The 72,089-nt window shown below is 39.1% G+C and overlaps 1 protein-coding gene across 3 annotated transcripts; it reads right to left on the bottom strand.

The window, feature by feature from the left end:
* Nucleotides 1-29,103: 29,103 nt before the first annotated feature.
* Nucleotides 29,104-42,824, bottom strand: ZNF800 (zinc finger protein 800). Of its 3 annotated transcripts, none has more exons than XM_057378700.1 (6): nucleotides 42,706-42,824; nucleotides 41,985-42,092; nucleotides 39,597-39,692; nucleotides 38,182-38,325; nucleotides 34,051-35,800; nucleotides 29,104-32,623 (listed from the first exon to the last, which is right to left on the bottom strand). In XM_057378700.1, exons 2-6 carry the CDS (start codon nucleotides 42,043-42,045, stop codon nucleotides 32,614-32,616), a joined length of 2,061 nt encoding a protein of 686 aa, XP_057234683.1. In that variant the 5' UTR covers nucleotides 42,046-42,092; nucleotides 42,706-42,824; the 3' UTR covers nucleotides 29,104-32,613. The 3 variants fall into 3 exon arrangements, with proteins under 3 accessions (XP_057234683.1, XP_057234674.1, XP_057234693.1); XM_057378691.1 differs by having other exon boundaries at nucleotides 41,985-42,095; XM_057378710.1 differs by having other exon boundaries at nucleotides 29,104-32,627; nucleotides 41,985-42,095.
* Between the last annotated feature and the right edge of the window lie 29,265 nt (nucleotides 42,825-72,089).

Raw genomic sequence — 72,089 nt, forward strand, 5'->3', positions numbered from 1 at the left:
GCTTGTGCTTATGTTAAAGGTCTGCCCCAGGAAAACCACGGGACTCAGACCATGTTCGATGAGTCTTTCAAGCCYGTAACTTATGGAAAAGGTCTTTTCCAGTTGCAAAATGGCACTGGGAAATCAGCCAGGTCTTAGGCAGGATATATTATCTCACGTTTGCATTAGTTTCTCCTCAAAAACTTCCATGATTGAAGATGGAGGAGATGTTATTTCAATGATCTATGTCAGAAATCTGGAATATAGTTCATATAGGTGACTGTATRTCCTGATGTTCAACCACAAGCAAAATTCCATTTAAAAGTGGATATCCTCCTTCACTCCCATCAGGAAAATAAGCCATGCATGAATTATCAGTGGTGGATAGACCAATTTCCAACTTCATTTATACTCTGCCTCTCCAGCAGCTAAACAGAAGGTTCAGCAAAGGAAAACCAAGTGATGTCCTGAGGGCACAGCTGATGCTTGAACTCTTGTGTGAATCTTGCAGCTGGAGAGGCAGGCTGAGGTCAAAAGATTAGGATACAGAAACCTCCAGTGTGCTTCCAGCTTGGCCACCAAACTGAATGGAACCTGATGCCTCCCCCTATTTCTTCTAGCCACATCTTTTCTATAGCACAGTTCTGGGAGCATTGATACTGTATCTTATTACAGATATTTACAGTGAGTACCACAAAGTCTTTTTGGTGGGAATATGAGAAATAAATGCATAACTGAAGTTTGCTGTGTTTTAACTAAATGCAAACAGTGAAAATAAATTGGGGGGGATGGAAGACAATGAGAAGTTTTACATGAAAATGGCCATTCGGTGAGGATAGATGACACAGAAGAGAGGAAAAACACAACCATGATTCTTTGAGCAGGATTCATTCTGATTTAAACCTGGCTGCAGCTAATGTGAGTTTTTGCAGAAGGTTAATGTCAGGGCTGGTGACAACTACTACCTGCACAAGTAATTTAGAAGGCAAAAAATCCAGTTTTTGGGACCAAGCTGTCATAAAGGAGCTCTTAAATTACCTTTTTTCAAGTGAAAACTCCTGACTGTCACAGGCAGCATCTGACATGTTGTAAGACTGCATGGTCATGCTAAAATGGATCATAAAGGCATGGCTTGAGAGGCTGCAGGTTTAAGTACTGCCTGGAATAAATGCTTGCTGTAAACATCTCTTTAAAGCCAAGCAAAACCAAATGCATCAGTCAATCTCTGTGACTCTATTTCTCTTACACAGAAAATGTTGAACCTCTGTGTATCCAAGCAGTGATTTTGACAAAGTAACTCATGTTCCAGTGGCCCTCTTCCATAACTGCAATCACCAGTTCAGTTTTTTATGACATTCAAATGGAGCTGGGTTGTTTTTTTTTAACTTTGAAATGGAGTTCTGAATGAGGTTTTTGTTGCTATGCAGGTGAGAAATGTGACTTTCTGAGTTATTCAAAGATGGGAATTAAACCCACAAAGGCAATAAAACCTCTTGAATAACACTGTTCAGCAAAAGCCTGCTGATTAATAGCCATTAAAGAACAGAGAACCACAAAGTCAGTGACTTCCATTAAGGTGATAGTGGATACTACTGGGTTCTGAGTTAGAAGATGTTTCAGAATAAGAGTGAATTTTTCAAGAAACATAATCATTAAAAGAAAGAACTTGAAACTTGAGTGCTTTGTGTGCACTTCTTTAAGACTACTATTTTTTTTTTACAAATTTTATTGTATGGAGAAAAAAGAAAAGGTGGAGAAAAGGCATTTCACAGCAGTAACTATGACAGAAAGCATTATCTGGAGGCTGAAGAAAGTGTGCAACCATCTGGAAAATAGAACATACCTTTAGAAGGCCCCAACTGTGGCTTATTTCAAATAAACGTTTCAGCAGTGAACAGGAGATGTAAAAACTCAAACTATAAAAAGAAAGACAGCCATCATGTAGGAAAGGTAGCATGGTTTCCAAGGGAAGATATTTTCAGAATCAGAATATTTCCTGTTTCTAATTTCCAAATCTGTCTAACAAACACTGGTATGCTAGAAGATTTTAACAGATGGAAACCATTGCTCTGCTGGAAGGAGCASCACAAGAACACTACTCAGTAAATGGATTTTTGAAACTTTTGACAGGAGGATACTCAGTCCCACTGCAGCCGAACTGTGGAGTGGAGCAGAGCAGGTCTGGTAGCAGTAACCACAACCCCAGAGATGGCTAGACAAGTCACAGTCCTGAGGCTAGCTGAGGTCAAGCCAGGAAATCAGGCTGTAAGGTCAGAATCTTCATTAGCAGAGGACATGGCAAGGCACAAGCATGGCTGCAGCAGCAGGGCAAAGAAGGAATATGATTGCTTTTAAAAGCTTCTAAGTGATACTGGGGAGCCCAAATGAGATTTCTTACAGCTTTCTCACAAAGCTGTCTCCTCAGCAGCCTCACCCAGGGTCACATCTTGTGTCATGTCAGAATTGCCTTGACCATAGGCWGCCAAAGCCATGGGAGCAGAGTAAGGCTCTTGGCCCTCACTTGTATACTGGCCAAAGTGTCGTGTCACATTCTCTTACATCTCCTTTTTCTGCACAGAGCTAGAGGATGACAGTGACACATCTGTCCCAAACATGTCATAAAACTCGACAGATTTTCTTAATGCACAGTATAAGAATTTGCCTCTTGATACGATTGAAACGTGAAGGAGACACATCTGGAAGTCAAAAATGGTGGATACATTTCAGTGCAGGATACAATATATTTATGAATCGAATACAGTGTTTCCAAAGCACCAGTGGATGATGAGTCTGCAAAATACGCACCCATACCAGTCAGAGAAGAGGGTTGGGAAGTCAGCAGAGAGRGTTGGGAAGCAAAATAACATTGCTAAAGACAAGAGACTTGATGCTAATTAACCAAAAATTACAACACCCCCAAAGGGAGTTATCCATTCTTATATCTTTATAATGGGGACAGTCTCCACTAGCATGTCCTCTAGTATAATGACTGTACAGTTTTAGATCTCTAAAGTATCTATTCAGGTACTAAGTTCAGCCTCTTCTAAACCCCTAGTCTTTCATTTTGTCCTTCAGTAAAGGAAAAATRAAATAATGTTTAAGAGTGCCTTTCACTCTAAGCCACTTTACAAAAACTGATAAAAAGCTATATATAGTGATTACTTCACCAGCCTTTGAAATGCTGACATCTTTGAGGTGAGGTACAAWAAAGGTTTATAAATCAGAAAGCCAAGCCACATTACCTTTTCTACATGTGAGCCATAACCTTTCCCCTTAAATGATAACAGACGGATACAACGATATTACACAGCTAAAAAAACCCCCCTTGTATTTATATATCTTTCCAAATAAGTTACTTGCATACAATGTCATTTGCCAAAAGGCAAGCGGAGCTGATCAGGCTCTGCCTTGTTCCTGCCACCTTGCAGGCTGTTGGCAAAATCCTCTCTGCATGAGAACAGCTAATCTTCAAGTCTGATATTTCTGTCATTTTTGTGGACAGCAGAATCTGGCAGAAGACTGTTTCCTAAACTAGGTGTGCAAACTGTCAATGTACTCCCTATATAAAAAACATGCTCAAGCCTTGATATAAAGAAAACTTTGATTCTACTTTTAACACTGCCTATTAGCCAGGAAACAAACCATTAATCCATCATCTGGACTTGAAGGTATTGCACTGCACAGCCAAACATTTATTTTCATGGTTTGTTGCAGAAGCAATAGAATTGTAGCTCTAGGAATCATCAAAATCATGAATGAAGACTCACTTGAAGTAAAAAAATACTTTACTTAAATGTGATTGTAAGCTTAAATGTTGCAAGAYTCACCCTCATGGTGCATAGAGCAGGGAGAGCATTTTTGACAAGGCTCTGAAAATTCCCATAAAATCATGGCTTCCACACAGTGTCCATACAGGCAGCAGATCTACACCCAGTCCAGCATTTGGCCTGAAGTTATTCCCTGAGTGGATGTGTGAATTCACAAGAATGATGTTAGGTAGATTATGGTGTCACTTCATGTGCCCAGATCCATCAGAACAAGGTCCATTAATCAATTCCTCTTGAAACTGTAAAACTCTGTAAGAATCACGTAAAAATATTTTTGGGTTCTAAGAGGTGACTTTTCTTGGGCAAAATACACAAGTCTTCAGGATAGATTCTCAAACATCTTAAATGTAAACTCCTGTATTTAAAACACTGCTCTAGGCTCTCCGTGTAAAAGAAAAATATGTAAATGGAAAGAAATCGCTCCTTTCCAGGCAGTGAGTCATCTGATATTACCATAGACGTCTAAATAGAACATGTAAATCATGCCTCAGAAGTGTCTATTTCTCTCCATGAGCTATAAAAAGAGTCTAAACAACTGGTTCAGATGCAAATGTCTGCAGCGTAGATGATGACTGAGGTGAGGTATATCCAGCACCGGAGCGTGGGAAGGTGCAGACAGTCACACAGCAGGTCAGGCTCTCAGGTCTGMGAGCACACACCACCAGCCCAGGATGAGTTTCTTGTTATGTCTGTTAATGCTCCAGCATTAATGAGCCCTTCCTCTTCCCTCAGTGAGTTGCTGACAAACATTCAGAATGCTCTGAAGAAGTCAATCAACTCTATGCCAAGTACTTAAAAATAAGAAATACATAGAAAAAAAGTTTTATGTATTAAGAAGTTATATATTTAGAAGGAAACAATTCTGCAATTTTTTTCCTAAAACTTAATTGCTACAAAATTAAGCATTCATTTTAATTAATTGCCGGCGGAAAAAAAGAAGAAATGGTTAGGGTTCAGTTTTTTGCTGATTTTTACACGAACAAGATGCAGTTGAGCTGCTGCTCAAGATTCACACATGATGACTTTCCACATCCATATAGACTTTGTGGGGGAGTTCAYGTTAACATTTCAGCTTGGATCATGAGCACACTTTTGAAGTAAACCTTCCASTTGTCCCTTCTTATGATGTGCTTTGGTTAATGTAACAGAGCAGTCTAAGGGCTCATGGACTGGATTCCTCTCAAGGAAAACCAGAAGCTGAAGTTGCACTCCAGGAGTGCACCTAAAGCATTACAATCAGTGGAAGACCAAAGTAGAGCTAGTTTAGCTCTGAAGTGATCCACATGTGATGTAGACATCAACTCACCAGCACCAAAAATTTTGTTCTGTAGAGCTGGGCTGGCCCATGTGACTTGTTAGGACAAATATAGCCCATGCCACAGTGAGGTTACAGCCTTGAACACTGTTCCAGTATTCCCTTGAGAGCCAGAGCTGAAAGACTGCACCGAAGCTCTGCAAGAGCTAAACCTTGCAACTAATTAAAGGCTAGCATGATGCATGGCATCTTTCACAGGGCAGCTTCACACTTACATTTAATAGTTACCAGCTGTAAATAATGTACACAATTCTAYCTAATGTGTGTAAAGTGAGGGTAGAACTTTTTTAATACACTGTAGGATCAGAAAAATTATGTGTAACCATGTTTGCTGTAGGTTCTGTGCAATTGAAACAACAAAGAACTCTATCAATGTCACTGGGAGGAAGATTAGGTGTACMGTAACACAACATTCAGCCAGTTCTGCTCTGCATTTGTGGTTTGGGAATAACATTCTTTTGTCAATGCTAAGGTGATCTTAATAAAACCCTTCATTATTTAAACTTTAAGAACAAAATTATCAATGGTAGTAGTTCAATCAAGAAAGACCAATTGTAATTATCTTGTATTACAAAAATAACCTAGGATATCTAAAAGCCACTTAGTCATGTCATTGATGCTAAGATTAATGACTTATTTTCCTGTGCTTCATTGCTTAATTTTAACCTGAAGACAGGCAAACACTAATGGTATAATTAGGTATTGTACCAGACACTTACTGAGTAGAGATGCTCCTGCAGCAGAAGCATTTCCAGTTCATAAATGCTGCCTTGTTGATCTTGTTGGGCAACTTGGGAATGGCAGAGAGCTGTTTCAGTGTGAAATACAGCTACTATAGCAACAACCTTGACAAAAATTCTGTGTATTTATTAATGTCTCTAGCTGCTTCTTCCATATTGCTTGTGTTTTCCTCTCACTGTTAACTCTGAATGCCCACAAACGTGTTACTACAAAATACATGTGCCTGTTGACCAACAATACAGGTAAAATGGATAAAAAAGCTTTTGAACTCAAACTGAAGCCCTTTCCCGCAGTAGAAAAATTAATTCAAGTATTGAGCCAAGAGCTTTCAAGAAATAAAACATTCCTTTGGGACCATAATATCTCTGTATTTCCACTGGGAATGATCTGGTTGGAAAGTCCATAGTCCATGGAAAGTCCATATCCAAAACATATTTGGCACACTAACTTAGAAACACTTGAACTTTTGAAGGAAGATGAAATAAACAATGAATGACATGAACATAAAAYAATTTAGGATCAGACAAAAAATATTTCTTCTTCATTATGATATTTTTATGATATTATATCAATTTATTATTGGTTTTGTTGGTTAGGGTTGCTTGTTTTGGTTTGTTTATTTTGTTTGTATTCAACACTTAAAAACAGGAAATCTGACAAAAAAGGGCTGGAGTTATGTAAGATGAGAAACTGATGGAGCACACCCCTGTAGCTATGCCAGGACAGAAGCACATGAAGGCATCCTTTGCCTGATTCACTGCACCCAGTGATTGAAACCAGCCCTCCCTGACATCAAGAAACTGYCTTAATTTCAGACATGCTTCAGGACAGGTTTCATTGCACGTCTCTGCAGCTCAGCTTGGACTAGGACTGTTATTTTGCTGCAAGCCTCTTTTTCAGCCCCATTCACACGGTGAGGTGGAGCCACAGAGCTGTCTTACACCAAACCAAGAGGATCACGATCTCAGGTGAAGCCAGAACACAAACCATGCTCCAGCTCATCACCAGAGCAGTGCTGGTCCCAGGTGACATCCCCAGAGCAAGGACAGTGTGGACACAGGGCCCTGCTGCCCCCACCATGGATCTCTTCCTGTTGTGCTAAATTAATTGCTCTGCACATCTTCTCTCCCTCTCTCTTGTGCAGTTTCCTGCTTCAAGTCAGAAAATACCCACTGGGCCAGAGAGTGTGCTCAAGAAGGAGCCCAAACAGATGTGCAGACTGGGGGGGATATTCAGTCTTTTGCTCAAGCAGCTCAGGAGGCTGTAGTGATAATGCCTCAGTTCCCTTCAGTTGCAGAAATGCTGCATAAACATTGAGGAAATAATGAAGCTTTAAATCAGTTTCAGGCCAGAAAAGATATTTTATCCTGAAAAGATTATATATTGAGGTATCCCAAACATCTCTTTTCATTATTTTTGCTTCACAGAAAAATTTAAAATCTTGTAATCATTCTCAATCAGGAAAAAAAAAAGGATGTTTTAAAATATGAGCAATTTCCATAAAAACCAAGTTTCTTCCAGTTCTGTCAGAAAACAGTTTTGTGAGGATAGATCCACAGAAGCACTATTGCTAACTGTTGGATGAGCGCCCATAGAAGAAATGGCTGCAAATCACTTCTGCCACTATTTCCTAATAACAGGAAAAAAAGATCGTATGGACAGCACATAGTGGTTTATAAAAACATTGGTTTGTTGATCAACAGAAAAAACATTATTAATCACATTATTTCAATGGATTTACAAGTCCAAGACCTTAAMATTATTTTCTTTCCTGCAGTTGCACTACATTTCAGTGTAAGTGTAAACTGTATTCGCTAAAGTCTGAAGTTACATTTCTACAAAATTAGCATTAAAACATGCAATGTTTCATACTCATTTTAAAATGCAATAGGATTTGATTAAAATATGTTTAGTATATGTTTAGTAATGTATCTATTACTTATAAGTTTTTAAAACTTTAGCACAGACTCTTGCTTGAAATTTCAAACACATGAAGCAATGAGCAAAAATAAACTTCAGTAGCTTTAATGCACTCTGAGCTTGTCCACATTACAGAATAATACAGGTTTTACAACATCTAACCAGCATGTGTTATCTACATCAGTGGTTTTCAGGCTTGGGTTTGTAGGCCACAGGTGACAAATTTTGGAGCTTGACAGTGCCAGGAGCCAAGATTCACATGCCCCATTGGTTCAGGCATATAACAGTAACCTCAAACATTTTAAAAAAACAGAAGGAGAAATAGTCCTCTCCAGAGTAACCAYTTCATCCTGAAACAGGTGTCTTAAAAAAATTTGGTAAATGGACTTACAGATGCAGTAATCTCTCTCCGCTGACTACAGAGGGAGTCTCAGGGGACTAAMAAGGGGGGCATTAGCTTTGGACATCTGCAGTCACACCTATCCAGACATAAGGACCTGAGCTTTTGYTGGGGGAAAAATAAAAAAAAAAATACAAGTATTTGTTCTGGTTTCTGCAAAGGATTTCCTAGTGGGGAGCTCTGGATGGGGTTGCTATTTCCTCACTGCCCGCAATGTCCCCCTCCATACCTTCAGAACAGACAGCTCAGAAACTCCTGCTCTGAGGAGTTTCTCTGCCTCTTCTTGTGAAAGGGCTCCCTCTCCTCCAGGAGCTTGGGAAAGGAGAGGAAAGGACAGTCCCACAGCTTTCTACCATGACCCAGGAGCATGCATGGGGCACACTCGTCCTGTCAGTGCAGCAAGAGGGTCTTGGCAGTATCCAGGCTGCCTCTGCWCAGGCGGGCTGTGTGTGTGCTCTGCTTACACAGCTGTGAGTGTCTGAGCCACTGTGGGCACCTATGGGAGCATTTCCACCTGAATCCAGCCTCTGCCTAATCAAAGTCACTGTCAGCACACATATACTGGTACTCACATGCCTCAAACAGAGGAGCTCTGCAGCCTCACATGCTCTGGGGAAAGRAAATACCAACACAAAACTTAATTGGAAACAGGGTTTAACCCTGATTCAGCACACGAGTTTTTCATCCTGCAAGCCCAAAGGGACCATGAAAATCTCTCTTGCACAACACCTTCCAGAGAGGAATCTGAAATTGAAGCAAGCTTGCGCTGGAGTACAACACATCTGTATTCTCTAGAAGATTTCCAGAAGGGGGTCCAGCTGGGCCACGTTTCTCAGTGCAAAGTAACTATATCCCATGAACTAGCTATTGTATAAAAAGGATTTTAATGCTTAACACTCATAACTGCAGCCTTGTGGAGGAATGTTTAACTCAAGCACACCTCATTGGGATTCTGAAATGCTTCTGCTTCTGAGCTGAAATATATAAAGTTGTCACATCAGCCATGAAAAGAGTTTAATTGAATGAAAGAAAGTTAAGACTAAAACATATACTCATTTGCTAAAATAAAAAGTACTTTAATCTGGTATCTGCCAGTTTAAAATATAGTKTTACAATTAAATTTTAAATCTCTAGAGAAGTTAATTGGGTTAATGTGGGTAATTTTTAAAGCTCTTTCTCAGTGGAGCCAATTTTAATTTTGGGATTAAATGAACAGCTAATAGAGACATTCAGAATTTTTYCCCCTCATACACTTGATGTTTGCTTAAAGATTTTTTCTTAACAATCACCCCTTCAAAACAGCACTGCCTTCAGTGAGTATTAAAAACACATGCAACTTATTAAAAACTTAAAATCAGCCCCAGGTTATTACATTTGCATCCATTAACAACCTTGCTTTGAGAAATGGCTTTGCTAAAAGAACATGTTTTAATCTGCTGGTACTACTTGCTTGCATAAAGACTAGAGGGGTTTAACAATTTTTTTAATTATTTAGAAGTTATGCAGTCCTCAGCAGCTGCTGATAACATGCTTGGTACTAACAACACTACTGCTTCCTGATGCACTGTGTTTTATATCACAGTGCCTGCATGTGTTCCATATAACACAATAATTCTTCAGAAGGAAAAAGCATGACATGAAAATGATGTAAAATAGCATGGGGGAAAGCAGGAAACTTGTCTGTGGATGCTGGCTCCTGAAATATTCTCTTAGAGTTGAAAAAGTTAACAGGCCTTTTAGGCTTGCAATAAAGCCTCATTTTAAAGTTTTCTAGACAGTAGTTTATCTATGATTAAGTGATCTGTAATGCCAAGTGAATGAATAATTGATCTATTYTGGAATGACCTGAGAGATTTCTTGTTTTCGAGCCTGATCAGTCTGATACCCACACCATCCATTTACTACTTCTAATGTTCAGCAGACTGTTCTATAACTCTGCCAGGTTCAGTTCTGCAGCTACGATTCAATCAAAAAATCATGTCAGGGCTCAGAGTTGTATTAGCTGAAATTAGGAATGTTGGTCATTTGTTATACTTGGAGTCATATTTGTCTTCTTGGCCTCAGCTTTCCACAGAAGACAAATTCTCAAGGTTTTTATACCAACTAAAGAAAAAATTGTTTTTATTTTATTTTTTTTAATGGAAACTTAGGGCATCCTGGTTTTCATCCACCTTCCAGGTCTTTACAAACGGTCACATATTTCACAAGACTTAYGGCCCAAATCACAAGAGCTGTCAGCACTGACACTTCCCCATCAACATTACAGGGTGAACAATTGCAAAGATACGTATKAAATCATTACAAGTATAGAAGAACGGTTCACGTATTTTTTCTTCCTTTTTGGGTTAGATCCAGTAAAAGATTTAAAGGTGCCAAYACTTAACTTTTAGGCTGACTTCCAGAATGAAATTCAGTGTCAGATATCTGAGCTCCTTTCATGATTTGAGAGAGATCACTCAGTGGGAAGAAGACTCCTGAGCACAAGTGAGAACCCTGCTCCCCCATTCCACTACATCTTGCCTCTTGACAGCGAAACCCTCATGAGGCTGCTGAGCCACACCCTTCTGCTTTCACCAGGAGGCTTCGTGCTGCCCCACAGCTGCAGTGCTTTGCCACAGCAGAGGGGCTGTGAGCCTGAAATCCCTCACTTGGGCATCCCRAGCATGAATCTGCCTCCCGGGAGAGTGCTACACGTATGAGGTGTCCATTAGTAACACTTTACACATAATTACCACCTGGGAAAAACACAGTTTTGGCAGTGTGCTAGGCAGGCTCATTTCAAGGGATTTTGCATGCTCTTCTGCCTACTTTTGGGATCCACTGAAGCTTTGGCAGAGAGGCAGCATTGCAGACTGGGTTGAGGATCTTTGAAGGCGTTTAGAAAAACCGTCAGGGTTAAGCAGCCTTTTTGGAARGGATGTCTGGATAAATGACACTGAGAGCTCATCCAGTTATCCAACTGTGAAAGGAGGAATGTGTGTCCCATCCTAGGGAGGTACAGGTGGGACATCACCACTGGCTACATGGGAGACATTCCCTTCTCTGGAGGGGCAGCAAGAAGCCAGCAGATACACTGTAGATTCTTAAATGGTAAGAGATGACCAGGTTTCAGCATTAAAATAAACCTATGTAATAACCAAATCCCACATTAGAAAGACAAATCTTTCACCTTCTGGATTTTGATACACTGGGAAGATACTGTCAGCAGCAGTAAATACCAATTAGTGACAACCCGTTGAAAATATGAGTTCACCTATATATTTGACTATGCTAATAAAATGTTATGGAAAACATCCCATGCCAAAGTGGACACCTAGTTCTGCAGTTGCACATTGTGAAGCCTGTGGGAAGTGGGAACAGAATAAAGTTAGATGTGGCTGCCTCCAATTTCTCTCTCTTTTTGAGGTCAATCAGACCATGCAATAGTTTACATCTGTATGGACAGAGAAATACAATCAAGGGTCTTTCTGAGAAAATCCACTAGTTTTAGAGTGAAAGCCCATCCAATGAGATTTGTAAGCAAACTAAGCATCTAAACAATGACATGACCAAGTGCTTACCACAGCAGGCTGCTCGTTTTGGACACATGATGGAGAAGGCTTTTGCCAATTTCTGTTTAGCTTGGCAAACCCCAGAGCAAGTGGAGTCACAGCAAATGCATTCCCAAACCAGATGATACACACACTTCAAAGCTGATCCAAAATGGGCAGGTGAAGGCTACAGTATAATAACACAAGTTGAAATATTGTGTCACAATGATAGCTTTGCATACCATTGCCATCAAAGTATCAAAAGGATTTCACATTTCTTTCACAGATAAATATTAGTGGTAGTGAAGTCATAGATTAAATTATATCCAGCTTTATATTTAGAAAATTAATATTTTTTCATGTCACAAAAGGCTGATATTGCACACATTTGCTACATCAGATTCTCAGAGAAATMAAACTCAATCACAAAACAGAAAGCAAGACATTATTTTTTTAGCAACTGCTTTATGTGAGCAGGAGGAAGGAGATGATATCAGCTTGCCAGYTGGAAATCAATAGGAACGTGGCCAACCTGCCTAAGGCTTTTTTTTCTGTTGTCTTCAAGGGGATCAGTTTACTAAAATAATAATTTGATCCCGTGTGCTTCAGGAATATTGGACATTTGAAGATCTGAACCTTTAAATCCTGGGCATTGTAAAGCAAACACTTTGTGCACATTCTGAAATCCAAAGCATAGCATTCAATCTTTATCTGGTTAATCATACTTTCTGTCATATGCAACAAATGACACTATGATCAATTCAGATGTTTATGACTAAAATGGGTTTGTTTTACTTAACACATTTTCTTGTTTGTAGTTTTAACAAGTCACAAGTCCAACTCCTCAGGCCAGASGAGATTAAGAAGCCAATATATAGATGGTTCATAAAAACAGTAAGAAAAATGGAAAATCACTGTATATTTCTGCCATGTGCTGACTTTGTGTTGTACCTGTTTGGCTTTTACACGTTAACCTATCCATTCTGATACTTTAGTCCAATATGGCCATCAACCATCCTTTGTTTTTCAGAAAAGGAAGCAGCAAGTTTGTTATCTGAAAGGTACACAAAGTCCCACAGAACAGGCATGGCAGARTGAGCTGGGACAGTTCCTGTCTCCCAGATTGGGGCCATACTCAAGGACTTACACACCCTGCCTTTCTCATGCTGTTTACCCGTCTGTCCAGCTGATCATGTACCACCAAACATGAGAGGCAAACAGGTAAAGTCTCACCAAGACGCCTCTAAGACTTTGCAGAGGTCACAGTCTAACCCATTTCTCCAAATTACAGTCAAACAAGTACAAAGTTTCACCTGAAACACCYTTCCCCACTGTGAATGTCCAGGTGTGACTCCAACAGACTCCCAGCATCTGAGGACGTGTGTGAATAGTTCAGACACCTCAGCATTCCATGGGAGCTAGAAGAGTCCCTGAGTTTCTTCAAAATACARAGAAATCTGGGAGAAGACTGACATTGATTTTTAAGAAATATTGGCATAATGTGGAAAGAAAAAAAAAAGGCAAAAAGCTAATTAGATATTAAGAAGGTTAGAAGGGATGACCTAAATGGATAAACAGGTATTGATTTCTCACAAAATGATGGAAGGCTGATAGGAATGCCATTTGCCATGAGTAAGAGTATGGTAGCATAATTAAGGTCATTCAGTAAGAATTATATGAAACAGGCCTTGTCACACAATACCATTACTGGAAAAGATAAGAAGTTTAGTAGATAAAGTAAATTATACTGACATAACAGGCTTTGACAAGGTATTTTACATCATGGTGAAGGATCTTCTTTTTAAAAACAAGTATAGAGTAATAAGAAAATTAAGATTAAAAAACCTCATAAGATTATATAGTTCATAATTAATTATAGATTCTTGAATATAAAATGGATTTCAATTGAAAATTTGGTTTATACATTTCTAAACAGAAGTATTTCAAATGGTGCTGTATGGAGTTTCTATTCTTGGCTCAACTATAAGAAAATACCTTTATTATTGAAGTGAATACAAAAGAATTACTGCTAGCCTACAAACTGTGGCAGCATGCCAGAAGTGATAAGAATGGGTCAGTTCCATACAGAGCTGTGGTGCTTGAAGTGCTAGTTTCATTCCAACAGAGAATACAGGTCAAACATCCAGATCTGGAAAAGCAGTACCCAATAATTCAATGACTTAGAGAAGAACTCTGGTTTCAGGGAAATAGTCAATGAAAAACAAGCTCATAACACGACTGTGTGATTATGAGGGCTAGCATGATCTTCAGATGTGTAAATAAGAACAAATCTGTTACAAGTAGGACACTTGTATACAGCCCAACTGAGATGAGCTAATTGGGATTTTTTCTCCTGACATTCTTCAGCAGAAAATTCAACATTTTCAGAGGGAGGTGAAGTTTAAATAAATCCCTTTAGAAAAAGTGTGAATATGTTTTGATTTTCATGACACTTTTCTTGTGTTTTTAAATATACATGATTTGGTTTTAAATTTAATATGCTTTTTGCATCTTCAGTGACATCATATCATATTAAAAATTTAAAAAATAAAACCTATTAAAAGTCAAACTGTAATGAAATGTCTCATGTTTGCTGTAAGATTACTTTCAAACCCACAGCTATAGAAATTGTTAATGTCTTGTCTTTCTGTTCTGATTTGGGGGAGAGAATTTCTGAAAATCCATAATTTCTGTCAGCTGAGACTGTAATTCAAATATTGGAACCTGAGTCCAATGACAGTATTTAAGAATACAGGAAGCCAAGATATGCCATGAACAAACCACAAAAAGATTCTGAAGTTGGATTTCTTAAAAATACAGCTTGAAAACAAGGTTTGGATRTTTCCTTAGCTTATTAGACCAACAGAAGCACAACAAGACCTAACACAAAAATCAAAAGCCAAAGGAATTGTAATTAAAATTAAGGGAATAYTTATTACCCATTGGAACAACTAAACTGAGATTACCGTAAATCAGTATATTTTTGCATCTTCTAAGATGACATACTTTCCTAGAAGGCATGCTTGCAGCTCAGTTACAAACATAGGACTCAGTCCTGAATTTCTGCAGGGATGTCCTGCAGCTCATACTGCGTGGGAGGTTCTCACAGCTCCTGCGTTTAAGCCTATGAACATGGGAAAAGAAATAAAAACAGCACTCAAGTCACTGCTGTGGTCAGGCAGCTGCCCTCTGTAACCAATGCATGTTTGCAAGAATGAGCATCATGGACCAAAGGGTCCAACAAGGGCAGGAAAGAGCCACAGTCTGCAGAGTGAAGCACTCACTGAAGACAGGAGAGGATGTGCACAGAAGGACATATTCTGAAACAARCACAGCCATACTACCCACAACACCATGGGCAAAGCACCTTTGAACCCAAGTGCTAAAATGTAAAAAGATTAGCAGGTTTTTTTTTAATGGCAATAAATGAGATTATAGGGGAACTTGTCTGAACACAGCCCAATGGGCAAAATTATTTTAGTCCAAAACTCAGTGATGTCTCTGGGGGAGCAGAAAAAGAGCTAAAACCTGAAGTACAGAGAAGTAAAAGGAAAAGAAACAACACACACCCTGCTCCAAATCGCTGAACACCTGACATCACAAGAAATAGCCCTTCCCATACAGATCACCAGCAGCTCGYATTTCCTCCCTGCCAGTCAGTCTTTCTGCAAGTGTAACTGCAACCACAGCTTTTTTATAAACATCACATCTGCCTGACAAATTGTTCCTCTTAAATCCCKACCAATAACGGTTTTACCTTACAGCTTCAGATTAAGATGTACATTTTTGCACAATGCTCATCTTTGCATAACTCATGTTTCAGGAAAACGGATATATTAGTAAATATAGATCAAATTATGAAACTTTATTACAGTATAAGAAATTTTCCTAATTTAGTTAAAAGTTCCTCTTCTTAGATCATATAGATCAATCAGAAGCAAAATTTTTCCATGGTATCAGACAAGCAATCATCTTCCTGATTTATTAGGAATTCAACAAATACAGCTAATCCGTATCTGTCACCTCTCTCCAGACTTAGACTGCAATTTCTCAGGCCAGGGACTGTCTTTTCCTGAATGTATGGAAAGTGTTCAGCTAAGTGTGGGCACTGGCATAAACAAATAATAACACCATAGTCACTGGGGACACTTGAATAAAATTATACTCTGATTTAACTGTTAAATTCCTCTTCCAAAATCCCAGATGAGCAATGATCTTCAGAACCCCACTTTACATTGATCTTGTTTTATCAGGAGTTTCCAGCAAAACAGAACTGTAACATGTCCTGCTCATAYACTCTTCCCCATGCACTCACCAATGCTCAACACAATCCCTCTTGCTCAAATGCTGTGGGGCAGATTCTTTTCTATTTACTGCTTCTAAATTCTTGTTATTTTCTTTTTAAAAGACAGCATCAGCCAGAACTTAAGAGGRAAGAACATCTTTGGAGAGCTGCTTATTGTGATTATGGGATGCTTAAGGCAAYAGATGAAGCAATGGAATCATTGCATGGAAAGAAAATGCCAAGGAGCACCAAGGAGGCTGCCAGCTCAGGGAAGAACAAAGAACTTCCCAGGCATGTGGAGACTGGATAGAGTTTATAATAACTCAGGAAATTACTAAATCAGCTAAAGCAAGGAACCACCTCAAAGAGCAGACGTGGGGATTTTTTAACTTTCTGTTTGCCTTTCTTAAGCGCTCCAAGTTTGCTCAATTTAAAAACTTAACTTTATAGTTTTTCATTCAAAAAAAGTTTGCCTTATCTGATTTTTTTTAATAAACCATCAACTTTAGTCTAATTTTATTTAGAATATAACATAATATAAAATAGACTACCTGATACAGAGTCCCATCAGGGATGGAAAGATGACTGCCCTTACTGCTGTCCCCACCATTGGAGCAAGAAGGGAGTCTTTCACACTGGGAAGCTTCACTGCTGTCAGAAGTGGAGCAGTAAGTGTGAAAGAAGGAAAGGAATGGAAAAATACAAGATATTTTGACTGGTAACAGGCCTCCTCACCTCCCCACACACCAAATGTCCTCCTGCAGGGAARACAGGTGCAAAAGAGAACAAACAAAAGGGATTGAAGAGGGAAAGCAAAGAGCAGTCAAAAGTGAAATGAAGGATAAAGGAAAGCTGGGAATCATGGCATTGCTGATAGRAAAAGAAACAAACAGAGCAAGAGAACTACCCAAGAAGGTCTTTCCTTCCCATCACCCAGGTAACTCCATCATCCTAAACTGAGTCAGTCACRTTCTTGTGTTACTGAGTGCCAGAGCAATGTGACAGCTATTGCTCTCCTGAAATGCTGAGAACACGTGAGACAAATGACAAAGGTTGGAGAAAAATGGTCCACTGCAAATGGAAATGGTATAAAATACACATCACGCACTGAAAGAAGTAGTTTTTCTTGAAAAATTGTATTAAAAAAAAAAAAAAAGAAAAAGAAGRTGGCATAAATGCTCAATTCCTCCTTAACCCTCAGCACCTAGAATGAGAAGTGCTTTTTAAAAAGTAGTTTCTAATGCCCCTGATCTCCCCATGAAAAACAAAAGTTTGAATAGGCCAATGCAGTAGGGTAAACACAGTTGTTGATATTGGTACAACTCCAATTTCTAACTTAAAAAAAATTGTTTATACAAACTAAGAGTCACAACTGCCTTTTTCTTTAACCACAAAGCTTGTGTTCATTTAAGTTTGSAGGACCTGCTGCCAGCTGAGATAAACTGTAGCTGAAAAAGGRTGTTATAATTGGGCAGGAATATAGCATCACAGTCTTTCTTTCCTTTCCTCCAGTATTTTAGCCAATATATTCTCTGCAAATAGACCTGAGCAATATGCAAGTCACAGTTTTCAACTTCTACATTCTTCTAGATGTCATTACTGTACACATTTTTCCTAAAATAAAGCAGAGAGGATGTTATTAATGTAATACATAAAGCCAGAGGAATGTAAAAATTACAATCATATGGCCAAAAAATTCTCAGATTGGGAATCCAGGTTTGCATTTTTTTCCCAGAGCATTGTCATAAATAAGTAAACATCAGAACAGAAGGATGTGTCACATGGGGTTCACCAGGGGTCTGTCCTGGCTGCCATACATTCCAGTATTTACTCCATGATTCACAGAGTGCATATTAAATTTACAGATGGCAAGAACCTAGAAGAAACCTAAAACTATTGCAAAGGAAAAAAATACTCTGGACAAAAAAAAGGAAATAATGTTTGGGAAAAAAAAAAAAAACAGAAACAGAATACAACGCAACAGGGACAAGTTGAAGATATTGTAAGATATAAATGAACCACACAAATATAGAACAGGGCACAGCCAATTAGAAATCAGTTGTGTAGAAAAGGACCTTCAATGATATAAAATAGAAACCGAACATAAGTCAACACCAAGCTATAAAAGGTTTCTTAAGGTACCAACAGAATTATGCATGAGCCAGAATACAGAAAGCGAAATGTGTAAAAACCCTCTGCCCTACAAGGCACAGCTGTGATATCGCCTTGTTCTCACAATACAGAAATAAATAAGTAAGTAAAAATTCAAGTGGGCCAATTGGAAGGAATGCATAGCAGAGTTGCAAGTACAGTTCCAGGAACCATGACCCTGGAGGAAACACAGAGCAGTGAGTTTTTGAATCCAAAGAACATAAGACTAAGACATGACATGCTAACAGCCCTCAAGCACATAAAACACTGTAGCAGGAAGACATTGAACAGTTAATTTCCTGCATTCATCCAGGAGAAGGAAAAAATAACAGGCTTAGATTTTAACAGCAAGGTTTCCACCCCAAGCCAAGAGAATTTTCTGTTGGTAAGAATAATGAAACGCAGGAATGGACTGCCTGAAGAAGAGGCCAGACAAACCTTCCTCAGAAAAGTCAACTGACCCTGCCTCAGAGTAGAGATAGGCTCCACATCTTCCTTGCACCCCCATCATTCTCAGCTTGCCTGCATGTCAGAAAAAGAGTTAACATCCTGCATCTTTAAAAGCATTCTCTTCATCGTGTCCTGCTGGCCCCTTTCACACATTAAATATCCATGCTTTGGTGTGTTCCCCTTTCTCGCCTTCCCCAGATATAGCACACAGGCTGTACTGTGTCCAGAGCTGCTGCCTCCCCTCTCTGATACCCTGTGCATGCGCTCAGGCTGTCTTTGCTTTCCCTGTGCAACACTCTGGAGAGGATACAGCAGCCTTTATGGATAATTAATAGCTACCTTTCAAGGCTTAATGATTTGGCTAAGAAACTACATCTTATACATCAGTCAGCTAATCTAGATCTTGGCCAGCTCTCTTCTGCTCTTTCCAAGAGGTAGACTGAATATTCAGTTCAACATCTCTCCTGCTTTCAGTCCTTATTCTCCATTATTAACCACCTATTCAGACAGCTATTCCCAAGCTGCAGCACTTTACTCAACAGACCATGTGCAGCACATTCGCAATGGGTAAGCAGAGAGCCCTTGAACCATATTCAAAACAAACCATCACTAAAGACTCCGAAACAATTCAGAAATTAGTTCTGTTTTCCAGTTTCAGCTCTGCAATGATGAGACTGCATTTTATCTAAGGGAGAACACACTGTTTTACTACGTTAGGTAATGCATACAATTCCAAACGGCAGAAGTTCTTTCCTTCTGTTGCTGGAAAAAAAGATGAATAATAATGTTAAAATTAGTTACAGCCAGTATGTGGTAGATGGACTGTTGCCATATGGTGGTTATGTAAATTAAATGACAAAATAAGGATCTAGCATTTATAAGCAACTTTTGCACACTTCAAAAACCCTGCCTGCCTGTGAAATACCTATGAGCTCCCACTTATGGGAAAAGATGACATCAAAAACTTGGGTTTTTCTCTGAGACTCTGAACAATTATTTCAAGGAAAACGTAAGCTACTTATTTGCCTAACATATAAAGAATATCAAGTGCAATCACCACTCCTGTGCACAACACAAAGTAGTCTTGTTCTCCAATTAAACATCTATTTTCACTTGGTAAAATTATCTCCCAACACCACATRGCCGTGTTGCCTGCCTGGAAAGGTGCCTGACTCTACTTTGTGGATGACTTAAATGGCCAAATTTAGGACAAAGATGATTTCTCTAAAAGCTGTCAAAGCCACCTACTTTTCCCCTCTACTAGATAGGGCATTTAGGACCATCTTAGCAGTTCTGATACTCTATGTGCTTGTCATTGACACATACAAGGTGGGGGACACCCGGGCAAGATACTTCCCAAGCATCACTGCTCAGTAAAATTTAAATATGTTCAAGAGGCAGCATTTCAGACTCCACGTGTAGCTATCAGAGAGCAAAGTGTATAATTTAAAGTATTTAATTTTTTTATTATCTCAGCAGGCAGAGACAATAGGTATCAAAAGAAACAGATAATTGGGTTAGACATCAAAAAACAGTTTCTTTTAAAGCTGGGTCACTATTTTAAAATACTAGATCTCATTTCTCAGGTTATAATGGAAGCATAGCTCCTCCTATGAAAAATAAAAGTTGAAATTAATTATGGTATAYAACAGCTTCGTGAATCCTTGACATACAGCACAGATTAGATTCCAGACTCCTACTGTCCCACCACACAAAAACATTAGTTATTTTTCTCTAACCATATGCACAGAGGCTAATTAACACCAAATCCTTTTTCCTTACTGAAAAAGAAGTCTTCAGGCTTTATTAGAAGAACAGGAAAGCAATTAACTAAAGATTAAAGGGGCTCCATCTGCATGAAGCATGATAGAAATTGCCAAAAGGAGCAGGAGACAGGTAACAGAGGATATAACAAAAGGCGGGGGGAGGAGGAGGAGAGAATGAGCAACAGAAGGTTAATATTAAAATCACGACTGGAGATCTTTGTCAGTAACCTGTTGGAAGTCAGTCAGAGGGGATAACTGTAATGTAGGCACAAGCTCAGGCAAAAGTCCATGGACTCTGTTCAGGTCAGATTACCTGAGCATAATGGTCCTTTCCACCCTCATAAATCTTAATTACATATGTATGAAGACAAAAGTGAATACTAAGCACAAAATCAAGGAAAGGTTTAAATCTAAGTTGAATTAAAACCCTTACATTATTATCATGATAGCAGAAGCARTATGTAAAAGGCACTAACTTTATTCTTGACATCTCTAGCCAAGCATTTATCCCTCTATGAGTCTTCATAGGAAGTGCTGTGTCTCACTGGAAGTAGCTGCTTGGCATCTTTCTGAAAAAATACTACAGGACAACTCTACCAAAATTCTCATCCTCTTTGACTCTCCTGTCTTAGGGTAACATTGGTTTTTTAACATGTGATCTCCTCTAACACTGGAACATTACTTAAAAGCCATAAAAGCCACACAATCCTGACCAAGTGGATCTAACAAGCTATTTTCCAGCACARTCTGATGGAAGTGGAAGTCAAGTCTCAACTTATTCAGACATTCAGGCCTTTCACCCAACGACAAATTKCAATAATCCTAACTTTGTTAGTTCTGTCAACACAAAAGTTGGCATGTATCTGAAGTCTTCCCTTGCAGCAGGTACTACAGGAACGGGAAGAGTCAAAAAGGAGGTAAGAACTCATTAGAAGGTCAGTGTCAGGGGGTCCCAAGGTCCTTTGACATGTACTGCTAGAGTTGTCACAAGTCCTCTCATGAGCACTGATATTACATTACATATTAGATCTGCTTAAAAGTCCATTTTGATGGAAAGATGCAAATGTGAATCACAAATGTGAGCATGTCACGTGGCTCCTACACCAYCTTGGGTGGATTTTTCTGCCTGGAGCTCCATGAGAGACCACATCCAAAAACAGATGCTGTTGTACCCCTCACTGCAGCTCACATACTCTCAGTGACTGGAGGGAAAACTGATACCACAGAGCTTCTCAGGGATCATCAAAAGCTTAGAGCCCCTTAAGGATAGTGACTAGTCCAGTGGATCAGCTGACARTGAAACCATGACAGTGAATCAGGCAGGTGCAGCGTCCTGTTAATTCATTTCCCCTACAGATAAAAATAGTCTTTATGCTGGACAAACAACTTCTCCCTAATGATTCTATCTGGCCATCACAGATATTAMCACTGATATTACCAGAATCACAACAAGAACCCGGAAAAAAAGCATATTCTCAGGTCAATTCTCTTTTCTCTTGAGATAAAATTGAATTTAATGGAATAGTGTGTTGTCTTTGTTAAAAATTGCAGGGCACCACTTATCTATAAGAAACTACTTGACTACTGTTTTCAGTTAAAACTGAAAAATCTGCAAATCCCAAGTGAACAGAAAGGACTGAAAGTTCATGGTGATACTTTCACTCACCTTAAGAATACATAGACTGCAGTAGGAAAACAATCACCTATTCTAGCCTTGATGCAACTCAAGCACCTTCCTATGCTGTCAGATGTCTGTATGAGACATCTGGTTGCTAGGTGTATGCTGTAATTGCAACAGCTGCACAGGGACAAARCAGGGATGGATATGAGGATGGAATGTTCCCCAACCAAAATTCTTCAGTCTCCCTTTACTCTAAGGAGCTGAAGCTTGAGCCACTTCAACATCTCCAGGCTTATAAACAGCAATAGGTATGACCTGGTTAAGAGGGGCTGTCTGCAAGCRGACATAAACAAAAGGCTAAACGAGGAAAGGCACTCCTGGGAATAGCAAATAACACATATTTCCTTTTTCTCAAAAAGGGTCACACTGCCAAGGAAGCTGGCTGAGACACTGCATTAGCTGCAAGTGCTGCAGGCAGTGAAGAGCTGGGGTACAGCAGGAACATCCCAGGAAGCAGCACAGGAGGAGCTGGGGTGATCAGGACACTAGTGAGCTAGGCAGTTCTCCTCACTGACTCTCACAATACCCATCCAGTGATGAGTTTTGGGGTCCAGTTTAAGTATTCAAGACTTCTGGATGTTCAGAATTGCAGATATAACCRCTGTTGCAGAGAGCTCATCTGCAGCAAAGCCATCATTTCATATAAAGATTAAACTGTGTGCATTGTGTGGATCCAATCAGACACCAAGGGCTGCAGAATGATGGAACATACAAATGGGTCCACACACAATTGACTGGCACCCACACATTAAATCATGTATCTCCTGAAGAGATCTAATTTGACTGTGTACAAACAGAACAACTAAGCTCACTGCATATGTCTTATTTAGTATACATAAATATCTCTTTCCAGGCAGAATTAGAAAAGGAAAATGAGGCACTCTGATGTTGCACTACTGGTTTTAGCCATCATCCAAGACACAAAACAGTCACTAAACTGTGTACTGACCTGCATATGCCTCATTATAGCTACCAACATAATATTGTATTCCCTGCAGTTACCATTCAGAATGTGATACTGAGATATTTTCCATTTTGAAGAAGAAARAAAAAAAAAAAAAACCAAACAACAATAACAACAATCACCTCAAGACAAAATAATACTCCAAAACCACACAACTGCTCATTTGGAAAACACAATAACTGCTTTTTAATTAACTTTATTCTCTTTCTTTTGGCAGAAGCTTTGTTAACTTGAAATTAGGTGATTGTCTTTAGCAAAAGTATAAAAGAAATTATATCCATTTGCAGATATGACCCATGTTTCTCCTTTCCAAGTGATAAGTCTGGGAATAGAACAGGATTCAAGGTCTGAAAACAACATGTTTATAGATGCAAAATAACATAACAATGCAGAAATTTCTATTTACGATATGTCTTCCACTATGCCCAAGATAAAGCTTCTGCATTCTAAAAGGTGGAGGTAATTTTGTGTTCACCACTTTGCTTTTTAAATATAAAGGGAAGTTAAATGAATCTTCGAGAAGGTGAAAGATATGTAAAAAGTACAATTCCTCTCGCAATAAAGTAAGGGTCTAAGTAACAAAAAGGGAGCTTAAGCGCTATTGAGCTGCACAGGTTTCTGATGCACTGATTTTGAGAGCATCTTGGCAGGTAACACCTAACCCTGCCACAATGCATTGTACCCAGCTATTTCACAGCCTTGGGCACCAAGACCAGGTGCAATCAAGCAAACCTTAAAGTCTTCATCCTCACAAACATTATTCAAGAATTTCAAATGCCACGACCCACAATCTGCTAACAGAAATCACAATAACTCTGTGTCTTGACTATGACTTGACTAAGGCCAGCCTTTGCACAGTCACCTCACTTTTCGAATGCCCACGTTTCCCTACGGAGGTGCTGTCAGCAAGGGGCTGTGCTAGAGAAGGTGCGGGTTTGCCCGGTGCCAGTCCTGTCCAGGTCTCTCCCGCTGCCTGTCCCGATCCCTGTCCAAGTCTGTCCCGATCCCTGTCCCAGTCTCTCCCGCTGCCTGTCCCGATCCCTGTCCAGGTCTGTCCCGCTGCCTGTCCCGATCCCTGTCCCGGTCTCTCCCGCTGTCTGTCCCGATCCCTGTCCCGGTCTCTCCCGCTGCCTGTCCCGATCCCTGTCCCGGTCTCTCCCGATCCCTGTCCCGATCCCTGCTGCCATCTCGCGGCCCCGCACAGCACCGCACACCGAATCGCTCGGGAGTCCGCTACAGGGAAGGGAAACATCGGAGAGGCTTTTCTTCAAAACAGTTCCGAATCAAACTGAAATCACTGATTTCCATTCGCTCCTCTGAATGACAGAGCAGCAGCAGCTCAGGCGGCGGGTGACTGCCCATCTCACCCTTTCCATCCCAGAAAAGGACCAAGGTGGGCCCCAGGCAATGTTGGATTTCCTTGGTGCCGACTCCCCACCAATATTCAGACTCCCTCCTCAAAAGCCATGGCAGATCTGAAAAACCTTACTCCTCACCAACCCTGCGCTGCCCCCACAGCAAGATTTTCTGCTGCTCTGCTTGCATTCACCACTCCAAGTGAGATTTCTTCTGGGCTCAGGGTCTTCTGACTCCTCTTCYGAAGTATCCCTGGTCCAGGGAGATATCCCAGGGATAATCCCAGGGAAGAGGATTTGGCATTATGGCAGTGTACACTCACAGCCTAATAATAACCATAGCCCTACTGCYCTTCCTGTCCACACTAAACACTTGCCCAAAGCATTTCACTCTTTATACCAAGGCAAAGACAAAATCTGTTTTTTAAGGCAGTGAATGCCATAGGAATTACCTTGTTCCTCTCACATGCATTTAGTGTAAGGCAGTTYAAACAAATACATCAGCCTCAAGTGCTTTCGTGAGTCTTGCCATAGTTACCTTGTTGCTCTGAATAATTTTATTTATTGATTCATTTATTTTTGCTCCAAAGTTAGAAAGTGTAGCTCCAAAGGTAACAAGCCCCTTTGGAGCAGAGAAATCAGGATTTCCTAATGATTTGAATTTAGTTACATGCTACCATTCAACCTCTCCGAACAACAATTTAATGACTAAGGAGAAAACAATCCAAGGGCAAATCTCAAATGAAAAAAAGGTAAAAAAGAAAAAACAACACAAGAGAAAAATAAACACTTCACTTCTAATTCAGGCACACAGAAACAGTGAGAAAATAGGGCTGGACAGGGCCTGAAGTTCTCAAGCCATTTATCAGGTGCCTAGTGCAGGGAGAGAAATATTACTTCTGGCAACTGTTCTCTAATCTATTTTTAAAGATATAAATATAAAAGGATCCACATTGTTCCTGCCTGGATCTCTTCCTGCTCTGCCTTGTCCTTTTCAAAATCCCTCTAGAAGACTCCATAAGCAAATTCTGAACTCTGAATTCTCAAACTCTGTTTGGATCATTTCACCCTCCAGAAAACAAAAAAAACACTCACCAAACACTATCAAATGCCAAGTGTTTTGAAAGCAGCTTTCAAAACAGAAACAAACAAAAAATTCTACTTCAAAAAATTAGGTGTTTAAAGAAGGTAACATAATAAGCACATAGAAAATAAATCAGCATAACTCAAACACAGCCCAACAGTAAAATACTAGAAATTGAACTGGGAACTACACAGGTTGGAATGTGGAAAATATGGAAAGTGTGGAATGGAAACATAAAAATGACAGCAAGCACCTTCCACAAGGGAAGCGACTTTTTATGAAAGAGTAAGAGAACTGTCTTGTAGYGAATGTAGCTATCAAGGCTACAGTTTTATTCTTTCCTCCTTTAACAGCTCCTCACTCACATATTAAGCCTTACCCCTCAAAAACTGTTTAAAAATATATTAGGAACTGTACTACTTTTGGATTATATTGCCCTGCATTATACTGTTGTAGGCAAACAATCTACTGAGATGAGAAAATTAGCTCTAAGACATAAAAATGGGTTTTTTTCTGCTTTTCAAGATGCAGAAATATCATAGCCCATTACCAGTTYTGTTTTGAAGCCAAGAATGCTAATATTTTGCTCGCCATTTCCTAMCACCATGGGTCAGTCCACAGCTGTGCAGGCACTCAGAGTTTCAAAGGCATCCTCCATGCTTCTTAGTACATTCCTCCAAGATGAAATTTCTTTCTGAAATACWCACTCAAAACATAACCAAGTACCTGACTCTGCATTGCTGCGATCAGTTATTTGCCTTAACATTTACAGAGATAAAACAAGGAAAACAAACATGCTATCACTGCACCCAGATATGGTCACCRTAAACTGAAAGACAGTTCACTGAAAACAAAAACTTGAAAATGACTCTTTGAAGTGGAATATCTCCAGTATCACCTTGAATAACAGAAAAGCAAATTTCTGAAGTTAAAACCATGAAATAATGATAATTAAACTGTAACTCAAAATAGGAAATGCCAGAGGAAATACAATTYATGAGATGTTTGCATGTTGTTATACTGCAAAAAAAAACTGACTTGCACAAATTGAACCAATTCCAGCCTGAGCTTCAGGACATTATTGACACTTAAGAAAATAGCCCCTTCAATCTTTTCAGTGTCTAAGATCACTTTTACAATGCCTAATTTGTTAGAAGTTTCAAGCATATTTCCAGCTGCAAGCAATTCTCTGTTATGGATCTGCAATATCCAACAGTTGGCTTCAGTTTCYAGTAATGACACTGCAGTCAAAACTCTGCAAGATGTTTGTGTATCTACCCAAGGCATCCAATGTTCTGAAATCATCAACACAATACATTTAAAATAAATCAATGACCTCAACAGGATCCAGGTACTTTGTCAATGCTAAAAAGAGTTAATCTCTTCATCAAGTAAAAAAAAAAAAAAAAAAAAATCCAACAAACATTTTGTAAGGAAAAAAACACCTAAGGAAAAAAACTACCTACCAAACTATACCTAAACCAAACACAAAAAACCCCTCAAAAAAACCAAMCCACCAAAACAAAACAAGAAACAAACAAAAATGCTCATGATGTTCCCAAGACATCCTGAATCATGGACCATAGGAAGAATTATGCCAGATTCCTACAGTACTGCCTTGGCAGCAATATCACATGAGCCAAGGCATTTCCCTCAGAAGGGTATTTGCAGGAGTCATGGCTTTACAAGAAGTGACTCTAGCTTTAGACACCAAGGGGAGAGAAGAGGGTAGTCAGTGCTTATCACCAAAAGTGCCCCTGGACAGGCAGTTTCCTATTTTGTCTCAAAATGTCTCCTTACAATAGCTCTGTCCCCAAGCAGTGAGGACACAGGTAATGTATAGGCTACATTCATAATAAACAAAAAAAACCCAAACCAGACTCTGGCTCCCCGCGAGACAACTGCTGCCACTGCCCTCAGCAAGCAGAATCAAGAAGGACACTTCCACTGTTCCTTCCCTAAGGATAATTAGACATTAACAGCTGGTAGATGCCTCCAGGCTGTTGGGCACACTTGGGAAGAAGGAAGCCTGTGGTAACATTTAATGGGCTTCTAAGAGAAGCAAGAAACTTGCAGCAAAATGAAAATCTGCAGCCACAGTGGAAGTGTCCCTGACAAACCTCGAGAGACAGCACAGAGTTGGTTGAAACCAGAAAGACCCTGAGCATCTGCCCATACCAGAAAGAATGACAGCCACATACAAAGAGGGCAGAAGGAGATTAGTTGGGTTTTTTGTTTTTTTTTTTTTTTTAATTTAAACTGGCAGATTTTGTTCTAATACAAGATATTATTACTCTACTTTAATATTTTGTTCTAATAGCACAAAATTGTTATTTCAGATTCGATGGCTGCAGTTGTAGTCATTTGAAACAAAAYGTGGGACAGTTTCACCTCTAGGCTCTGGTCAGCCCCATCATTTAAAGATGGGTGCATATATCTCAGTCTCGTTATTTAAATTCTCCCCACACAGCCCGTCAACATACTCTCAATTTTCTTTTCTAAACCGATGTACTACACATGCAAAATTAAATCCATGTCCACATACCAGCAATATAATCCTTACTCATGCACCATACCCTTATCCATTGTCATGTCCCACATACACACAGAAAAWATTATGAAGTAGCACAGAGCACTGTACCGTATGCAAATGTTCCCTGAGAGAGCAAATGGCAATATTTATGTACAATGATTTAATAAAAAAGACCAAAGCCACTTACAATCTATTCAGTTCTGAGAAAGTTCACAAAGTCATGCACCTTGTTTTCTCATTTACACTAATGGTATACAAGTACTCTGAAACAGCACAGACACCTGACCCTAAGCCTTGTGAACCCAGCCACCACCCAATCTACTAAACTGAACTATCAGTTTGACACCATGCAGAGAAATGTCTCACTAAATTTGTAAAGCCATTACCACTTCTACATATGAGATGGACTACTGATCTCACTATCTGCCAATATCATGTCTTTTTGATGGAAAATGCAGTTTTACACATTTGAAGGACAAGTGTCCATTTTAGGTCTGTTCATTCTTAGGTAGTTTTTTCTTCAAAGACAGAAGCAGCAGTTAAAATKTAGATGTATGTTATGAAGGAAACTGATTACAATTCACATATCTATTGCAGTCTAAGATTCACCCCACCTGACTTGCCAAAGACAGTGACTTCAAACAGTCCCTTTGTTTGCTGCAGAAAGTCACAAGCTGAGAACTGTAAAACCACAACATCCTGGAGATGAAAACATCTGAGCAACAATGTGAAAAAAATGTAAGCACATGTACACATAAGATCTGCTGCAAACCACCAAACTGCTCTGCCAGGAGCTCACTGAACTCTTTCAGATAACATCAACAGCTGTGGAACATCATCAAAGCAGACTGTTTAGTCCCTAATAAAGGAGCTGAMTCCCAGGCTCAAAGCACATAAGTAATGTGAAAGAGCAAATCCAGCTCAGCCAAGAGAGCTGAACCAGCCAGCACTGCAAAGGCTTATGCTGAGAAGACACACCAGGTACATCCAAGATGCCTCAGATGAAAAAGAGAGGAAAGAAATCAAGCAAAAAAAAACGAACAAAAAACCAAAAAAAAAAACCCAAAAAAACCCAAAAAACACCAGTATTATCAGATGCTAACAAATTTAATGCAGTGAATTATTGACTCAGAACCTCAACCCTACCTATAACGGAGGCAAAACCACCATAAAATCTACTTTTGGAGAGTAACATTAGAGCAAGATGAAAAAGCACATTCTCRTCACCCATCCAGACTTCTAAACAACCACGACAGTACTGCTCCTGGCAATAGTGAAACAATACTCTGTTTCATCTGTTTTGCAGAAAAATGTATTTGATCTATGTGTTATCAAAGGCTCAGGTAGTCTTCTTTGCCACTAAATCTTCTTGAGTCAAAGATACTGTTTCCTCATTTGAGATTTTATTTCAATAATAGTAAGTATACAACACTTCTATTRAGATTACCAGTATCTCTCAATACCCAAAGGGACGAATGAACACAATCATAACTTTTCAAATTACATTCCACTTTGTGTCTATGGAATTATTGCTTTAAGACTGTAACTGATGAATACTGTGAAGCAAGCTCCCTAAAACAGGAATCTAAAGCATATTCTACATCATTCACTTCCTCTCTGATGCCCTTTTCACGATGAGTAGAGAACCTTTATACCCAGCCAGCAGTCCCTCTTGCAAGCCCCTCCATTACTACAAACCCCAGCTTCTCCATCAATAAATCAYTGATGGCCCATACTTCTCTACCCCTCATCCTCCAAGCAACACAGTGGTCTGCCTTTGTGGTTAACAACTGCTCTATTAATACCACTATTCATCAAAAGAGAATTATAGGTAAATACCTACCCACAGTTCTTTCAACCACCACTCAAAACTGGCCTCATTTTCAAAGCACATGACCAGCCCAAATCCTTCACASAGTAGATTTAAGTTCAAGAGAATTCAATCAAAAACAAAGGGTACTAATGACCATCAACTATCTAAGCTACAGATTTCTTGATTCTCCTATAAAACTGAGACCAAGCACTACAAGGATTTCAAGCCCTGGAATCTAACATTTCAGATAGCAAAGACGAGTAAAACATAAAACTAGAAACCAYTCCAAAAATAATTAAAAAAATAAAAACAGGAAGACCAGACATGCTCAGCTGAGACACGCACCAGCATATTAGACTTTAGCAAGCCTGGTGCCAGCAGTATCAGTGAGATTCCCCTGTTGGTAAAATAMGAGTTCATGTCCCTGAAAGCTAGCCCCTCTAAGCCTTAGCATAAGAAGACATGTATAATTTTAAAAAGTCAAGACAGACTTGCATACAGAATGCTTAGGTCTTCCCAAAAGTTTTCTGTAAAATATCTCACATTCATCCTAAATAAAAAATTCTTTTAACAAGACTCTTTAATTCTGGAAGTTCATGAAAGAGACTACATTCATCTTTGGCTAGTCTCACTGAAACAAGCCAAATCAATGTGCCACATCAATGATGTGAGACTGCATCTTAATTAAAAACTCATCCAATGTGATGTAAGCAGAAAGCATACCTTYGAAATAGGAGTAACTTCATCTTCACATATTTCAAAATGCAGRTTACACACTTACCCAGAACAGACAGCAGAAACCACAAGAATAAATTGAGAAATGAAAAACTATTCTATCCCTACACTTGCATTTTAATTTCTCATTCTTAATCTGCAGGCACTCAGGAACATAAAATGCACTTACATTARCAGCCTAATGTCTTTTTTTACAAAAGAATAAACAATGGTTATGGCAGTTCTTTTTTATATCCAATCATGAAAACAAGGAACCTTCAGCAGCCATCAATGTTATTTCCAGTGGAAAACTAGGTAATCCAGCRTTCCTCAGTTAAGGAAGAGATTCCTTTACAAGGAACAAAAGGCTAGTATCAACAGTGTTTTCTAAAAATACAGCAAGAGTTGAGGACCAGTGTGAAGTGTTCACTCCCCAACTGCCAAATTTTTAATTAAAAAAAAAACATTTATTACAACAGAATATTACAAACAACTAGCTTCAATGATCAACAAATAAAACTTTACAAAATGCAAACAGTGTAATTTCCATTTGTGGAGTGACWGATATCCCAAGTTTACAAACACAACATCCTTTTGTTTATGCCCACTTAAAAATAATTTCCAGTCTGCTTTATTTTCCATCAAATACAGTACATTTATCCAAACAAAAGCATGTACATTCAATATAGAACATTTTGAGCAAAGCTACAATCTTAGTTCCCATTCACAGTATTTTTAGTGCAATGCACTAACAGGGCCAAATAATTCTCTATCCATAAAAGCATTTTTACTCCTGATCTTGAGATCAACATTTAGATATATTTTATACAAAAAAGTATATATGAACACGAGGCACCTCCCTAAGTAAGGGAGTGAACCGATATAAAAAACATGGTATTTCTTCTGATGTACAATACCTTTCAAAYTGTAGCAATTTGACACAAATCACTAAAAAGTCTTTTCTAAAAGGTAAAAAAATAAAAAACAAACAAACAAAACCAACAAAAAAACCCAAAACAAAACCCATGGACGCATGAAACCTGCCAAGAACTTCATAAAGGTAGGCATGCAACTGTTTTACTATACTCTTAATTAAAAGGTTAAAAAAAGGTATCTAAAACATTTTCCAATAACACAAAGTCAAGTGCTACCCATAGTGGTCACTTACGATTTTGAGAGAAAATATATTTTGAGTTTCTCCAGAACTGTCCTCCCTTTTTATTAATATTTAACGAAATAAGCTAACATTATAAAGGGTTGTGCACAGATTGTCTATAATAACATCAGCAAATATTCACTACCTTCATATTAACATTAGTGTGTTGATCTTTCAAAAATAAACTGAAAAAATAAACTGCAACTATCATTAAAGTGCTTGTGTATAAACTTTTTTTAAAAAATTAAAGAATAGAGGAATGTGGATATTCTAGTAAACTTCCTAGATGTTTACAAAATTTTTTTTTATGAACCACATATGGAAACAAAATGGAGGTCTTTGAAGCAGCTTCAGCARAGTGAAGTTCAGAATGTCCCAGAACTGGGAAATTAGTCAATATGAACAAACTGAATTTATGACAAATACTAAAAATTAGTAAAACTCAACCAATAAACACTACATTGTTTGATCTTATACATTCATTTGTAATAAATTTAAAACAGTATACAACACAACATTTATGAAAGTAGGATATCACATCAAAGTTTGAGCTGTCCATCAATTAGCACTACCAAGGAGGACCAGTATGCATGATGAGCTTTCTGAAGATGATTTCCTAAATGAGGGAAAAAAACCTTCTTCCAAAGCTGCTGTTCATTAACTTGTCTCTGGTGTACTCTTTTTTAATTTCAGAAAGTTTGTTCTATACTGTGTCAAACTACAACTGCATAGTGATAACTGCTAATTTAGAAGTGTGTGCATTTTCTCAATTACTTCAGTGTTTTGGGAAGTAGCACTGACCCACAAGAAGTCAGAATGGTTAATAATATAGTAAGAAAAGAACAGCTTATGAAAATATTTCCTCCTTATAGTACCATTATCAAAATTAGCAGTTCCAACAACAAACTAAAGTCTTTTTCATTCAAATGAACTTCGTACTTTCCGAACATCACTTGAACCTATCTGAAGAGAAATGGGAATAAATTAATACTTTGAGTTTACCCATAGAATTCTGTTTTAAACTTCACAACATAAATAATTTATAAGGCTAAATTTTTAATTCTTATTTAAAATGCAGAAATCACTCCCCCTCTAAAATTCAGCACAAATCAGTTCATTTTTGAAGGTCTGTCTAATTTGGCCAGGATTTGTTATAAAGTCACAAAAGCACCACATCACGATTTAACATAACTGGGTAGTTATTCACTGTGAAAGCTGAACTCAAATCAAATCACTTCCTGGAAAATAGCATTTCATTGTTGCAATATAAAACAAGGCACATATACTTAGTTTTCTTTTTACCAAATATGCTTGAAAGATTATTCTGAATCAGGATGTTAAAATCTCCTACAAGTATCACTACAGTCTTTCTTCATTAYGCTTTTGTACAATGCCCAACCTTCAGGCATCAACTGGTCATTCTGAAGTACAAACTGACAGGATACAAATATTTTCTTTTTTAAAAGGTCCTCTAGAAACAGGCCACCTTTAACGTGCAGGCTATGGAAAACAGCATAATTACAAATACAACCCCTCCAAGTGTAAAAAGTTCCCAGAGTACCACATAAGCCAAAGTACATAAAATTCTTGGCCAGACTTCAATAGAAACTGCTTAAAACAAAAAGTTTGATAAGACTTGAACAGTTTTTAAAAATAAATGACCACAAGTAAGTCTCCAAACCTGAGCTTATATAAATAAGCATTAAAAGAACGAAATCCTAAATTTTATAATTTCAAAAGTGTTTGCAGGCACCTAACCTGTGATTTTAAATCAAAGCAACTAAGTGACCAAATWACATTAAAAAAAACTGTTCTATGCACATTTGTTGACAGTATGTAGCAATACACATTAAAATAAAACTTAAAATTCACAAATGCTAATCCCAGTAAGTTTTTAAAGATTTTTCTGTTATCACCTTTTATTTTAGTACTTTTAGTACTTCTTCAAGTGGTCACAGCAAAGTTAATTAAATGAGTTAAATTATTCAAACTGAAAAAATAACTGCTAATTTAAAAATTACTATTTAAAAAGTGTATGTATATTAGCTTGATTACAACAGGTGCTTTAAGACAGTTTAAAGAGTTGATTCAGTAGTTTAATCTATATTCCATCTTCCTACAATGACAAATTTAGATTTTAACTCTTTTCCAAAATGCTAAAAACAAAATATAAGAAACAAATTTGACATCTACTTTTGCATTTAAGCCACTAAACCATAAAATCTATGGGAAAATATGTTTTCGATAACACATCAACAAGAGCAAAAGAAATGCACTGGTATTGTTGGGTTTTTTTTAAAACAAAACAAAACTAAACTAAACAAAACTAAACTGAACAAAAAGACAACAAAAAACAAAAGACAAAACACTTTTTCTTTTTCCTCACCAGACAACAGCTTTAGATCTTGTACTTCTGCCTTTGGTTTTACTTTCTTCAGGTGAATGAGATACATTTGCTTTGTGGGTTTTCTTATGATGTTCTAGAAAAGCTTTTCTGGCAAATGTTTTCCCACATTTATTGCATCGGTGCAGAGAAAAGTTTTTTGTCACTTTTACTTCAATGCCAACATCAGCTCCTTCATACTTTTTATTGGGAGAATTAGAGGCGACATCCTGTTTTGAACCAATGTGTTTTGTTTCATCCCTCTGAGAGCCTCTTTTTGTCACCTTATTTAGAACAAGATCAATTGGCTTCTTTATTGCTCTTATTTCTAAACTTGCAGTTATTTTCCCAAGGTAGCGTGGTGACTTTTTATGAACCACAGTTATGTGTCTTATCACATCACGCTTGCGACGCGTTTCGTAAGAGCAGAGTGGACACCTGTAGTATTTAACATAAATATTATTTCCATCTGTGTGTAATTCAATGTGTTTTGTTAAATTCTGTTTAGAAGTAAACTGGCGCTTACAGAGTTTACAGTAAAGCTGCTTGAAGTCAAAGCCAGCTGAAAGTTTTGGCTTTCTGGTTTTCTGCTGGCCACCTGCAGCAGATGCATTGGTTGATTTAGGGGTTGATTTAGAGGCTGATTTGCAGGTTGATTTAGTGGTTGATTTAGAAGTTGATTTAGGGTTTTCAGGGTCCTGTTTAACCTTATTTTTCTGTGCTGACGGTGTGTTCTTTTTCTCATTTGAATGATTTGTTCCCTTTAATTCATTCTGTGGAGAAAGCACAATGGAAGGGGATGAAGGTTCTACAGAATCTGCTGGTTCAACTCTTATTTCAGTGCCATTGGCAGTATTGTTGGGTCCTTTCTCTCTTTTAGAGTTCTTTCCAGAAAGTGTTATCTTGTGAACAATTTGCATATGCCTTTTCAGCATTATTTGTGAACTATATTTTCTCTTGCACAGAAGGCATTTGCATGCACTTAAATTGTATTCAGTCTTTGAAGACGACTTTTGTTTTCTGGTCTTTAAAGATTTTTTAGCAGAAGCTGTATCCAAGAACAAAGGTTGCCCAGGCTTTGTAGCTATATCAGGAGTAATGGAATCCCTTCTTAATCCTCTATGAACTTCATCAAAATGCCTCCTTACATTGGCTTTTGTAGCAAATGATTTATAACACACAGGACAACTTCTACCTAGTGTTAGGAGAACATTCTTATTTCGTCCTTTTGCAGAGCACTGGTTTGGTTTCTTTTTTGTTTCTATGTACTTCTTTAGCTCTTCCATCTTTTTTTTGTGTACTTTTCGAATGTGCCGGCGTACACTGCGTCTTGAATGAAATTCTTTCCTACAGAGGCAACAAATCAACTGGTGGCCATAATCAGAATTATCCAGAGAGTCCAAGTCAGGATTTACTTCTGGTGGCTGCTCTTCAGGCGTAGATACCACCTTGTTTATAACAGGATCAGCAGGAGGTAATTCTACAGTTTCCCCAGCTGGGACTGGGGCTGAAACAGTCTTGGGTTGCTCTGTGCTGGGTTCCTGTATCTGTACTGGAGCTTGATCAGGGGTATGGCTACTTTCTGTGTTCTCATCTGAGCTATCAGTCCTTGACACATACTGAAATACAGCATTTTGATTCGTTTCTATAGGTTCCAATGTAATTACATATTCTTGCTTATCTACCCTTGGATAGATTGCTTCAAGGAGGTCATTTATGGCTTGACTCTGCTTATCTTTTGTATTTGGGAGGTCTGTGAAAAGAGGAAAAGGTATTTTTTAATGATTTGGTAATCTTCCATTATTGAAATTTCAAAGTAGCTTTTAACCACTCTGTGAATTCAGTCTCAGAATTTCCACAAATCCTGCATTTTTTCTCTCTGAACACTCAAAGGCTTTGAGTAATCATAACAAGTGGCCTTGTTATTAAAAGCCAACATCGGAAATAATCCTCCCAGCATGCTGATGTGAAAGCCACCTGAACTAAAAATTTGTATGACTTGAATTAAGCTGGTCTTTAAAAAACTGTATCAATTGCAAAAATAACATCATTTGACTGAGCAGGTGTGCAACTAAGCCTGAAGTATCATTAGAAACCAATTTTCCTACTGTGGGACACAGGGACTCTCAATAAAGGAACCTAATTCTGGAATTAGCTCTYCTCTATGAATTCTGAACAATCCTTACCAAAGAATGAAACATCTGTGTAACCTGAGCATTCAATGAAGATATAAGTAGATAGTATTTTAGATGCCTCAGTATTATTCTCTAAATGACAAATTAGTTCAGTGGTCTAGTTCCCAGTGTGATACTCAATGCATCTGCACTGGCACAACTATGAGGCCAGGATCCTACAGCAAAAGGGTGAGGCATGGAGATGACACACTTCAAATTATTGTGGATAATTTTAAAGATGCGAGTCCTGGTAACAGCTAAGTAAAAACCCAACTTAATTAGAGTTAATCCTTCCACACACCAAGCAATACATGAAAAGTATCAGTACAAGAAATATGCTGTTTTGTTGCTCTAAACCCATTTTTAAACACTGAATTTTTAACAGCTTTTGCAGTCAGTTTCAAATGGGCCTTTCAATATAGTTTTTACCAAGAGTAAATAGTCCTTCCTATTTTATAACATCTTTTAAGACTACTTTGAGACTATACTGAATGCATGTCAAAAAAGTAACTCGGGAATAGTCTTTAGAATTTTTCACCATGGGGTGCTGAATTTCTATTCCTGCCTCTTGTTCACTACCTTTTATTTATTGAAAAAAGCTTCCACTTAGTTCAATAACTATTCTCAATTTTACATACAGCACAAATATTTACACAGTTTTATTCAGAGAATGTAGTATTATTCCCTTTATTTGGACTTCTCATAGTCAACAGTGGAAGTTATTTTATTTGTATGTTACTTGTATGTTATTTTATATAACATGAAAGTTAATTGGAAAGTTAAATGAAGGTTAGAATGTCAGGAGCTGGATATGAAGTCTTTCCTCAGGGTAATTTTACTTTGCTTAGAAACTATTGCATCTACGTCAGATGCACTTCCAACCTTGCTTTGAAACTACAAGTCAYTCCTTTTCACAGAGAAGCTGTGACTATCTTACCAGCCAAGCAAGCTCATTCAAGCTTTCTTGGCCAGTAACAGTTCCTTTTCACCTTCTCCTAGCTGACATCATGTGCAAAAAGAACCAATGTATATCTCTGTTTGTTTTTAACTTTTGAAATATTGAGACAGGAAGGCATTAATCAGGAAAGAAAAATCCTCACTGCAACTAYGCTGATCTAGTAAAGAGATCAAGATAATTAGAAAGCTTTACAAAAGCTGACACATTTCCAAATTAATCAATCTTACTCAGATCAACCGAAAATCATCACTGGAATGAGATTTCAATAAATTTATTCTTCCATAAAAATARTTCTTGATTTTTTCTTCATCATTTAAGTTACTTCTTTTAATAAGTAAGTTTATTTTCTATAACAAAGATGTTGGGATAGGCATGATTGCATAGAATATGTTAAAGCAGCATAAGGTGAAGTAAAGCAGGGGAAAAAGCAGTATTCAAGCACAGATCCCTRAAGAAAAGGGTGAACTTTTAGTCTGTGTTTCATACTGATTAAGAACAAAAGACTGCATCCACGACAAAAGCACTATAAGGACTTCCTCAGTACAGGAGAATATTAAGGATATTAACCCAGGTCACTTCACAGGATTAGCTGAAGTCTATCAGAGCTATGATGGCCCAAAATTGAAATACCCTGTTAGAGCCACTGTTTTCTGTGAGAATAATTTCCCAGTCCTTTGACATACTTTTGGTATCTTTCACAGCAAGGAAGGACACATAGGAAGAAAAAATGGAAGAAGGACTAGGAAGTGTTAAGAGTGACTTTTAATTAGAAGGCCAGATGTATAAACTAGCTATCTAATTATGGTATTGGCATGGGTCTCAGTTATTAATTCATATAAAGTCAGTGCTGTAGCCTCTTCAATAACATAAAAGTGATCTACATATGTTACTACAGGAATTTATTTCCACCTCTTTTTTTTTGCATTTTTGTTTCAGATGTGTTTGTAAATTAGAAGTTTTTCAATTTCACATAGTTTATTAAATATTTCAAATAAGACTTACTATCATCCATCTGAAGACTGGGAGGACAATAAAACTTTTTATGAGTAATTAAATTTGGTAATCCTCTGAAGAGACTCCGACACAATTTACACTCAAAAATGGTRTCCACATCTTTTAACAAGATATGTTTAAGTTGTTTCGTTCCTGTAATAAAAAAAATATTACACTTAAGGAAGGTTTTCTGTTCATCTTAATTCATCTCATTCCATGAAAGTGGAAACACTCTAGACCATTAATTATTATAACAGCATTTTATCTTTTATGAATGCTACTTCATTTGCACTGTAAGTTTATGATACATACTCCAAGTTTCCCTATGAACACAAGAATGAAAAAAAAAACCCTAAACGATTAGTCACATTACAGTCTACAGAGCAAATGCAGTGATTTTCAACAAAAATTAACACCTAATGTTAGGAAAGAGTTCTTACTACAGTATTTGATTGTTGAAATACAATTGCCCAACAAGAAAAAATAAGCACCTTGAGCATTTAAAGACGGTAGTGTTTTTTCTTTAGGATTATCCAACAGTGCTAAGAAAACAAGACATATGCAGCCATTTGACATAGAAATGGCTCCTATTAAGACAAAAAACTAAAGCATAAAAGAAAGCAAAGAGAATAACTAACAGGTCAAGAAACGTTACTACAGGTCAAGAAATGTTACTACTAATGTTACTACATTTGACCCAAGTCCAAGATCATCACACTTACGGAAGAGAGCAGAAACATAGGTATACTTTCAGCCTAATAAAAGGACTATCTATACAATTTAAATGAGAAAGTTCTCTATTAAAACGTACGAGAGTGTGATAAAATAAGCCTGATTTCCAGACCATTATACACTGTATACAAAGACAGTTAGATCTAGCATTGCTGATGCATTCCAGCTGCAGTCATTTTTTTACACTTCAAATTTACTCCATTTCTCATCTCACGAAAATAATGAATGTAATGCCTAAAATTAGCCAGATTACTAAATGATGAATACTTACCCACTCCAAATAAGAGCACCAATTAACCAAACTCAGCTGATTTATCTAACTTGATTTTTCTTAGAATTTAATAAATCAAAACTAATCAAACAAGCAAAAATATAATTAAACTGGACCATGAATAAATAATAATAAACACCTGTGGAACAACAGCAAGACATTCCTCAAGCTGAAATACAATTGTCTGTCACCTCATCACACATAGTGTGATGCTGTTTTTGAAAGACAACTGTACAGCAGGATCTGTATCTTCATTACTTTCTATGAAAACTCTTATTAAAAGGAACATCTAATTCAAAAAAATCTACATGTATTTTGCAAATATATATAAAGTCAGGTGCTGGTTATTTTAATATATTGAATAAATGTAAGTCTTTTAACAAGGTAATGAATTTCGTAAGAGTCAGGCATGGTTTCATACCTGATCGAAAACACTCAATGATTTGTTGAATACCAGATTTTGATGTCTGCAGAGGCTGCTGCAATAATGGAGGATCACCAGGTTCCAACAGATGCACTGAAATAAATAAAAGGATAATAAGCCATTAGAAAACAYTCAGGTGATTTCTACAAGTTAGGAATTTTCCACATATATAGTAAGCCAGCTAAAAAGAACAGCCAGGACTACAGTGAAAGTAGCCTTACTCAAAAATTTTCATCCATATWGAATCAAAAAACAGTCTGAATTTTCTGAATACGGAATTTTCCAGCCATGCTACCTTCTGATAACTTGCTGTCATTAAAAAAAAAGGTGTATTCAAAGCTACATGTAACAAACACAGAAACTTATATAAAACCAAATTAACTCACTACAAATGTCCATCGATCAAAGTAATTCTCCAGAACAAACTACTTGACTCCCAACTTTAAAATCAAACCAGATGTACAAAAAAGCATTACCAAATACTGTATTACCAGGATTACCAAATACTTCACAGCATACTRTATGACTTCAACGTTGCCAGTATGCACCTAAACACTGAACCCAAATTTAAAGTAGCAATGATCAGAAAAAAAGCACAAGCATAACTACACAGTATACACAAAAAAAACCTGTAATAGTATTTTTAATCAAGAAAATTACATTCAATAAACTCTTCAGGGTCAAGTATACTGCTGAGGGAATACTTTATTTCTGATGTTTCATTCCACATCATATTGTTTGCAAAAGCTATTGAAACTAAAACATATATTATTCAGGATTTTTATTCATTCCAACATGCAGTATTTATGCATATAAAAATGGATAGCATTCCATTGATGTATATTGATATGGCAATCAAGCTTTGCTAGAGGCAATCCCAAATTTACAGGAATAAGAGCATTTATTGAAGCATGTGTTTGCAAAATCATTAGTTAGGTCTTCTTTTACATTTCTTATTGACTAAACAGTTAGCCTCCTACTTCATAATCTGTCTCCCACCTTATCCATTTGGTTTGATTTTAACCCCATTTAAAGGTTTTCATTTCTAAATGAAGTACTGAGCATCTCTAAGAAATTTATTTTTTATAAAGGCCAGTAGAGGCATAGTATAAAACAATATATTTAGAGATATTAAGTGCAAAAAGACTAAAAAAAAGTTGACAGGGAAGTTGAGCTAAAAGATAAAAGGTTATAAATAAATTCTAGCTTAACATAGCATCAGAAAGAAAAGCACAGTAAAAAAGGACAACAGATTGWACACTCCACCCAACTATGCTGGCCCCATAATATACTATTATATATACAAATATGTAACAACCATGACAAATCAGCTAATCATTTGGGGATCTCTAACACAATGACATATTGTATTTTAAGAGCCTACTCCCTACACTACCAAAAAAAAAAAATTTTGGTTTGTATACAGCCTCTAATATGCAGGTACAACACCTACTGACATCAAGAAGAGTARCATAGGTGAAGCAGACCTAACATATCACTGTTCACTTGTCGGGCAAGGAAAGTACTTTCATTTTTTTCAAACAACTCAAAAYCATTCCATCAACAACACAAGGAAATGTTTATATAAACTGAATAGTACCTACTGTCAAATTACATTTCATTAAAGGAGCATAATGGAAGTCACCATGCTCACACATTCATCTGCTAATTCCCCAAACTGATACCTTTCTCCTCAAAACAAAAGAGAAATCACCCAAATAACACCTTTCTTTCAAAAACAGAAGTGAAAGCACCCAAATAAACGCCATTAACAAGACAAAAAGGAACAAAATTGCCTTTAAAAGTAACAATTGTAAGAGGAGGCAAAAAAATTTCAAAAGCATTTAGCAGGTTGACTGAACCTTTAGAGAATTCATTACAGGTTTCACTGATGGCATCTTTCACATCACTCAGCCATAGAATGTAAAGAGTTGTTCTAGGACTTGGTGGGGTTTTTCTCCTCTGAAAAAAAGAACTTCAACTTCATCAGAGTTCACCAGAGAAGACACAGAATAAAAGTATAAATAACAAATGCAAATGATTGCCACGAACATCATTTTACAAAAATGCCTCCTAATACTGCACTTTTTGGAAACAAAAAAAGGGCAGTTCTATACAACTTCTTGCCTTCCTCTGCTCACTGAATACAATGCCTATGTRGTGGCCTGAGGATTATTCAACATCCTGCAGGAACTAAAAAATTCTCTTCCGGAAATTACTTTAAAGGGACAGTTCAAGGATACAAAAAAAGCATTTCCAAACAAAATTCAGAAACTTTTTATACTTAGACCTGACACCAATGATATACAATCGCAACCCTCACAGCAGTTTCTACAAGCTTTTATTGAAGGAGAGATGCAAAAAGCGTATCACACACCACTGTACCTGCTTCACAGCATCCATGGTGATGGTGGTCAGTCTGACAACACTTGTCCCTTAGAGGCATTTTCCGTGCGCACGACCTACTTTCCTTCTACATCCAGCAGCTCGTTTCTGCTAAAATAAGCAAATTAGCTGTCACCGCCGAAGCACAACCGGCTAAGGAGCGCGTCAACCCCGCACACCCATTTCCTACGGCGGCACGGCCGGGCAGGCCGGAGGCAGCGGCACCCCTGGCGCAGGAGAAAGTTCCCATTGTTTTCTGCAGGTCTCACGACGCCCTCTGCAACGGCCGGAGCGAGCACGGCCCCGCTGTCGCCCCGCCGCCACCTGCGCCTGGGCCGCCGGGCAGAGCCCCCGCCGCCGCCCTCCCCACGGAGCCCGGCCCGGCCGCGCCGCCCCGCGCCCCCTTCGACGGCGGCCCCGCCGCGCACCGTCCCCACCTCGCAGCCTCGTCGCGCAGCCCCCCGACGGGACGGTGTGCCTGGGCTCCCTCGGGGAGCGGGGAAAGCCGCGTCCCCGACAGCCCGGGGCTGCAGCGCGCCCGTGGCCGGGCCGGGCGCTCCCGCGGCGCTGCCGGAGCCACAGCCGGAGCCGGAGCCGGAGCGGGGCGCGCCCGCCACGCGCAGCCCGAGCGGGAGGGGCGCACGGCCGCAGGTGACAGCGAGCGCCGACGCCGGGACGGGGCGGGCGCGACGGGAGGGAGGGTGCCGCGGGCCGGCCCTACCTGGAGAGGACGCGCGGCTTCTCCTTCCCCGAATTAAACTTTATTCGCCCCTGTCCCGCCAGAGCGGCGGCCGCTGACCCCGGAGCCGGATGGGCACGGGGGCAGGAAGTGACTGCGGTCCTGGCGGCGAGCGCCCGCCCAGTGCGCAGGCGCCGCGCTCGCCGCTCCCCGGCCCGGCCGCACAGGTGCCGGGCGGCGGCCGCGGGACGGGACGGGATGGACGGGATGGGCTGGGGGCGGCCGGGCCCGCGGGGCTGTGGCGGGACGCGGGACGAGCCCCGGGCGGGCTGAGGCACAGCCCCGCCGCAGGACCGACCCGCCGGGCGGAGCGCGCGGCAGGAACCGGCGCCGTCTTTGTCCCGGCGGGGAGAAAGGCCCGCGCTGACCGCCGCGCACACCCGCGATGCGCAGCGCTGCCATGAGGCACCGRTGCCYGGAGASCGGAGTGAGCAGCCAGCATCCCTRGGGGTGGCATTTGTGCGCTCTAGCWGCTTGGTCTGCGCTGTTACAGTGTAAAAAAGTATGAAACAACTCACCGTTTGTTCTAATAGACCTACCAAGGAAAAGGACAGGTAAATACTTTGAACGCCTGAAGGAAAAACTCGTGTTCKGAAGGAATTGTGTGATCTCTGTTCCAAATATCGCCCACAGGACGCTGGTGCAGGGCAGTAGTGGCAGGGCAACGGGTGTCTGCAGATTCGTTTCCGCAACAGCTTGCTTAGTCCTCTGCTCTCTTATTGCACTTCTGTAAGCAGCTCATGTGGTTGAAAAGGTAATACTTGACTTTTCCCAAATAAAAGGATAACATTTGGTCTTCATTTACTTAAGAAAAGCTTCTGCCATTGAAGAAAACCTTCTGCCATTGAAGAAAAATCTGTAAGGAAATGTCCAGAATAAGCACATAATTACGGGGGAAAATGCTAAGTGATGCTACTAACAGAGAAACAATCTGCCAAGCTCTGGCTCGTAATAGCATCACTTAATGGAGATAGGACTCATTTCAGACAAAGTTCCAAGTCACATTACAGTCTGTGGGAGAGTAAGATGTCTCACACTTTCTTAGATCAGACATGGAGCAAGCATACTATCTGTGGCCATAMACTTGTGCACTGTAATGTCTTCTTTTAAAATACGGATATTGATTTAATAAGTCTTTTTCCAAAGCAGCATGAGGCCAAATTCAAACTCCATCAGTTACATTTGGATTTTGGTTAATAAACTGGAAACACCTTAAGTGTCAGAGAACACTTCAAATAGCTGGGTTCCAAATAGCATCTGCRCTCTGAAGTGCAGCAGAAGTCAGTTGAAACCTTTTGTCAGACAACCAAACACAGGGCTTTGTGTGTGTCCAGAGGTGCTTCCACCTTGAGCTTAGCTCCATCCTGAACTCTGCTGTGTTTTAGACGCACAGTAGAAGAGGCTCAATCTGCGCCAGCCATGCAGCTGCTTTCAGCCCATGTACAGAACACTTGGGTGAAACTGGGTCTGGGGTGACAGGAATGTCAGGGGTTATCAAAGACTGAAATACTACAGTTAATTACTTAAACATTTTCATGACSAACTTTCTGCATATTWTAGCAAAACTATACAAAAGCTGCAGAGCAAGCCACTAAAACCCTGAATGGGACCCTGGCTACAGTGCTCACTGCCCGCTGATCAAAGATAAGATTCAGAACAACTCAGAGCTGGAGAGAATGACCCGTTGACAAAGGGATCACGCTTAGCACCTTTGGGTGGAGACCGTCCCCCCAGGGCTATCAGCTGCCAGGCCAGCACAGACCCTCACATCAAAGGGTGATGAGGGGAGAAGAGAGGCATTGGGTGTGCCTGTGGTCAGAGGCACAGAAACGCCCCTGCTCTGCTGTGCAAAGGAGCTCGCTCAGCTGTGGGGCCCTGCGCCCCGGGACAAGGTGATCCACGTGGGCAGTCGAGGGGCTCTCATGGCCCAAAGACCCCCAAAGGGGTCTCCAGACCCTACACCAGAGATGATGCCACAAATTCACAGTGTTGCAAAGGACAGTGTCAAACCGAGACCCCTGAAGGGGTGACACGTGGGCGTTCCCAGCTGGCCCAAAACGTTTATTAATGCACTGGATTCTGTACTCTTTGGCGTGGTGGCAGCGGCCGGAARGGTGACATGTTTCCATCTAACCCCTGTCACCTTCTCCCTGTCCCCCTGGCTCGGCCCCCCCTTTCCCATGCACACTCTTTTCTATTTCTTTCTTCTCTCTTTCTTTCTTTCTCTTTGCCTCTTTTACTATCAAATAAAGCATATCCATTTTTTGACATCGACATTTAATCTCGTTTGGTTTTAATCTCGTTTTGGGGATATTTTGAACCTTTTCTYGTTCAGTCTGCTTTTTTCACACACTTAGTTTACTCTGCTTTTCTGTACTTAAATCGGATCGTAACAGGGTTGAMAAAGTGCAAGGAACACAGCTGTCAGCTCTAGTTCTGCACAACTTGTTTAACTTGCCYAAGAAGTATCAGACTTACAGAATTAACATTCCCCACCTCCCAGGAGATGTGGGAATCRGGCTCAAAGATGATCTTACATTCTCACTGATGCCACTGTTCTACAAATGTTGAAATAATAGTTAGAGCAGCCTTTGCATCTTGGAAATTTTCTATGAACACTGCTAGCTTTTGTCACCAATATAATTTTATTGAGTGATCAAAAACTGAGAAAGGAAGAATCAACCCGCAAATGACAAACCAGCAATGGAAATTTAGAATCTTTTGGTTATATTTGTGTTTCTGGGTTTAGCTACACTCAGTAGGATATTTTTCCTTCCTCTAATCCAATGAAAGTTTCTCTTTTGCAGCTTATGGCTTAGATTGTGCTTGTGCGTCCAGGTTTTGGTAGTGGGTGTCCTATAAGTGTGGCTTCTCTGAGAAGTTGCTGGAAGTTTCCCTCATGTCACAGAGCTAATGCCAGCCAGCTCCAAGACAGACCCACCAAGGCTGAGCTAGACAGCGATGGTAGTAAAACCACTATGATAACATATTTAGGAAAGAAAAACAAGTTGCTGCACTGAAGTAATTGTGGCCAGAGAAGAGAGGAGTGAGAATATGCGACAGAAACAGCCCTGCAGAACCAAAGTCAGTGAAGGAAGATGAGGAGGAGGTGCTCTGGGCACCAGAGCTGAGCTTGCCCTGCAGCCCCTGGTGAGGCAGCTGTGCCCCTGAGCCCAGGGAGGGCCATCGGGGAGCAGAGGTTCACCTGCAGCCTGGGGAGAACCCCACACCAGAGCAGGTGGATGCCCAAAGAGGCTGTGACCCTGTGSRAAGCTCACACGGGAGCAGGGCTCCACCTGTAGCCTGTGGAGAGAGGAGCCCATGCTAGGGCAGGTTTGCTGGCAGGATTTGTRWTCCCATGGGGGACCCAGGCTGGAGCAGTTCATGAAGAACTGCAGCTTGTAGGAAGTACTCATGTTGGAAGCRCTCCTTTCCCTGAGGAGGAAGCAGCAGAAGAAATAAGGTGATGAACTGGCCATAACAATAACCACCTGCGCACCACAGCTGGGGAGGAAGTAGAGATTTGAGAATAAAGGAAATCCTGGGAAGGAGGGAGAAGTAGGGGAAATGTGTTTTTAAGATTCATTTTACTTCTGTAAAATTGTCCTACTCTGATTTTGATTATGTTCACTTAATTTTTCCAAGCTGGGTCTGTTTTGCCCGTGACAGGGACAGATCTCTCCCCATCTTTATGTCAACTCATGAGACTTCATTCTATTTTTCCTTCCCAGTCCAATTGAGGAGGGGAGGGATTGAGCAGCTTTAGAGGGCAACTGGCATCCAGTTCTTGTCCTCTTCCTATTCACCTCCAAAAAAGTTACTTCCTCCTCCCTATTCAGTGAAGCATTGGGATTATGTCCTCTCAGTGTTCTCATGATAAAGAATCTGAGATCCTTTWGCCACTTATGTCACACGCTCCAATCCCTAGACCATCGTGGTTACCTTCTTCTGGATGCTTTTCATCTTCTGTCTCTTGCATACTTAGGAGCCCAAACTGGACACAGGTATTGCGAATGTGGCCTTGCAAATAGCAAGTAGAGGAGAAAAACCATTTTCCATCACCCCCTGGCTGTAGGCTCATTGATGCGGCATAAMATAGTGGTTAGTCTTAATTACCCCAAAGCTGCAGTGTTGATCTTCATTTCAGTTTTTTAACTGGCACCCGCAGGTTCTTTTTGYGGAGCTGCTGTCTCATTAGCCAGTCCTCAGCCTATACTATTGCATGGGGGTTTTTGCTCTGGGTGCAACACTTTGTCCTGTCAGGACTTTGTCCAGCTTGTTCAGCAACCCTGTCCTCCAGTATGGCAGATACTCTCGGGTTTGAGCAACTCATTTCATCATGTAAGACAATGACATGGGTTATACAAATTCTTTCCTACAGCCTTYCATCTCTCAGTTTTAGAAATTCCTACTAATGTCAAGTTCTACACTGCTATGTTTTTTTGGAGGGGGAAATGCATATTTTTGGAGCATGGCCAAACAGCAACTGAAATATTTTTCTGTCTTAAATGCATTTTCATAACTTTTCTGTTCCACACTTAAGGAAGACCAGAAAAAATGGGCCCTTTTGCGTGCATGSCACGTAACTTAGCTTACCTTGTAACCTGTTTGTGGGTAGAAGAACCTAATCTATATATTGCTGCATTTAACTACTCCTCATGTGGTTTATACTGTAGCTAAGTAGTGACGTGGCAAACAACCCCACCCAAGCTTTAACCAGTCAGATAGCCAGCCATGTGCAAAGTGTCTCTGGTACTGATAAAAGCTGCCAGCACGGAGCACGCAGTTCCGCCTGACCTAGCAGAAGGTGCCTTCAGGAAGGTGCTTGCAGAGTGGAATCCTTTCAGCCAGTGACTGACCATTGCATATGAGAAATTTGGAYCAGGGTAGCAAAGATCCCAGGAAAGCTCACTTCACAACACGCTGCTGCAGTTGTTCATCCAAGAGGTTAAACTGGAACTTGGATCCATTTAAGTTTTATTGTGTAAAAAAGAACAGGCGCATTATGTTTCCTGACTTCAGAAAATGAAATATTCCTCTGTAAAATATGAACAATAATTGGAATTTATATTAACTTTCTTCATGTCTTTTATAGATAAGATCCAATGAAAATGAAAAAGATTTTTAGAACAATGAGTAATTTCTTCATACAATCCATAATTAGCTTGTATCCAGGAAACAGGGAATTCATAGCAAAACCAGATACAATGTAAAATGTATTGTATTTCCATATAATAAAGATAAGGATGAAAATCCTTTTGATCCATTTCATGTAAATTCTAGGCATAAAATATGTTGTTAGGGGAGAGGGTTTGAGTTTAGCTTTCACTCTCTGGCTAATGTTCTCAACATAACCAGCAGACTTGAAGCAGAATCTTTATTTATTCATTGCCTTTTAGATGATGGGGAGGTGGTGAGAAGTTTTGGACTAAGATTTCTGTTACAACTTGATGATCAAMTCCTTTTTTATTGTTTCTCATTGTAAGTATGGCTTTGAGAAATGCAAAATTCAAAACAATTCTCTTAGTTACTGCATTGTGCTTCCAAAATATATAATGAAGTGTTCTAGCAAGGAAGGTATATTTTTGGTAGAGGAYATTGAAGCATTACCTCAGTGGTAAGTTTGGTATCCGCTGAGAGGTTTTGTTTTGCCAAAGGGCTGGTAGTAACACCTGCTGAGATRCCTTGCCATCTGTTTATACATCTAAGAGCTATAAGGTTTGATCACTAAACTTTTGTTCATATGCTATGACCACTAACATTTTTTTTCTGTATTTGGGATGCATTTTGGATGAAGTACCTGACTTTGCAGTCATTTTTCCTAGGAGAAAATAATTGTGAGTTGGAGTGAATTAATGATGTAATGCTGCAMAGAACAGAGTTCATTTTTGCAGAGGTGAAGGTAAAGTTGCATTAGTTCTAAAGAATCTAACATGTAATATGTGCAAATCAAGAAGTATCACAAAGCATAAAGTGTTTCACTGCAAATACAGATATTCCAGCATTCCTTAATACACCACTCTTAGTCTATTTACCRATTTGATGTGGCTTCATCTAATGTCCTTGCTTGAAAGCATCCCATGAAAACTGTATATTCAGAAACTCCATATTAAACAAATTTTAGACATAGAATCCTGAGAGAAATTCAGACTCCTTCAAGAGCAAAGAGACTCTGCAGAGAGACCTCAGCGAATTAGAGAGATGGACAATCATCAAYTGTATGAAGTTAAMAATTGCAAGTGCCAGAATCTGCACCCGAGACATGGCAATCCTGGTTGTGCATAGGCTGAGSAGCAGGAGGCTGGAGAGCAGCACTGCAGAAAGCGACCTGGGGTCCTGGTCAGTGACACATTGAATAWGAGTCAGCAGTGCCCTGGCAGCCAGGAGGACCACCCTTGTCCTGGGGTGCATCAGGCACAGCATCACCRGCCGGGCAAGGGAGRGGAATGTCCCACTCTGCTCTGAACTGGGGCGGCCTCACCTTGAGTCCTGGGGGCAGTTTTGGACACCATATTTTAAAAAAGAAACTGAGTTATCAGAGAGCATCCAAAGGGGGGCCWTGAGGATGGTGAAGGGTCTGAAGGGGRAGCCATATGAGGAGCTGCTGGGATCCCTTTGTTCAGCCAAGAGGAGACTGATGGGAGATGTCATTGCAGTCTTCAAAAACCTCRTGAGGGGAAGTGGAGGGACAGACACTGATCTCTTCACTCTTGTGAACASTGAACAGGACTTGAGAGAATGGCATGAATCTGAGTTGGAGGAGATTATGGTTGGATATTGGRAAGTTTTCCACTGAGAGGGTGGTCAGGCRCTGGAACAGGCTCCCCAGGGAATTCAGTCCCAGGGAATTCTTGGGAATTCCCAAGACTGACAAAGTTCAACAAGAGTTTGAAGACTCTCAGGCATATGTTGTGATTATAGAAGTGGCCTGTGCAGGGCCAGGAATTGGACTCAATCGACCTGATGGCTCTGTTCCAACTCAGTATATTCTACAATTCTGTGATTCAGGGACATTAAGAATCCTCTGAACACGATGACCAAATGAGTAGAACCCTTGCCAAGGATGCAGAAGAACTTGATTTCAAAATTCTAAACTAAAAGTCAGGGACCTCTTTTGTTAATCACAAGGCACAGTTGAATCAGGAATTCAAGAGCTGGGGGACTACAAAGAAATTAACAATGACAGCCTGGTTCTATTAAGAGTGAGTTTAATTTGARGAAGGGGAAAAACAATACTGGGTTCTGGTTGCAATTCCCAATGCTGTTTATTTRTTTATATCCAAAAATGCATAAATGGGAAATTAATAAACTAGTCTTTAGAGCACAGACATGTTGTGCACTCAGACAGGTCTATGTTACTTTTTCTTGTATAAGTCACTGCAAAAAAGTACATTAAAAGTTTTCTATGTACTACAAATGAAATTATRTGAGCTGGTTATCCAGATGCCATTTTATAATCCAATGCAACTTGCTTATAATATTTAAACTGTGTATACTTACATGCCTCATGTTTTTTGGTGGAATCTTAAAATTAAATTCAGTTATATTTGCATCAAATCCTTATTTGCATAATTACAATGTTTACACTATTCTTATACCTTGGCCTTGACAGTATCTTACAGAAAATCCCTGGGCTAGAATAATTCTGAATCTTAGTCAATATGTATTCCAATCTAACAAGCAGCTGCATCTTCATGCTCTGTTCCCCAATTAACATAAAGCTTCATTACCCTTTTGGGATAAAAATAAACTGCTATGTGTATTGTCTTACCCATAATTCATTTATTTACAAAGTTATTAAAACTCATAATTAATTAGACTTCTCATGAGGTCTAATTCCCTTCTGTGCTTTCTGGTGCACGACTATAAAGTTTAGCAAAGGGAACAATTTGCATTGCATYTCTCCCCTGGAGGACCTTGTCATCATTTGATCGTGGATTCAACCTATTCTGTTGTTTTCCCTTTCACCCGTCAACTTTTGTTCCTTGTTGCACAGTGACACAGCTTCACAGAGAAAAATTTTCTGGCCTAAAATTATTTARCTTGTGATTACAGCACTTCTGTGGAAAGCATGAGCTGGGGGTTCAGTCACCAGCAAGGCTGCTTGGTGGCTGGAATTCAGCCTACCCACTTCAGTGCTGCACCTTCTGGCAGGGGTTCTGGCAGGACAGTTAGACAGCATATGGAGCAAGTCCTCTTTTTGAGAAAAAATCTGCATTGGAAACAACTGAGGTGACAAGAAGTGACCATTGTAGTGCCCCAAGAAGACATTTTGCATCGTGAGACCTGTGCAGTCAGTGACCCTCTCCTACAAGGAACAGGGAAGAAAAGGTCTGACTGAATTGATTACATAGTTTGGCTGTTTTGAGTGGGATTTGGACAATGTGCTGTTGGGAACTCAATCAGCGAAGAAGTTCAAGTATTATTGTTTCCTCCTGATGTATTGCTAAAAAGTATAGCATGACTTGCCACTTTAAAATAATTTGTCTTGCACACCTTTCTTTAAGAAAGGCATTATTCTCTATAAATATTCTCGCATTTTTGCTTCCTGGCTGCATGAAAAAAAAAGTATGCTTCCCACAGTACAGGTAGTTTACTTAACAAAGGAATTAATCTAGTAAAATATATTAGGAAAAATCAAGGACTTGCTAGCAGTATTATATAATGAATTTGCATCTTCTTACCACATTCAGTTTTCTTCCAGTCCAGTGATTTTTTTCCTGTACACTCTTCCTGCAGAGTGAACATAAAGTTAATTTAATTCATGTTCTCATCCCTGATTAATTTGATTAATACAAAACACATACARATATGCAACAAAATGAGCTTCATGCTTTCAGAAATCATTTAATTGAAGCATCTATATTCTAAGGGTTTATGATGTGCACTAGGAAATGGAGGATAATGCATCTGGATAAGTAATTTGAGGCCAAATGCAGACCTGGTCTAGCATGCTGATTTGTAAGGTGATCATGTTCTGTATCAAATAATGCATTTAAAACCTATTCCTAATTATGAATCTAGTGAAGTTTAAAATAAAGTGTTGCCAGCTGTCTCATTCTTATGGAGATRGTGGCAAAGGATCTATTGAAGACAGAAGAGAGAGGATCAAAAAGAAGCTGYAGGAATTCCTAATTCTTTCAGAGGAAAATATAAAGGACCATATTTCTAAACTTGTCTCAAAATGTGCTGGCAAAGGGGAAGTCTTGGAGAAAAGTGGAAAAAGGGATATTCCTGTGTGTCCTGTTTCTCTGTGTGTGGTGTATGTCCGCATGCAGCTATGTGGCTGTAGCATGGGAAGGGATGGGAAGCAGAGTGAGAGAGGTAAGTGAGAAAAATAGGAAAGTGAGAGAAATATATCTGAAAGGAGGCTCAGACAAGGAAAGGGTGAATTAGCGAGTTTCATGAGAAGAGGGGAGAAAGAAGGCACAGGAAAGATTCAGAATGAAAGGATGCAATAAGGTGCAGTACCTTCAAAATAATGCAGACAAGACTGACAGCAAGAAGCATAGCAGAAAAGGGGAGGAAGAAGTAGGAAGTCAAGAAAGAACAAGCAGTATAATTCATTAAGCTGATTTTCCTGGGGTTTTAAGACTTGTAATGAGATTATYTCCTGTTTGTTGACCATTTTCTTAGGTTTTGTAGTAAAACCAAGGAAGCATAAACATAAGCATCCAGGTCCTGGGTCTAATCATAGCAACAGTGCTTAGAAAATCCAGAAAAAAGAGCATTTCTATTCATAAGGAAGCAACTATTTTTGTAAGCTTTTTTATATGTATGTCTGGATGTAAATCAGGTCCTATGTTGCAGGGCAATAGGATCACTTCAAATTTTGTTTGAGATTATGATTTCAGCAGCAAACTTGTAAGATATTACTCAATATCAAGGAACAAATGCAAGTATCTCAAGGCTTTTCTGAGGAAAAGCCGTGAAAACAAAAAAAAAGTGTCTCGGTTTAGAGACAATTTTAGGWGAAAACCCTCTGGAATGAGTGGTTCTTCTGAAGAAATGGTTTCAGCAATTGCCGATATGAAATKAATATTGATGAGTGAAAGTGAAATAAAACCCCAATTGTTTATTTGACAAAGTGCCCACATGACATAGGAAAGAAAATGAATAACTGTTAGATATTGAACTTTCAGAACTTTATTTTTACACATACACACACACACTCACTCTCTCTCTCTCTCTCTCACCCCCAGCAGAACAAAAAAAAAACCCAAAATGCCAGGGAAAGAAAAAAAAAAAGCCAGTCACGTTAGGGAAAAACAAAATGATGGACAACTTTGTCTTGGGGATAGGAAGAAAGAGTTCACGCAGCTCGGGGAAGAAAAAAAACAGATGGAAACCTGGTGAATCTCCAGTGTTGGTCTCTTCCTTCAGCAGACAAAGCTACTGGAGTTAAGAGTCCTTTCTCTCAGTGGTTTGGCTTTTCACAAGGTCTGGGSCCAGGCAGAGCCGCTCCCGTGGCTGCCCACTGGCTGTGCGAACCGTCTCCCCAGAGATGGTCTGATTTTGGACCAAAAGCCAAGCCAGAGTCCAAGAATAAACTACAGAAGCCTTGGAATAATTGCTACTAATGTTCAGGATAAAAACTTCTTGCCAAAGCTAACAAAAGCCAAGCTAGCTGAAGCAACAACATAGACTCTGATTCACCAGGCAAGCCAGCACACCAGAGAGAGAGAGCTTGAGCAAAGCCCACACAAGAGCTCCCYTAGACCCTAAAGCTACAGGACCCATTTCTGRGCATAAAGCAGATGATTAGGGATAAAGTATCCTCATAAAATCACCCCAAGACAATAAGAAAGCTGAATTCCAGAAATAACGKTGTGAAAAGTACCAAGAACAAGTATTTTTAGAAATACAATGTACAATTAACCTAATCAGCATGAAATTAGTGSTTCATATAAAGGACTGCAATGATAGATCACAGAATGAACTGAAAGAAAAAGGAAAGGTTCATGGCCTARAGAACATTGGTGATAGGCTGCTAATGAGCTAGTCTGCATTGTCCAAGGCAGAGAATATCCATGAATGAGCTGTGGTGAGCTCTGCCCTCAGTGGGGGACTGATTGGGTTTCTACACTCTGCCTGGCTCTAATCAGCTGGTGGGAATGCTGTAACRCTCAGACCTTGAGCATTATCAAAATCAGTTGAAATTTTCAAGAAGGCTCCAAAGCTTATTGCAAGACTTGGGCTGACAGAATGTGCAACAGAGTAAATTTGGCATCCTTAGGGAGAGAGGCAAAAACTGTAAAAAAGAAAAAACTGATAGATAGACTGTTGATTGMCCCTACATTAAAGCTAAATGCAGTTTGCACTTGCACTGCAAATTACATTTTCTTCTTGGATGGCAGAACATGGCATGCCTAATTTGGACTATAAGTGCAAAATAAAGGACACATTCATCAAAATAAAGTCAATGACAATAAACTAAAGGTACAAATGGGAAGTACAAAGCATAACACAATTAACTAAAGGTACAAATTGGGAGATGCAAAGCACAACACAATTCTGGATAAAAGAAACTGTACAGCAAATGTGACAGACAAGATTGTGATTCAAGGCTGCTTCTGTTTCAGTGTTCATAATCCATGAATGCMTAAGAAAGATATGCAGTAAAAGATCGGGAATCAGAAGATTAAGAAGTGGCTACATAAATAGTATTCAGTGTATTATTTGGTTTATTCCCATAAATAGTATTCAGCAATAAAAGAGAGCAGTTATATCAGTGTCAGTGTATTTCAGCAACCTCMATTCAAGCTGAATTTGGACAGCAATGACAAACAGTCTCAAGGAATCAAACCTCAAAGAGTCAATCCCTGTAATGAGCAGGACTGATCTGCTCTGACACTCACCTACTGGGTCTCTCTTCCACATTTTGACAGTACTTGARTGAATGAAATTTTTGCTAATGAAACTGAACTGAACTGAGGTTGGCAGAGGATATTTTGGCACTGGATATTTTGTCAATCATGACTCTCATTAAAACCGTTCTTATCCCACGACTTCTACTAACTGTATTTTTTTAATGTGTTAAAGGAAAAGTTGGTGGGCARATAATAATTTCTCATTCATCAGCTKGGTATGTTTTTCTTTTATTTCCTTCAAGCAAACTTAATATGTGATATTTAATTGGGCCCTCAAAATATATTATCCAAGGACCATGCCAGCTGCCTCTCAGGTGAATTAATGTGGTCATTTACTTCACTTATAATACATCTCCTTGAACTACAACRCAGTTAGTAATCATATAGCATTAAGCAGTACTTAATATTAGATATTAGAGAATAGTTCTGACAACCATGTGAATTTGGTCTTATCACTACTCTGGTAAACATTTTTGTCTTATCAATTTTTACTGTCACATAGAGTATGTAGCATAGACTTTGTCCCTAGCTAGTGAATTCAGTTTGTTATGTGCAAAGGAATAAGCTACAGCCCCTAGAGGACTGTAGTGGCCCTGGGCTATTGCACAGCAAAAGAATAGTTGGATTCTGTTAATTCATCATTGACATTAAYTCATTGTGTATTATAAGGTATAAGCATTGGAATAGCATAAACTCACTACTTATATTCTTAAAAAGAGGAAAAATAAAAGAGAAGAATTACACAAATCTGACAGTTTACCTTTGGTCCTCCCAGATAATGAAACAAGTAGTGAAAGACACTCTTAAGCATTTAGAAGATAAAGGGCATATATAAAAGCCCCTTTATACCTGCCAAGTACAAATCTTGACATGTCACCTAATTTCCTTCATAATGAGTAACAGGCCTCAAGAAACTAAAAGTGGAATCCAGAAGGATTTCAGGAAGGCTTTTGATATTTTCTTCTGTGGGATTCTCATTCATAGGCAAGCTAATGTGATTAGAAAACCATGTGCAAAGAGAATTTATCAATTATTTACTATCAAATTAGAAAAGTATTTCAAGACTCTGTCCTGGTTGAACACATTAAGTAAGTTTATTCATAGCTGGGTGTGTTTGTTCAAATTGTAGATGATTTCAAGTTGCATACGGAAGGTCAGCATGACACTTGGAAATTATTTTATTGAGTTCCAGAAGCAGTCCAAAAAAGAATCATAAAATCACAGAATAGGTCATGTCTGAAGGGACCACAATGGTTCAGCTTGTCCGACCTCCTTGGTCAAGCAGCTCATCCCAGAACACATGCACAGCATTGTGTCCAGACTTCCAGATCTTGAATATCTCCAGCGAGGGAGACTCCACAACCTCTCTGGGCAGCCTGYTCTGGTGGTAGATCAACCACACAGTAAAGAAGTTCTTCCTCATGTTCAGGTGGAACCTCCCATGCATCAGTTTCTGCCCATTGCCTCTTCTTTTATTGCTYGGCACCATTGGGAAGAGGCTGGCTCCATCATCTTGATTTGAGATATTATTTTAAATTTGGAAATATGAAATCTTGCTCTCAGGTAAGAATAKACATTGTATGGGTGCCATGCAGGCATGAGTAATTAAAAAATAATGCCAGGGAATTAGGTAAAGACGCTACAGAGTATGAGTGTACATGAACCTCTGTGAATTATACTCCTAAAAAGAAGTATAATATTAGAGCTGCAGTCTATCGTATTACCAGAATAGTAACAATTATCACAAACTGCTGAAGAAATTAGTGAGGTCAAAAATTGTAACAGGCTTCAATTATCTGCTGTCATGCTGTTAAGATTCCCAGCAAYTAAGAGTGAATAGCCCATCTTGAGATTGTAAAGGTGTTATGGGTTAAAGTTTCTCCTTTTGTTTCCTTCTTGGGGAATTTTCCTTTCCCATTTTGTTGCTGGGATACACTGATTGCCAGGTCATCCTTTTGATGGYTGGGCGATTGGGGAAAACAAAAGAACCTATGCCCACCCGAAGTGTCTCTCTGGGGCACTTCTCCTGCCTGGCATTTTTTTTCCCTCTCTTYGGAGAGAGAAAAGTTCTCACAGGAGTTTTGGGCTCGGGGAAGGTGTGTGTGTTTGTGTGTGTGGGGCAGGGAGTAGCTCAGTTCAAACATCTGCCCCCCCCCTCCCCCTCCCCATCATGCCTTGCTGGGAACCCCTGCGATTCCAGCTTCAGGGGTGAGCTCTGCTCCATCCCGTTTCGCAGCCGTGGGATTTCTGCTCGTCTCTTTGTTGTCCTGGGGTTTCTTGCTGTCCAGAGGAGCACCGAGATTGGCATTTTCGCTGTGAGTTTTGCAGAGAAACTTTTCTCCATCCACCTCTGCCATTTTGTGTCAATCACTGGCGCCGCGGGAGATCTGAGCCAGCCGGGACCCGCGCCACAGCGCCCCCTGCAGCCGCGGGGGAATCATCGCACCCGCCCTGCCCGGCCGGGAGCCAACAGCGCCCCTGCCGRCTGGGACTGGAACTGCACCAMAGGGGAGGCTGTGTCTCTGTGAGGCTGTCACTGGGTTTGGGACTGGGCTGGTTGTTGCTRTTGTTATTGTTACTTGTTTCACCTTGTTATACATATTAGTAAAAACTGTTATTCCCTTTTACCCATATTCTTGCCTGAAAGCCCGTGATTTTCAAAGCTATAATAATTCGGAGGGAAGGGGGGGGGTCATATCCACCACTCCAAGGGGGGCCTCTGCCTTCATTGGCAAGCACCTGTCTTTCAAAACCAAGACAAAAAGCTATGGAGAAAATGAGACAAGACTTTTTCAAGAGTAAATTCAAATTTTAGGAAGAAAAGAAAAATTTGGAAGTTTACATTGCATTGGAGACTATAATAATGTCATGCTGCAGGTGTAGTGTCAATGAGTACCTTCTCCTAGGAAGACATTAAAAGCATTAAAAGCATTAAAAGCATTAAAAGCATTTAAAACCAAAATAACATTGCTGTCATTCAACTATGAAGAAAGACACTAAAATACAGAAATAACTTTTAAAAAAATGAACTAATGTCCAAAAGACTGCAAATAAAAAAACAGATGAAGAGTCTCTACGATGCTAAAGGTGAAATCACAAACAAGTTCAAACCAGTATTTTGAAGCCCTAGATAAATGTTTGCAGTCATCTTAACCACAATAAAAAGAAGCAGCTCACYAGACCATTAGTGCAACAGATCTGTGATCACAAGCAGCACTCAACAAATATAAAAATATCAGAAAAAGATAAACTAATTCTTTGCATGATTTTTCACTGAAGAGAAGGTCAGGTCATTTCTTAGCATGCCTCTTTACAAGTGATTAGTCTGAAGAACTGTCTCAATTCAAATATTACCAAAAGTGTTTAGAACAAACCACTAAAATTAACCATCCTAAGTTACAAGGACAAGATGGTTATCAACACAGAGCTGTAAAGAAATTCAAATATGAAATTGCTGAACTGTAGTATTGCAGTAAGTAACCTGTAGTTTAAATCAGACTCTTAGTGCCACTGCTCTGGACAATTAAAAAATGTGACACCAAGCTTATAATARCCTCTAAGAGAAATTCTGTATCCTGCTGGCTCATAAAACTGATTTATTTTTTCAATCAGCTTTCTTTCTATGTAATTAAATATTATACAAGCAGATACATAGATAAATGCAATGTAGTGACAGACAATCAGCAGAACTTCTGTTTGGGAGTCATGCTTTACCATCTGTTAGAGATCTCTGAAGGAAATAAGATACCTGTCATCTTTTTAATGTTTTTTTTCATAGATATTCTTCTCAAAGGTGCCTAAATAACTTATAATGTTTTACGTAAGATATAAAAATAATAATAAGGTTAAATAATCAGATTTTACAATGAGAAGAAACTATGAGTAGATATTCCCCTAAGAATCTGAGTTAGACTATTTGGTGTGTAAAACAGTTATAACCATATGGAAAAGGAAGGAATTGTGAAAAAAACAATTTTCAGATGATTAAGTATTATGTATGCTAGAAAAACATAAAACTGTCTGCAAAGAAATCCACAGAGATCTCACAATACTGAAGGTCTGTTCAGTAAAAACAACCAAATAAAATTGTGACAAGTATAATACCACGCACGTGAGGTAAAAATACCATAATTATAAATATATAACAACTGTCTCAAACTATGATATCTATTTGCTTTTAGGAAGAGATCTGAGACCACTGGAGCTGGGGAAAAATAACAGTAAAGGGAATGTTAGGAATTACTAGGGACAGGGAGAAAATCCCATTTATCACTGCYAATTCATCCTGGTTCTCCTTTTGAACATACAGTTCATACAGTTCTAAAAAGATGTTTTGTAAAGAAGCGTTACAGAACTTTTTTTAATACTACAAAGGAGGGACAGTCACTGAAAAGAGCAGCAGCTTTTGTACAAGGAAGAAGAAAAAGTGCCAAGGCTGTCCATGCTTGGAGAAGATAGGGATATGTGGGTCTCATTGTCACAGAATACTTTGGAAACCAGAAGGATAAATGAGTTTCAAAATCGATGGATTGATGGAAAATGGATTCAGTAAAGTCCATTTTTAGCTCTAAAATATGATGCCCTTCAGTCCAGGAATCTCTTTGAATGAAAAGATACAACAGAGGTAAGATCAGCGTTATGCTTTTCTTGGAAGTTTTGCATTCTGGCTTCAGCTTTGAATGTGGTTCTGGGTTGCACTGCCTTTCAGTCAAGCATAAAAGGCCACAGGTTCTTRTGAAATGCTTGTGATATTCTAGACAGAAGYTCTGCAGAAAAGGTTCTTGGGCATRTAATATATGCCAARMAGAGCAAGTGTCAGAAGTGTCAAACAGAAAATGAAAAGTATCAAATGGGGAAGTAAAGACATGAATTTGAAGGAATACTTCTCTTCAGTTCAGCTCTGGTAAATCACTATCTGGAAAACTGGCCAGGTTTTGGCATTGCCTTTCAAGCGAAATTATCTGGAAAAAATCTGTAAGCATAAAAACAGTCCAGGGAATATGACCTATAATAAAAATGAAAAGCCTTGTAGATCTTTAATGTATACTGAAAACTTTCAGTATGTATAAGGTAGAATCAAAGAAGGAAGAAAAATTGTTTACTAGGTCATAAGAATAAAGAATAAAATGTAGAAAGCTGTTGCAAAGAACATWGGAGCTAGACCATAGAAAGGATTTTAGCGGGAAGATCCCAAATACTGATGTAGATTGCCTAGGGAAGCATAGAATTCCTATCATCTTTGGATTTTCAGACATATGTTAGACCCATGTCTTTACAGTTTAAGTGCGGTAAGTAGGCTATATGTGTTTTTCATTCCTTAGAATCCTATTTTGTTCTGACATTTGAGGAATTGCTTGTCTGAAATGTGTGTGTTAAATTCATATTATTTTGACTGCATGCTGTCATGCAGCTATTCATGCTGTCTTTGTGTATATTTATTTTCTTTCTCACTCYATCTCTAATCATCTATAATTTTATTTACATGCTTAGCAACTATTTCTCACAGTCAGATTCCTCTCTATTGGTTTGACACTCACTGCTTAGTATATTCTGTGTTTTGTCACATTCTCCTAGCTCATTTTTCAAACAGCCAGTGGTAATTTGTTCTCATTTTCATAAGGACAGTTGCAAATTTCTTTTTACTTATTTATTTTTARAAGCATGATATGTAACAATTGAACATGTTATACTAAGATCAATACCATCCTCTTATTCAATATATTCTCTCAGCAAGTATTTCTTCCTTTGGTAARAAGCTCAGGTCAAGTTGTCTAAATATTTAGCTTTATCATGCTCAGCAGAGAAATACTTTTTGCTTTAAATTTAGTGCAAGGGGTTGRCAGCATTTGTACTCTGAGGCTGGACTTGAGGATGAGGCAAGGAACAAAGAGCCAAGAAAACAAGGATTTATATGTGTTTCTTTATCCCTGACACCAGCAGCTGCCAGCTGTGGTTGTACCACAGCAAACCCTGCACTCTCTGGGTGTGGTTCTTCCACAGGGGCACATTCATCTCTCTTGGGGCTGACCCAGCCCATGCAGGCAGAGCCTGAGCAGGCAAAGAGGTCCTGAACAGGCACCAGATTTCTTCCTCCAGAAAGTTCTGAAACTTGTGTCCACACTTAACTAAATGCTTGCTTGCAAACAAAATACCAAATGGGTCTTGAGAACACAGCAAGCCCAAGAACATCATGGTATTCATGATGTTCTGCATGCCCACATCTGCAGACTGAACAGGTAGAATTTTTTGTGGATTGTGGATCATTAGAGCAGAGCACACAGGATGCTCCAGGAGAGTCTACTTCTTATTACTTGAACCAGTAGAAGTATGAGTAGAAAAGTCCAGCAGCAGAGGCAAACCCCGTATTGCATCTGAGAAGGAGATGTATCTCCTGCCTTTTTTCACAGAAGAAAACCTGACATAACCTTTCTAGGTTGAATCTAGAACCTAGTCTTCAATATCAGCTATTTACTTTGGGTGCAAGGCCCTTGAAGGTGGTGAGTTTTTCAAAGGTATTTATCCCTTCTTTCTGAAAATCTACCTCTGAGAGACAAAAAAAAATCCATATATATTACAATCTTGACTATTATTCAAAACAAGTACCTGCACTCCGAGCTGTCTGCAGAATAAATGCCTGAGTAAGCAATATAATTTTTACAAACTGTCATTTAAACGAATAAGGTTATGTTTTTGTGCGAAATTATCGGGTGGATAATTCTGTACCTGTTATATTCCAAAATGTTTCTAAAGTCACACATATTTTTCTTCATAATTGGGCAAAAGCCTTCAAATGGCTTGGGACAAACTCTTCTCTTAGAAGCAAAGGTAAGGAGACACATACTCTACAAACCCTTTAAACTATGRTAGGATTGTTCAGAGATCTGTGTCACTTCACCCTTCCCCTTAGAACAAGCCAAAATGCAGTAATGATGATAAAATAGCTGTGAGGGAGATGATTAATTATGCCTGGTCAAGTTGGCAAAGAGAAATCCAGGCTAACTGCATGAGTATCAGAAATRAGCCATCAAACTTGCAACCTTTTATCATTCCACCCAGAAGAATACTATCACCATACCAGAGAATCAGAAGAACTTCTTCTATAGTCTTCCSTCTCAATGTACATAATCCCTTGACATGCTTCGTGCTCCTTGATTACATGTGCTGTTTCTGCCTTTTGGTGATTGGCAGTGATATTGTGCCAGAAAAGGTTTAAAGTTTTTGTAATTTGTTCCCTTGTTGTAGACAGCTAAGATCAAGGTCTTTGACTGTTTTCTCTTTGACTCTGAAGCTGGGTTTATTTAACCCTAATGTTTTCACCCCTTTAAAAAAAAAAAAAGTCTTTCCTTTAGAATTCCTATGGGTGTCTCCTATGGTTTTATGGCACCCCTTCCTGTGTGGTTGCACTAGCCAAGCTTGCAGTCGCTGAAATACAGTGTACTTAAAGAGCAGTCCCAAGAAAGCCTCTGATTCTTTTCATATATRCCCAGGAAAAGTATAAGTCTATACATCTACCCCAAGCCACTGCTTCATGTCGACTCTCAAAGGTAATAAATATTTTTATTGTGTTTTCTCCCTGCTAGTCCTGAAATGTGTTTAACTACATTTGTTGTGGTTTAATTTTATGTGATTTTGACAGACTAGTAATATGAATAGTTGTCCTGGTGTTGCCTGATTCTGCTGTAGAATAATTAAAGAGGATTTAAAAAGGCATMAAACCTTCCCCTGAAGCCTGTATTTGTTATTGGAACTATGTAAAYGGGGATTGGTAAATAGCAAGTAAGAGAAACAAATAGATGCAAAAATGCTCCTTTGCTCTGTGACTGTTTAACTTTTTCTCTCTTATTATCATAATTCCACTTACAAGTCTCTGTTGTTAAAACTAAGAAAATTTTCATTAAATTATTTTTAAGAGAAAGGAATACCTTTGGKTTTTTGCACAGATCACAAAACTCTAAAATATGTAGAGACATAAGAGGGATTTCAGAAGCTGATTTGACAGTATAAAACAGCATTGTCAATGCAGTAAAACAGRTCATGAAATTATCTGCAATCATTTCTATAACTTAAAATAATTCTACTTGCGAAATATTGGATTCTAAATACCTTATTCTAGAGCCCCAAGCTTAATTCTGCTAGAATTCTACGGGCTAGTGCTGCAGATATTAAACATAAAAACTACATTAGCAGAACACTGAAGTTGCAAAGCTCGTGTGCACCCAGTGCCTGTAATACACTGAGCTCTTTTAACAACCAATCCTCCTTGTGCAGTGTGGTTTATTAAACAATAATTTATTGTACACAATTCAGCTCCTGCTCTRCATTAATAATTTTCTTTCTTCCATAATACACAACAGTGTAGAAACTGAATACTTCCCAAACATTTATTTTCACAAATGAGATCAGAGATTACTACTCTTCTTTTACCGACTGTTAAACACATAGAAACATGAAGGTCAAAGGTACTTACTAATTTTTGGCAGTCATTTTGAGGCTCTTGTGATGTGATTTTTTTAGTGTAAGTAGCAGAATACTGACTTCATTAAATTTTAAGTGTATTTGTTAACTTCAGAGGTTGCTATGGGCACTCTCTAAAATGAAACTGCACTGCTTCAAGTCCAATATCCAGAAATCAAATGCAAAATTGATGATTGTGTAAGATAAGAGAAGACTACATTAATGTACTTGGATAATATTCAATTATGTGACAGAGACAGAAAGTAAAAGTAACTCCCTAAGATTGTCCCATCAGACCAGCCCAGTTTTTCCTTCTTTTCTCTTTCCTGCACTGTTTCCCATCGTTGATTGCTTATTCTCTATCATCTACTGCAAGAATAACCAAACCTTTTGATTCCATAAACYGAATGTCAGTAGGGGTTGAGCAACAATACTTGTAGAACTCCAGGATGACTGACAGGCACGACATGATAACAGCTTTCTAAGTCTCCTGTCAGTGATTGCAGAATGGGTCTGGATTAGGTTACAGCAATAATTATCCTAATTTTATTTCTCACYGCACCAAGGACTTGAAGAAACACCTTTAGTAACGAAAGGTTGCTACCTCTGATAATGTAAGATTTTTATTAGTCAGTCTTAGGGAACAGAATCTGAGCCTGGGCAGTWAATACCTGCAATGTGATAGAGAAATAAAACCTGGATGTTATAAGATGGAAAACATCAGACAACGATGTTGGAGCAATGGAAAGCACTGCCTTTACCACATGATTACAAAGGCAGGAACTTCCCTAATCCCACCAGGTTTTCCCTCCTTTTCTGCTTCCACTGAGCTGGAAAGTGGTGTTTTCCTGGTGGAAAGCTTTAGACAAGTTCCAAAACCTTGACAGAAGAGACCTAAAAAGRGACTCAAGAGGAAGGTAGTGTGTAAGGGACAAGGACTGGTTTTCTCACAATCTCACAAAGGTGTTTCCCTTTGGCATGAACTAGCATGGAAAGTAGAACAGACCTTTATGGCAGGGCCTGAAAGAAAGGTGAAGGTCAATACCCTCAGTCACGTTGGAAATAGCCACCTAATCCCAAACTCTGGAAAATATAAGAGTAAACTCTAAATATGGCCTTTGTTTTTCTTGGCCTTTGTTTAAATTCATTGTTGGGTACCTTTTAACCAGACTCTATCTGCTGCAAAACACTGCAGRCCCTGATCCACTGAACAGACAACGCTTAGTGAGTGGAGCAGCTGACACTCCTGAAGGATGGGATGCCATTGAGAGACCTGGATAAGCTCCAGAAATGAGTCCATGTGAACCTTATGAGATTCAACAAGGGCAAGTGCAAGGTCCTGCATGTGGGTCAGGGAAAGCCCCAACATCAATCCAAGCTGGGGYTGGAGGGATTGAGAGCAGCTCTGTGAGAAGGACTTGGGGGTGCAGGTGGATGAGAGGCTGGATGTGACCTGGCAATGTCCACTTGCAGCCCAGAAAGCCAAATGTGTCCTGGACTATASCCAAAGCAGCAGGGCAAACAAGGCAAGGCAGGGGTTTCTGTCCCTCTGCTCTGCTYWGGTGACACCCCACCTTCAGTGCTGCATCCAGCCCTGGAGTTCTCAGCACAGAAACATGTGGACCTGTTGGAGGGAGTCCAAAAAGGCCACAAAACTGAACAGAGAACACCTTGCTATAATGAAGGGCATCAGCAAGAATTTCAAGACATAGGATGAACACCTCCTGTATGAAGGAAGGCTGACAGAATAGATGTTGTTTAGCCTGGAGAGAAGGTTCTGGGAAGATCTTATTCCAGCCTTTTAGTACTTAAAAGTGGCTTAGAAGAAAGATGGGGACAGACTTTAAAGTAGGGCCTGTAGCAATTGGATGAGGGGAGTTTTAGTTTTAAACTAAAAGAGGGYTGATTCAGACATTTTATGTGATGAAGCACTGGAACAGATTGCCCAGAGAGGTGGTAGATRTCCCATTCCTAGAAACTTCAGGGACAACAAAGATCAGGTTGGACAGAGCTCTGAATAACTTGACCTAAGTGAGGATGWCCCTGGCTTAGTGTTAGACTGACCTTCAAAGGACCCTTTCAACCCAAACCACTGTTGATTCTATGAGTCTATGTTCATTTGATTCTGAATGAACAGAATATTTGTTGGAGGTTAGCAATGGTGATGCTCAGGAGATGAATGGAGACAGAAATTTCTGGAGACAGAAATATGTCCTCTCCCGATCAGTGAATATAACCAGGTGGCCCAAAGAGCTGTGCCTATAGTCTAGGAATATACACTGGAATCTATAGTAGTGCAGCTTTATCTGAGTTATTCTTAGTACATATACCAGGGAAAAAATCTCTCCTCCCCTCCACCCTCAGTTATGTGACACAGGGGAGGCTATGCAACCCTTGCCCATATTSCATGAGCATCCACGCTATAGTGGTCACATAGCAGGAACAGCAAAAACCCTAAGGATCCTCAGGAGCCATTGTAACAGAGCAAATATGATGGTGAAGATCTGCACCGTTCAGATTGCAAGTAAATGTGTATGGGCTGCAGCACATAATGTCTTCACAATTAAAAGACAGCTGATTGTGTATTTGCAAACTACAGGGTGGCTTTTTTTCTGCATAAATATGTTAACTGACATTTATGCCAAACATATTACATACTCATGTCAAGAGAATAGAACCCATCTGTACTGCAGAGACATAATTAGCATTAATTAATATGTTCGCATTGTCTGGTGCTCATATATTTTGCCCTGAAGTCATAAATGTGGCATGGCATTTAGTAAGGCAGTATTCATGAGCCTTCATCTAAATTCTAAACATTTGGATTTTGTGATGCTTTTAATGCCCCTTCTTATTAACTGTTTCTTAGCATCTGTGTAAAGGGGGTTTTATTCATGGCAGTGTTAGAGAAATTGCTGTTCCTGGTAAGAACTTGTTATAGGCAAACAAGTTTTTCAGCAATACTCTAGCATAAAAGTAAACAGTTACAATTATCATGTGACACAGTAATGAGGAAACTTGTTTTTCATAAACATGAAGCAATTAACAACAAATGTTCGAATGGGTTAACAACATACAATAAAATCTTCTCATCCAAGTCATTTGGTAAACAAGAAATATGTATTAATTGAACTGATGACAAGTGATTCAGGAACAAATACACATAACCTAYAGTAGCACAGTTTTTACCATTTCTGATTCAGCAGAGATCTCAAAGAGGTGAACCCACTTGCATGCCCTACTCATGACCAATATGCATTTCTGTTAAACGTGCTCCTGTTCTCACCAAAAAACTTTATAGGAATGTGAGACTCTCTGTTACCACTTTTTTTTTATCTCTGCAAATCTCACCTCTGGCTCTAATCATTCTGAATACTGGTGCATAAAAACTTGGTGCTTTGGACTTAAATTCTTCATTGGAAATCTTTCAAGTGAGTATTAATGTTCTTTCACAAGTCTTATGTGGAGTCACATGTAGTTCCTGCATAATTTTCTGTAATATTTCCTTTATCCCATCATTTCTGAGGGCTTCTTCTCACTCATTTACTTTTAGCTGCAMGCATGATTTTCTCTTTACTTGATGCTTATTCATATATTAACAACAATAGCTGAAATTGCTGGATATGCATTTAATTGGGTAGCTTTCACAGAATTATTGGTTGAATGCCCAAATAAATGGGATTACCTGGGCTAGGCTATCTTAGAGTAGTTTAATATTCCTACAGTGAACGCAGCATCCACAGATCCAGYAGAAGCCATGAACACTAGAATGGGTTAACTAGTACTTCTATCTGTCCTTTTTAAAAGCCACAAACGAGATTCAACCTCTAGAAGCAATATGGCCCTGCTCTAGGAGTTACAAATTCACCCTTGGTGAAATCAWAAGTAGTTTTGTCTCATATTAATTGTGTACCTCTCAATACACAGCCTGTTTATTTCTCATGCTTTCAGATGCACAGCTTCACTGTAAGCAGCTGCYACAAGTGTGATTTGCTCTTTTTTTTTATACATCAAGCCATCATGTATGTGTGCATTAGTGCCATAACCTTGATGGGATTTCCCTGGCAGCTTTCTAATGTTCTTAATGCTCATTTAGAGTGTGACCCCATACACCTTTTTCTTGCAGCAATGAGGCCTTGCATAATCATCTTCACCAGCCTTAGACTTTTATTCTCTATCTTAGTTGTGCTGACCCAATGTTTGGTAAGGCTGTGTGGAAAACTGGACCAGTTCACTGATGCAATTGAAATACAATTTGACAGGAAGAACAACTATCCAATAGCACTAGTCTGGTTTACCATGAGAACAAAAAACCTGAGTCGCAGCACAAGCAACAAACCAACAGAGGATGGGGAATAATTTCATGGATATATTGCAGAGGTGCACAGTAAGTCCCTATGAATGCACGTACTGGGGCTGCACCAACAGGGGCTACCTTAATCCAACTGCGAAGATTTTGAGCTGCTAATCAAATGACTCTTTGCAGTTGCATCATCACAAAATGTGGTCACTCTTACTTTAGACAGGCTGGTACAGGTCACTGCTCTTTACTCACAGTAGGTAAGCTGCCTGGGGGAACAAACTTAACTCAAATTTATCTGGACTGACTCTTTCAGCAAAGATAAACCTTAAAACACACCTTCTGAAGCAGGTCAGGGAAAACACATCTCTTGATTTTTCATCTATCTTTTCATTTGTGGTACAATATCACATTGAGAGAGTAATATGATTTTTGTATTAAAAAGTAGAGGGGAAAGAGTCAGAGACGAGTTGTATCTTCAGTGCAGCTGACACCTCTTCATCTTGGAAAAGGAATTTTTGTTCCTTTTATCATATCTTTGTCAGCATCCTCAGAATTTAAACAGGGTGAAAGTTCTTAATAAGGACTTTCTTCCAGCATGGACAGAGTCTACATGGGGAGCACACAGACAAGGACAGTTCAAGCTGTTGGATGGGGAAAAACCTATGGCATAAATTTGTTGCTAAGAGAAGAGCAGCACTTCCTACAAGAACTCTACCAGCCCAGCTGCTCAGGCACAAAATGAGCTTATTATTTGCCTCTCTGTGCACAGTTATGACTCTGCCATGCATCAATATGTGGGTATCAGTGCCTGCAGAATCAAAATCTGAATATATTAGTAGAAAACTACATACAGARTATGTGGAGTGTGTTAGATGCAGAACTTGTAAACACAGGCTTGGAAGGGTTTGCACATCAATTTAAATTTAGTAAACCTCATACATCGGCTTAGTAATTTTGTTCATATAGAGTCTGAAGTACTGCATTTAACTAATTTCTAAGTTATCTAGGAAGAAATAACAGCAGAACAATTTTCTGCATGTCTGAAACCACATGGTTCTCACAATATTCAGATCATTAAAAAAAAAAAAAAAAAAAAAAACAAACCTGAATGGATTTTCTTTTAACTTTGGAGAAATATGCACATCTGAGGGAACAAACGTGAGTATTTTAGCTTATATAGTCACATTCTGGAAAAATTAAATCACTGAAAATGAAAGACTAAAATTCCAGGGTGCTTTAATCCAGAGGTCTGTAACTGCAACACAAACTTTGAAATAAATCAAATTAATAAAATGAAATGTTGCATGTCTGCTACTTCAAGTGGTTGTGTTTCAGGAAAGGATATGCAAGCTGCTATACTACTTGAAGTTTATTATTATAAGATTCTATTAAATTGGGTTACCGATACTTCCATGTAAGTGTACATAAACTACTGTTTTTAAACCGAGTTGCAATTCTCTGAAACCAACTTTAAAATAATCTCCTAGTTGCATGACGACCAATGAAAATAGTCATTTCTACAGTAAAACAATCACAATGAAAATGGAAAAAAGCACATAATAAAAACTAAGTTTCATGTATATTTGTGTGCAAGATGGTTACCAAAATATATTCAAGTTTCAGTCTTGAAAATCAGTAAATAGGCATTGTTGTTCAGAAATGTGATTTTTTTTTGTCGCTCTTACACTGYAAAAGGCTTATATTAGAACTGACATTCAATCTTCTTATCAATAGTAAATATTATCTGTTATAGAGGAAATTGCTTGTTCAAGGAATTTTCAGAGTTCTTGTTTGATGCCTTTAGTGCAGAAACAACAAAAGCTAGCAGTTTCTCTTCCAGCAAGGATCAGTAATTTCTTGTGTGTTCTTTTAACATTATCTCTGAAAATCAAAAGATAGAGGGGTAATATAATAGAGGTAGACTTCAATATTAGGCACTTCAATATTATTAGGACAGCTGAAAAAAGCACTAATTAAAAACAAATGAGAAGGGTTTTTGCCTGCAAATATGCATCATAAAAAGATGTTTTTATGATATTTTCAGGAAGGAAGTGAAGAGAAGATTGTGTTTTCCAAAAGAAAAGCCTATCCTCACAATTTTCCAGGACTGATGGGTGTTTTTTGTTAAACAGAAAACAGAACTGGTGAGGAGGAAAGCAGACAAGCACCATAACATTTGAATGCAAATGTCTGCTGCCCCTTTGTGGCTGTTTTAAGTCTCTTGAGGTTTTCAAACAAGTGCAATTAGTATCTGATTAAATTTACCTGATATCAAGAACTAGCACAACATATATGTATCATTTGAATAGTATGTAATTTTTCRAAGCTCAATCTAGATGATAAACAGGTCATTTAAGACTATTTCAAATGTAAGATATCATAGTAGTAAGCATACACAGCAAGAAGCAAAACCAGTTAGTTGTGACATCCTAAAGACAAAAGTGAGTCTCTAAAGTATAGGGTGAAGTGTCATCATTCTTTGATTTTGAAAAAGTGCCTCTGCATTTCCAATCAATTTGTATTAATTTTTATTTATTGAGCTAATAAAAAATATCTTTTCCTACAACTAAGCATATTAATATATAGCCACAACTGAGGGATTTATTTAGACCCAAGAATTTCCTTAGTCAGAGTAGGAGTATTACCACAGACATGTCTGGTATCCTGATTTGTACAAAGACAGTGGAGAAAACAAAGTGTCAGCAAAGTGTGCAGGGGACAGGATCTATTGGCCTGATGGCTCCTGCCAAAGGCCTCAATAGAGGGAAGAGCTTGGAATCCAGGCAAACGCTGAGACAGGCAGAAAGAGGCAAAGCTAGCCCTAGGAGCTACCCAGGAAATGTTCTTCATGTTCATTGGCAAAGTGTTTCCACYTTAATTTCTGGTTTGCTAGTTTCATTTATAAAATTCTCCTGCAATTATTCATAATGCACTGTTTCAGGTACTGAGTTCCTACAACGCTTTCTGACTGTAATGAGAATAAAAAAATGTTTYCCATTCTGCAAGAAAGGGCCTGGTGTTTGAAGACAATCTATTGATTATTTCTGTGTTCAGCAGTTTCTTTTCCCCTCCCACAATGTGCAGGTTCAGACAATACGATACACAATATGGCTCCAGGCTATCTGGCCACAATTTTGTGCACWTGCACTGCACAAGCCAAACTCATTCTGTGTAGAACCAAAAGGACACCTTCCACTACAGTCCATGAATCAGGACCAAGAAGTTAAGCATAATCTGAAATTTATGGGGCATAAACTCTTACACTTGGCATTGCCAGGAACCAGCTCTTGATGCATTCCATGGTGTTGTGGTTTAACCCCAGCTGGCAGCTCAGCCCCAAGCAGCCCCTTGCTCACTCCCACAATGGGATGGGAGACCAAAGCAGAAGGGTGAAGGTGAGAAAGATCATGGGTTGAGATAAAGGAAGTTTAATAGKTGAAGAAAAGCTGCACACAAGCAAATCAAAACAGGGAATTCATTCACCATTTCCCATGGGCAGRCAGGTGTTGGGCCATTCCCAGGAAAGCATGGCTCCATAAGGCCTAGTGGTTACTTGGGAAGACAATGTCCCTTGAAATGTCYCCTCCTTCCTTCTTCTTCCCCTAGCTCCATAAGATGACACCATATGGTCTGGGAAATCCCTTGGTCAATTGGGGTTACCTGACCTGGCTGTGACCCCTCYCAGCTCCTTGTGCCTCYTTGTGGGGTTGGGTGARCAGCAGAAAAGGCCTTGAGGCTGTGTAAGCTCTGCTCAGCAACAACAAAAACATRAAAACATCCCTGTGTTATCAACACTGTTCCCAGCAGAAATCCAGACTACAGCCTTATACTAGCTACTAGAAGAAAATGAAGTCTATCCTGGACAAAATCAGCACACGTGGCTGCTGCTGTCATYGAGGAAAATACCTGTAGTATCTCATACCACAGCTACAACACTCTGAATTCCGTATACTTTAACAATATAGAGCTGTATGCTGCATTCCTGAATTTAAACAGAAAAACGGGCACAGAGGGATGTATCAGGGACTATTAAATGCCACAATTTGTTATAATTGCTTCCCAAATGTGCACAGACAACATCGATGGTATATAAAGCAATAAGCACTTCTCTTGTCATGATGGCTGTTTGTACTACAGCACAAAGATGGAGCTACAGCATTACTCAACTGTTTTGACACAAGTTGTCAACACTTTTACTTCGTGCTGTGGATGACAATCATTACAAATCAAGGGACAGTGATGCCTTTTAAGAGTCCATCCAGCTTGTTTCCTGTACTTGAGTGATGAGGATGATTTGGTGTTAGTATCCCGTCCTAGAAAGGTGGGTTGGGAGCTCCTTGATGATTTTCCCTAAACAATATGCATTTTTTAAATACAACCTTTCTTCCAAAGGACAAGCTTTTTTTTTTCTTTCTTTCTTTTTTTTCTTTTTTTTTCTTTTTTTTCCTTTTTTTTTCTTTTCTTTTTTTTAATGTTATTCATTGACTTTACTGTTTATAGGCTTAAACACCACTCACAGAAGTAAAACCATATGAAGTGCTTAGTCATGGAAAGTTACACTAGGAGCCAGATACACCATGTGTGCAGTTCTGATTATTAGCTCCAGTAGGGTGAAGTGTCTGCAGCAGTTCACCAGGGGTAAGAATTCTTCCTTAAGGTATAAATGACTTAAGTTCAATATGAGCAAAGACAGTACTGGTGTCACACTAAGGAGTTCACACACTGTGCAAAAAAGCAGA

Source organism: Malurus melanocephalus, unplaced genomic scaffold (genome assembly GCF_030028575.1).
Source record: "Malurus melanocephalus ecotype Western Australia unplaced genomic scaffold, MMel_1.1 scaffold_11, whole genome shotgun sequence".
Lineage (NCBI taxonomy): Eukaryota > Metazoa > Chordata > Aves > Passeriformes > Maluridae > Malurus > Malurus melanocephalus.